This window comes from Melanotaenia boesemani, chromosome 2, assembly GCF_017639745.1.
Source record: "Melanotaenia boesemani isolate fMelBoe1 chromosome 2, fMelBoe1.pri, whole genome shotgun sequence".
Classification (NCBI taxonomy): domain Eukaryota; kingdom Metazoa; phylum Chordata; class Actinopteri; order Atheriniformes; family Melanotaeniidae; genus Melanotaenia; species Melanotaenia boesemani.
This window is the reverse complement of record NC_055683.1, coordinates 28,598,976-28,671,064: the sequence shown is the minus strand read 5'-3', so window position 1 is coordinate 28,671,064 and position 72,089 is coordinate 28,598,976. Positions and strand designations below refer to the sequence as shown.

At 38.4% G+C, this 72,089-nt stretch overlaps 1 protein-coding gene across 3 annotated transcripts; it reads right to left on the bottom strand.

The window, feature by feature from the left end:
* Nucleotides 1–18,554: 18,554 nt before the first annotated feature.
* Nucleotides 18,555–65,398, bottom strand: olfm2a (olfactomedin 2a). 3 transcript variants are annotated; one of them, XM_041976765.1, is made up of 6 exons: nucleotides 64,938–65,398; nucleotides 31,470–31,619; nucleotides 25,948–26,103; nucleotides 24,082–24,301; nucleotides 21,086–21,192; nucleotides 18,555–19,533 (listed from the first exon to the last, which is right to left on the bottom strand). In XM_041976765.1, the coding sequence occupies exons 1-6, from the start codon at nucleotides 64,992–64,994 to the stop codon at nucleotides 18,859–18,861; spliced, it is 1,365 nt and encodes a 454-aa protein (XP_041832699.1). In that variant the 5' UTR covers nucleotides 64,995–65,398; the 3' UTR covers nucleotides 18,555–18,858. The 3 variants fall into 3 exon arrangements, with proteins under 3 accessions (XP_041832699.1, XP_041832680.1, XP_041832690.1); XM_041976746.1 differs by lacking the exon at nucleotides 64,938–65,398 and adding an exon at nucleotides 45,088–45,494; XM_041976756.1 differs by lacking the exon at nucleotides 64,938–65,398 and adding an exon at nucleotides 45,094–45,494.
* Between the last annotated feature and the right edge of the window lie 6,691 nt (nucleotides 65,399–72,089).

Sequence of the window (72,089 nt, the reverse complement as noted above, 5' to 3'; positions counted from 1 at the left end):
AGTGGACAATGGAGCTTCCCCTCCACTGGATGTTTAGGATGGGGAAATGGATTGTAGAGAAGATTCAATGCAATCTGTAGGCTTTCTTAGTCAGGCAACTTTTGCTTAGGAACTGTAATGCTGTGCTTCTAATTCAACATAATTTGCCAAAAATATCAGTAATATGGATTTCTTTTTTTCTTCCTTTTGTCACGTTTCCTGAAAATGCAGGAACTGTTAAACAGAGTTGTACACTACACAGCCCAAGCGCTACAGAAGTCATAAAAGTCCAGCCAGAAGAATAGCAATGGATGAGCGAGCACAGCAAAGGGACCTCGCTCAGCTAGTCAAAATGTGAATGTGTATATCTGTGTGTCTGTGTGGACTATATTATGATATGAATAATAATTCTTTTCATTCACCAGTGGCCATGAGTGTCTGAGAAGTGTCTGCAAATCCTCATTTTTGCAGACAAAGCAAAATGCCAGGGGGAAAGAAATGAGTTTTATTTTAAAGCTTTGTCTCATTCAACAGATTACATTCGTCTCCATCTTAGGTGACTGCACACAGCCCAGGTTCCAGCTGCACTTAACAATATTTGGAGGCTGCCTCCCGATTTTATGGCTTGACTTGTAAAGTTGTGTTGGCAATTTACTCCATCTGTGCTTGGGGTTATTGTGTTGTCTGGACAAAAATGGCTCCATATTATATCCATTTTTTAAAGCCAACCCTAAATGTTGAAATAACATCTCTGTGCCTCTAAACAATGTAGCTATTATTTTGTTAACACATAATCCCCCTATTTTAGTCTTCATGTTCTCTACTGAAAGCCAATTAAGTCTTGCTTAAAGCTGGAAATAATTAATACTATTTTGAGAATTATTTATAATTTTATACTTACCAATAATTTGTTTATTTATATACATGTACAGTGTTGTTCAACTTGCAGTTAAGGAGTTATAATGTAAGAATATTTTACATGCTTGCAATCCCTGCAGGTCCACACATCTATTTTCTGAGTATCTGTGGTGTAGTGTTGCCCTAAGAACTTGTGTATATCCTTGGTAATGATAAAAATGTGCATACTTTGCAATGAATGGCGCGAAATTATTCTCATTTCTTAGTCCAGGCACACATGAACTTTCCTCGCACCTTGTCTGTATGGTAGTGCACAAAGTGAGAAACAACTTCTTGGACAAGCTGACGTGCTGTTACATCACTATACTTATTGTTTTTGAAAAACTAACAAACAGTCTGCCTGGTATGGGTTTCTTTGCTCTAAACCAGGGCTATTCAATTCGGTCCTACGAGGGCCGCAATCCAGCAGGTTTTCCATGTATCCCTGCTTCAACACACCTGACTCAAATTAATTAGTCATTGTGCAGAACTTGATTGGCTGTTAGATCCATTTAATTTGATGCACATGTGCTGAAGCAGGGATACATGGAAAACCTGCTGGATTGCGGCCCTCGTAGGACCGAATTGAATAGCCTTGCCCTAAACCAATCAAAATCTTTCAGAACTGACTCTGATCAACCCAGCCAATGAAGCCAAGGAGCCCTAAAGGCAGGTCATGCCTTGACAGTTGGTAAGAAATTTGGTATGCAGTACTAAATGTGATACAAATCAGGAGCAGTTCAATTCTGGGTGGAAAAAAGGACAGCATACTGTGTGGACCTTCTCACCACTACAATCTATAGAAGGTTTCCCAGAGCTTTGTTTCTGGCAAGAAAGTAATTCTTTCACATTACCCAGTCTCAATTCATAATTAGCAGCTTATTGTTTTGATATGAGGGTCGAGATGTGAAAAAATGGCAGGGACATTTTGGAAAAAGGAAGGGGTGCAAACACAAGAAAATAACAGGCCATTATGAACGGCTGTTCCATAAAGAGCAATACTCAGGTTCTTTCACACTTACAACAATATGGAAATTGTTGCCAGACAATCTTTGAGTATAATTGGGCTCTGTGTATGAATCAGCAGTTTAGCTAGCTCTCATTGTTAACAGCTCCCAGTCCTTCTTCTCTGCTGGCTCTCAACTTCTTTCCCCGTGGTCTCTCTTTTTCTACTCACTCAGCTGCATGCACACTTCAGCAGCAAACAACATCTGACTAACACATATGCTATCTGTTATGTGCATCTACACAAACAAAACTAGCACACGCAGTTATAAAGCCATTTGGAAGCAGCATACTTGAATCGTTCTTGTTGCCGTCAGCAGCCATAATGGCATGACTCATTCTGCAGAGAAACATACATCCTCCAGAACTAACCTGGTAGCAGCAGAGCTTTGCCAGTTCCTGGGAACCTAAATCCTTTTTGCTGCTTGTGTTTACCTGATATTTGTTCACCTTATGCAGACTAGGGTGGACAAAAGCTGATGTCTTTTTAGGCGCCAAACAACTGTGGCTGTCGTTGCATAAAATTCAAGTGGTTGGTGCATTTTTGGCCTGACCACTTGTTATGTACGGTTAAAGCATTTGAAGCTTTGATGAAATCTCAGCTTTGTGTATTTCATATTTGCTTACTTTTTTGTTAACAACAATATTTATCAGATGTGACAGAGTTTGCATGAGATGCTGCAACATTAATTTTTATAGTCTTGTATTACACTGCAAGGATTGGCTTTTGTAGGATTGTTTTATTCATCACCCTAGCCTGCTCTCTTTATGTGTTGTAAAGAGAAATAAATCAATAATTGCTCTGCTTCAAAACAAACAGCTGAAGAATAACTGAACGAGTGCCTGTCAGACTGAAACAAATGACTCTAATCTATGAGTGATTGGACTTGTTGCCACCTTTCTCTTTGCTACCTTACATTTCCCCCCTCTCTTCTTTCTTCTTATTGCCTTCTTCTACGGCAAATTGAAATTCAAATGAGCCACAGTGGTGCGGCAGCAAACAATATTTGCCTGCCAAATTATCTTGTAGACATTTCTGAGGCAAACATTACATAAGATGAGATACGACGGAAGTTTATATCAAATCCATATCAGTTGCAGGGGTTTCTATTTAAACATTCAAGTGTATTTTTGCTTCAATATCATTCTGTTTCCTAGTGACATCATTGTTGATGCCAGCACAAATTGCTTCAGTTACTATTTGGCAATAGATCTAAGAAATTAGGTAAATATACCTTGAAAGCTCAGTAAAAAGTTTTTGGATTGCTCCACTTTCAAGGATATGCTCTACAGTCCTTTTTAACGTACAGACAAGACATAACCAGACTTTATTTTTTATTTTTTCAGTCTGATTTTATGGTCAAACCAGAGGAGGTATAGCTCATTTTTCATTAAAAGGTTTGAAGCTTCTCGTTTCAAATTCTCCCAGCATTTTTATTACCCATAACTCTATCAAAGAAAGATCTAATTTTAAAATTCACTGTAATTAATGACAAAAGGTATATAAGAAAAGTTATATTAAAAGGAATACTATCTCACTAGAGTCAAAACCAGAGAAACCGCAAGGAAGTTAATTAAACCTATGGAGCTCACAGATAATATTTATTGTAGTACCTGTTTTCTGTTTCTTTATTAATCTGGGCTGTCTCTCATCTGCATGAGTGTGCTGCTGTTTGTTATATAACAAACAGCAATGTATGTAGGGAAAGCAGGCTAAAACCTATTTAAAGAGGGCTTGTTAATCAAAACAGTCTATAATTAGAAATGGGAGATTGCAGTGGTGCACTCTAGATTGAATAGTGAATTGTTATGTGTGTGGTATTTTCATTGCTGTCCAGAAAAACACTTTATGTTTTTCGCTGAGACAGAGTTTTTCAGTCTCGTCAGAGAAGGTCTAATAGACATGTTTGCCCACTGGTCCAATACATAACAGTGTCACGATCAATAGCTTTGGGATGGTGTTTTCTATCGGGCAGTGTTCACGTGATATGATGTGAATCTTGATGCCTGAATATAAAAATGTGTAAACTGTAACTATGGAGATTTTAGTCATTTTCCAGCCCTCTATTTGGTGACATCTGTATATGTAACATGTTCATTTTACATCTAAATGTGTGCTTTTAACACAGCTCAGGAATAATGAATGAATAATGAATCACAAGTGGAAGAAAAGTAGAAAACAATGTGAACAGTAAGTCTTGAGCCAACAGTCTCTTATACAGCAAAGTTCAGTGTGTAACCAAGTTCTATGGATTATTGTTTCTCACGTACAAATGTTCGTTGCCAACTCAACACTAACAAGAAGTGGGAAGAGGATGTAATGTCAAAACACAAATGGAGAAATAGATCAAAGAAAATACCTTCTTTTTCTTTTACTTTTTAGCTTTTACTGATGTGCCATGAATTAATGTGTCAAGCTCAGTTATGTTGTGAAATTCAGGAAGAAATACTTGACAGCCACAACCAAATTGTACTTTATTTTTCAGTTTTTCTTTTGTTAAAACATAACATATAATTCGTTAGTGGTCTGAAATCCCGTAGAATTATTTCAGAAGTAAAATCCAGATTTTTTTTACACTTCTTTGTGCTTTATGGTGTTATTCAATAAAATCTTTAGCTATAACAAAAGTCCTAATAATGTCACTTCTTTTCAAATATGAGTGGTGATTCAAAAGCTACCCTCACTTTTGAAACTGTCATCTGTCTAAAAGACCTCCTCCATCTGTAACAAGGATCAGGAAGCAGGATGACCTCAATCTCTCACTCATCCTGAGGGCTCCTCATCCACATTTAACCTTCCACATCCCACAGATGAATGCTTAAAGGGGTGTGATGCCATCCTGACATGTTACTGATACAGACCTTAAAATCTCTTGATTCTCTTAATGCATACACACATAAACAAATCAAAGTGATCTACTGTGGGGTGCATACACTGTTGGTCAATTTAAAGTTATATCTAACAGAGCTTAATGGACTTTAAGACTTAATGATTAGAGCACTTTAATTATACAACACTAGCAGACTGCTTTTGTCACGTCAGCAGCTGTAAACTCTTCTTTATGCACGGTTATGCACATGCAAGACATGCACAAAAACCATGTGCTCTGTGTTCTTTTGCACTGCTTCCTGCTGTAGAACCTGTCAGCTGCTGTCAGGTGTGGTGTTTTAATGCAATGGATGGTTGGGAAAGAGTAGGGAACCTGCTGTGGAAGTGTATGAGTATTCTGCGAGTGCCTGTCTGTGCTTTCTCATCATAAAGACCTCAAAATGGCAGGTCATCTGTCTTGTCTCCATTTACTCTGTTTCTGCTCTCCCTCAGTGTCTATTTCCTTCCCTCCCGTTGGGCTTGAAAAAGCCCTGTTACTTTTTCTGCTTTACAATTTGAACCATTTTTCCCTCTGCCAGGCAGTGAGATACAAAGCTCATCCTCAAAGCAGTGACCCACACAGGGGTTGCTGCTTTCCTTGCATTACACAAGAAATAAGGGAGTCAGAAGGGTTGCAAAGCAGGAACGAAATAGCAAGCAGGGAGTCACATATAGGAGTGAAAGCAGGGTAGATGGTGGTATAGAATGAAAACAAAATAGATAAGAAAAACCTGTGCAGCATGTTTGCCTCCACACAGCTGAGTTGTTGTTGTTGACGTTTAGTAATGAAGCTGCAGAGATTCCCCTCATAGTGACAAAATTAGAGTTGCTTGGCTGTCTCACTTCTTCTTCATCTCTTTCTCTCTCTTTGTTTTTTCCTCTGGCAAAAACTAGGAAAACGTTGCACTGCATAATCATACTCACTCAGTGTCCTACTTACTTGGAAGTACAATTATAAAAAAGTGTAAGGAACTGTAAGTCAATGAGAATTGGATTACAACTCCCTTTGTGCCCCTTGTGTTGATCTTTTTTTAGCATCTCTACAGCTTATTGAAGTTTCCCCTCTATTTTTTACTAAAACGATGTTTGTGGTAGATGTTGTAACATTGCATTTGATTGGAAAAAAGTGTGGTTGAAATATAGTAAAGGAAGCTAAAAGAGGATTTACTGATAAAGGGAAACATATTTCAGGTGAATGTTATGGCAGATCTCTGCCACTAGAGGCGGCTTTAAAAAGAAACGTAAATGAGCAGACATGCAGTGTAAGTACACTTGGCTGCATGGCCCTTGATAATGAACGCACACCTTGGTTTTTTCCTCCTAAACACTAATTATTTCATCAGACACACTTCTTTTCCTCATCTGCTCATCACAACCTCTTCATAGCTCTAATCTTGGGCTCTACGTTTTCTCTGCTGAATGATTCGCTGCTGACACAAAAGACTTGTTTACACTTCGCTCAGCATCTGGCTTCTTTATTGCAATTTTAATTTCAGCCACCTACTTCTGAAATGCCTTCATCTGTATTGCCTGGCAAAGTCCCACAAACCATTGACTTTCAAACCCCAGTATTAGTCTTTGCGTCATGATTTATGATTAATTCAAGGCTGCATTTTCAATAAAATTCCTTTGTAGATGACAACTGATGCTAAAGTATTTGCCAGGTGGATTGCATTTTATTCTCACATGTGTGCCCTAGAGGAACAAACTGCATTAAAATTGACCTTATATTTCTTTTCCTACATTTTACTTATATATCCAAAATAGTGCAGGTCATACTGTACCAAGTCTCTTATCTATGTTTTTTGCTGCACTGCAGATATATTTAATAACTAAACAAGTTTCTTGATCTATTTGTCCTAAAATTTTTGCAGACTAGTGTGGCACACCATCTGTGCTGGCAGTAAATCTAAATCCTACGTAGCATCAGTATCTGCTGTGAAAACTGGACCTCCAATTTATCTTGTTTTAGTGTAGCCATCATGTTGCACCTCTGCCGCAATAAATAGTTGACATAATTGAATCATAGGTGCATTTTTAATGATGCATTACAGCATTATTGCATTTTTCTCATGGATGCACCCCGTATTCATGGCTAATTCAGCATCCCTCTTGCATCCTCCCTCTTTTTCTTCCTCATTTCTTCTGACAATGTATTCTTGCGTTTCTTTGCTGAATCAGCATTCAAAAAGGCTGATGTGTTGATATTTGTTTGCTAGCATGTGAAGCAGTGTGTGAAGCAAAAGTCGGATGCAACTTCACACGGTGTCCAGGATGAAAAAGTTGTATAGTGACGTTTCTCAGCCTCAGGATGCTGCTGGGCAGTGATGGCTCTAGAAATGCACATAATAGATGTCAATGTGCCATCAAACGAGTCCGGAGCGTGCAGTTTAAATGTCGGAAGGTTACATAGTGCATCTTTAATAGAAGAAGAATAGAAAGGTCATTAAAGAAACCGAATCTGTGCAAAATGTCCAAACCTTTTGTGGTTGTTGAAAGCATTAACATGTGAAGTTAGTCTGAATGAGGAGTTGCAGAAACAGCAATGACCACATTCTGACTTTGCTTGCTTTAATCAAGCAGAGGATGCAAACTTTAAATCTTATAATGTTTTCTGGGCCTGTGTCTTTACAGGCATCCCTAAACTTCCAGTCAATTTCCGATTGTTGTGCTTTATACTTCCTTCAGCTCTTCCAATTCATCCCCCATGCTGTCTTTCTCTGCATGAGAGGGTGGTTTGGTGTCTTTGTCTCAGGGTCCTCTCTTGCTCTCAGAGTGATGTTTGATCCGCTGGGTGGCCTGTATGTATACTGCTCCTCCTTTTTGCTGAAAGTCAAGCACACACTGATATGAATAATTAAAGAGCTGGGGATAGGCTTATTCTTCTCTTTTACAGAGCCCGACATCCCAACAGTGTTACCCTGTTTGTCTGAGCGTTAAAGCTTTACTGAATGTGCCTCGGCTCTCTGATGTTCCTCTCCTGCCTCTTGAGATCAACTGAGATTTAATCAGTAGTTACATTAACACTGTCAGAAAATTAAGATTTTCAGTACCATTGCAGTAACCTCTACAGCTTCCACTGTTGTTGACAATTATCTCTTGACACTTTCCCTCTCTCTTTTTCTCACTTGTTTCTCTACCTTTCTCCTGTTCTCCTCTAGAGAGACTTGGAAAAGGGCAAAAAGAGCATTCCAGTGATATGAAAAGTTTTGATTGCGGCTTGGACATCTGTGTCCTTAAGGAAATTGAATTGACCGGTGGTTACGTCTTAATACAGTGAGCTCAGTGACCTCCTTCACCTCATTCTTATCAGCTGAGCCCCAGACTCAGCTTGGATGTGTTGGCAGGCCAGCTCACATCTACCAGTGTGGGTAGCCACACTAAGGAAGCAGACACACTTGAAATTTATGCTCCAGAGGAACAACATGCTCTATTAGAAATCCAAGTTGTCATATGTTCAATGAACTTGGTGAAGAGCCACTAGCTATTTTCTTCCTCCACTTCTCTCGCTATTGTTCATTCGATTACTCTTATGAGTCCACTTCTCTTCAATTGAAATTCCTCTTTGTTCCTGCTCTCTTCTCACGTACCTGACTGCCACTCTCCTCATCTGTTGCCTCTGCTCTCATTGTCTCCACATCCTGCACTCTCGCTTCACTTCCTCCTACTTGCCTATAGCTCTTTTTTTCTGTGCCTGCTCTTCATCTTTTCCCTCATGTCGCTTCTATGCCCAAATGTAAACACAAAGCACATAATTGCTCCCTGTGGTCCTTCGATTTCCAAGTAATTGCTATAATGATGCTTGCTGGTTTGCAAATGTCCCCCCTATTTGAGTCTTTGCCCAAGGTCACTTTATACAAATAATAGTAAGCAAGTGAAACAAACAACCCAGTTGTTCCCACTAATCCAAAGAAAACTTTCTTTTCACCTGCTCCTTTCTCATTGGAATTAATTTGTTTTTGAATTGAGGAAAATGTTTTTAGTGGCAGAGCTTTTTGTGAGTGTGTCTGTATGTATTTGCCGGTAAAACAACAAACTACAACAGCAGCCTGTTGTTTTTAATCTTCTTTTTTTAAAAAGAAGTTTAATCATTGAGGCCTCTTTTCTTCTTGAGTGTCTATCACTGTCATTTCATATAAAGTGTTCTGTGAATAATCTCTACAAAGTGTATTTGTCTGCGACTATCACCAGAAAATTTAGTGGCTTGACAGCATTGCTCCTCAGAGACTGCAGCATTGAGATGTCGTGTGACATCACCTGTTGCTATCACTGCAAAACTCAATGGTAATGTCTTGGCGTGAAGCTTCATTCAGGCTGTGATTGCAGGGCAGCAAGATGATATGAGATTCTAGGTTCCCCTGTGTGCTGGCGCTGCTTAGGTGATGGATGACCCTGTAACTGCAGAGCGGGGTGGCCTGACACAGGGGAGACAGTGCCATCATGCACCTTCCCTCCATCTCCCTGTTGTGATGAATTCAAAATTGATAAAGCCTCATTAAAATGCACAGATAAAGGGGAAACCTATTGACTACCTCAGCAGCTCCTGCTGCTTGTTTTTAGGGAAATTAATTTAATAACTGGGTCCGTAAAGCTTCCTGATCACAGCACTTGCTCCAATTTGCATATTAATGTAGCACGGTGAGTGCAGTCTGCAATGTTTATGGATGGGTGGGGCTGATGCAACTCTTTTTTAATTATCTTTACTTTGTGTTGCCCTAGAAGTGTCAGGGGCGGGGACTTTCTCTTCACAGTTGAGCTGGGAATTTTTTCTGGTTTTGCTTTTGTGTGTTAAAAGATAAAAATGTTCTGTGTAATGCATGATTAAGAAAAATATGATGCCAAAATGGATTCCTCCTCATGGATTTATATCTTCAGTGATTTCACTGTGAGCATTTTGTGTTTTTTTTCTACCTAAACCCTGATTGTTTTACTGTCAAGTTTGATACCTTTCAGTGCATGTGTACGATATGAAGGGATTTCGTGAATTTGCTGGCATAGTGAAGATGTCTGTGGTACCAAAAACTTTAAATATATATGTTTTTGGTATGAATTATACATCCCTTTTATGGACACAACGTGAGTTCACACATGTCTGAACCTGGAAGATTCAACCCACACTGTAGAAGGAGAGGGAAACAAATAAAAACATAGCAAATAAGCGAGAGAAATGAAATGTTGGAACCTGTTTAAAAAGACACCTGAGTCATGATAAAAGCAATATGAATCCAAGTTTGAGTCACAAAGTTGTATGAAATAAATGAAAATAGACACTTGCCCACATCTCTATTTTAAGTATAGCACCAGTAATGTTACAAAACTGCAGACCTACATAGTGGATGGTGAAGCAGATCCAACATTAACAAATAAATGATAAGAAAATCAAACTTAGAGCATGTGGGGGTGCTTTAACATTTATGACACCTGTTAAATATATGTCTTTATCTGCATAAATATGAAACAAGCCTCGAAGCAAATAATGGAACCTAATTTAATAAATAAAACACAATACTTTGTTTAGTGAGGGAAAAGGTCCAGCAAGTGGTAAAATAGAAGGTGTGTAATGGTCCAAAAGGTCACACAAGAACCCAAGTTAACTTCTAAAAAGCTAAAGGTTATTGTTTAAATGTCCATTATCAGGGTAAAGCTATAAAGAATCTCTCTGTATCTATTAACTCTTCACAGCTTGCATTTACACTCATGTTGACATGACTATTTTATATGATTTGTTTTCTCTGACTATATATTGATAATCTGGAGCATAAACTTCAGGATGTGAAACCTGACCTCTCTTTTTAACACCAGTTATTAAATTGTAATACACCTATGCTAAAACAAGGCTAATGACTCTTTTACATTTCTAGAAGCAACTTATTTATCCTCAGTTTATATCCTCACAACTTTGCAAGCTGATACAACAGAAAGTACTGATATTAAACTATCCTATCCAGGCTGTGGTGAACCAATCCTAACTTCCTGGAAAAAGAAAATAAGGTTTTCAATTTTGGTTTTGTTGACTGAACCAGAAAACAATAGCTGGAGTGATATCATATTGTATTATGCAGGGCAGGGTTTGTTACGTGCCATTGTTATCTAGGGCAGTTGTTTTTATGTAAGCCTGTGTGTATTTATTGTATGACCCTGATGATATCAGTCAGATGGGCTGATTTGAGGTGAAATCATCTTCCAACATCTGTTGAAGTAGGTGTGAATTATACACAGCAGGTTCTATTGTGTGTATTAATTACTTCTTCTAACGTCTTCCGTTAGTTGAAAATGCTTATGTACATCTCATTAAAAACAAAACAAATGAATACCAAAGTAGGCCACATGGAGATCTATGAATAAGTTTGTTGCAACATGAAAATGAATTCACAGGGCTGAACCTGTACAGTTTACCACAACCCAGTGATGCTTTGAAAACCAGGGAGAAAAGTCTTTTGAATCTGGTCCTTTAATCTTGCTGCACTGAGTTTTGTGTTTAGGCACATCGCAGTACAGATCTGTGAAAAGGATTCTCCCATGATGCCATTCCCATGGACATTGCCCCTTTCTAACAGAGCTCTTTTTATTTGTCACAGAACAGAGATGATAGCAGCTTTAGTGATAGAAAATCTGAATAAAGTCATCTATTGAAAAAAGGGTTCTACCTCTTCTGTGAGAACAGCATCTTGTCTCAGTATAAAGGGGCTGTGATGTGGCGGTTTTCACACCAAACCTGGATTTCACTTTGTATGTCATTTCTTTTACCTGAACTCTCAATGCTGAATTTAAAATCACTTATATTTTCATCACTAGTTGTAATTGTTCTTGCATTCTTTAATAACATCGTTTTTAAAATTTTGATCCTAGCCAACAACCACACTAGGTTAATATTTATTAGCCTGCAGCCAAAAAGAAGCTATTTTGGCTCAAATTTCTTTGTGCTTGATTAAAGATTTAGCCTTGTGCAGAAGTTGGTTTTGTAAAAAAAAAAAAAAAAAAAAGAAATTATTCAAAATGTTATCATGCACTGAAGTGATTAAAGTTAAAGTTTAGACAGGTCAAACTGTGCTTAACCTGTGTTAAAGCAGTAGAAAATATTGAATAATTAATTTGTTTGTAATACTTGGTAATTATAATAGCTTCTGGCATGTGCTGTCATAATAACTTTTTAAGAGTTAGATGTGTTTAGGGAGCCACAAAGTCAAAACCTAAATTATAAATACAGCATGAACATTTTCTGTCTACCAGTGATAACAATGATGACAATCTGCAGGGAGTCATACCAAACATGGAAGGAATAGCAAGTGTGGGAATAGTCCACACAGATCAATCTCCACAGAACTGTGGAAATAGTGGAGAATGTTCTAACTCCATAATACTAAGACATCCCTATACTGTAGTTATACCACTGCAGGGTAAAACACTTTTTGCTTGCGATGTAGCCCTGCCTGACTCTGACGTTGTGGTACATAGTATAATTTTTGACTCTTTTTTATGCTTTTCAGGTGACAGTGTCACTAACAAAAAAGTTCCTTTGAATAAGTAGTCAAATGTTGCATTAACATAAAGATTAGATCTTTTTAGGTTCTGTTTACACAACATTGTTTCCAGGCAAAACACAAATATTTTTCCTTTACATTTTTGCAAAAATAATGTATTTAGACAACAGCAGAATGAAAATTATGTCCATGCAGGAGAAAACGCAAAGACAACATGAAATGATGTAATGTGCATGCCAGGCCTCTAGTGGGCAGTGAAACTTTGTAACGACACACCCATGTATGTAGCATCCTCACCGCAAACACCCCAAAGCATAACACAACAACAGAAGCATTAAGGCTGGTAAACACATAAGGATTTTCTAAATCTGAAGACATTTTTTATCTGTTAAGGATCGCACACATGAAGATAAAAAATCAGGCATTTAACAGTTTTGATCGTACTGTGTGTAGTGTGGTCCGATAATCACAGCACAGAACAACACACACATAACGATGCTGTACCACAACCGATCTAGAATCTAGTCCTCAGTGCCAGACATTTCGCTGGACCAAATATGATCTAACAAAAACAGCCCGATAATCTTCATATGTGTACCCAGCTTTAAGTGTCAACCGCTAGTTTTCTGGCACATGTAACCTACAGTGACATTGACTTCTTCGATGATAGTATAAATACTCCACCAGAAACAGGTTTTGCTCCAACAGACCAAATAAATTAAAAAGATGTAGTGGGACAAACATGACACAGAGGTCCGCCATTGTTGTTGCGTTTTTCGTGGAGTCTGAGTATGCAAGTGCAAGATGGCGTGAAAGATGTCATCGTTGCCAAAAGATTCCACTTCCTGTTTATATGGATGGGACTTGCCTTGAGTTGTCAGAAAATTTCACCTTGAAAGCCGTTGTCAAACCTTTGCAGTTTATCCACCAAAAACTGTGACTGTGTAAACAAGAGGCCAGAACACAAAACTTTTGAATTTTATTTTCTCAGCATTGGGGGGTAAATGGGGCCTTAATTTAATTAATTAATTTTACTCGATTTTTTTTCTGCTGGTGATTTAATTTCCTTTGCGAGTATCTTAAGTCATTAGACAAGTGAGGGCTTAAAGAAATTAGTTGACAGATTTACGACTGTTCATCATAAGATAGGTCATATTATATGTTGTATAACACTGACAAGTGTTCTATAAAATTTTCACTTCCATAATTACTGATTTGCTTCAGAATTTAAAAAATGTCCCCTACTCAATTCATTATGAGGAAAGAATACTCAGTGACTTTGCAGTATTCTTATAAGTTATATTCGCTAAATTTCACATATCAGACATTTTATTTATGTTTGTGGCCTCATTGTGATGTTTGCGTTTAGGTATTCTGACCTCTTTTCTTTTGACGACACAACTGAGCTTTCATCATTTTCCGCTTTACTGTAATTACAATGAGATATGAAGGCTCCAAGAGAGCACTCAGTTCAGTGCTTCATGGTACACCTTTACTGCAGTGGTTAGGTGTATGATGTCCTGACATCAAGGTTATGAAATGGAATCACCCATGACTGCAGCGAAGAAGGACTCTACTACCACTCACAAATCAGAAAAGAGGTTAGAGATGCAAGTGCTGAATCAATAAAAGTTCAAAACATAATTAAAGAGCCCGTCAATGTGCAAGGTTCTCTGAGGAGGTGAGTAAATTTACCTCTCTCTTGCTAACCTGTTTTCCCATCTCTGCATGCTGACACCATTGCAGTCCTTTTGAGTTCAAACATGAAAATAAGGGGAGGAAAGGAACCTGAGTACAAGTTATGTTTAATCATGAGGAAACAAATGCTCAAAGCCCGTTTTAGAGAGCAGTGTCACCTCAGGCAGCTCTGAATTGAGGAAAAGTTTGTTTATTGTGATTTAGAAGGAAAGGAAGTGATTTTCCATGTGCGTGCTGGCAGGGCACAATTAATTAGGAAGATGATGCAAAAATATACAGTGAATAAAAATGAATTTTTACATCAAAACATAAAGCAGGATCAAGAACATTTGTGAAAATTCCAGCCAGAAGGAAGGTGTGAGTACTGCATGAATAGGGACAATAGATTGTAGTTTGCTTGTACACTGCAGTTTAATCAAAGAGAAGTGTCTCAGGACCAGCTGCACTCACAAAGATGATTGTTTCATCTAAACAAACAAACAAAGTGGGAACTGTTTCTACTTAATTCTTGAGTTGCTGCCTGCATATCTTCTCCTGTCTATGAATCTCAACCTATGCACTCTATCAAAGCAGTTCTTTTGTTGCCACCTGCACTCAGTCAGTTCAAGTCCATGTCAAAATGCATGTTCACGACTATTTAAAGTAAATCAAAATGGCCAAGCCGCTATGTAGTCAATTGTTGCTTTTGGATTTCTGCTTTGCATTAATGAAGGCTGCTCATACTGAGAGCTTTCTTTAGGTCAGTATTGCATCCTAATAGAAAGTCTGCATTGGTCATACATTTTCAAGACAAACCTTATCTCTAAAGCCACTGTTTTTTTGATAGACCATTACAGCTCTGCAGTTCTCATAAAGTCACAGCTGACTGCTATAAGGAAAAATATACCATCATTCAAAGAATAACTTTTTGCATTTCAGGTGTTGCACTATTTTGAGTTCTTTTTTTTTAATACACACTTTATATTGAGCGATTCCATATTGAGCTATCTGCATATATTATGCATGTTATGTAGCATATGCTACAAATGTCACTGTACATAAACAAAGTTGTGTAGTTGCAAAATGACTTGCAGCTGTTTTGCAACTGTGAGACCACTCTAAGTTTTTGGAATCAGTGGATAGTCAGCAGATAAAGTTTGGTACAATTAAAACATGCAAAGTCCATCTGATTCCATGAAAGAAATAGACAAACAATGACTAACAGAAAATCTGCTGATGATTCCCCTCCTCTTCATTATTCCAACAGCTGGTCCAAGCATCAAATTAGCCTGACCGAAGAAGAAGTTATGGGACTATCCAAAAATGATGACATCCAAGGTGGGGAAGAGACTATATTTGGGATTCTGGGTATGAACTTAGAGAAAAATACCCCCAAAAGCAAGAATGGATGAATGCTTAGGATAGGTTGATCAAAGCCTGGGCTGCTTTAAAAACAGATGTGAGCACACAAGACATGGCCTAAATTCTGTATCAGTGCAGTAGCTTTGATCTGTGGATGTGAAGTATAAATCAGGTGGAAACAAAGATATTTGGGTCAGCCTCTCTCTGCTGGACTCAAAGTTACTCTTCTCAAACCTGTACTAAATTATGAATAGTGTCGTTGTCAAATAACTTAGTATTTCATCCTACAAAACCTTGCAGACTTACAGACATTTTAAATACAAACCTCATTTTCAGAAAAATGGAAAAAGATTTTAACTTGAATTCTATATTTGTTTATATTCTATACATACAACGGAGTTGGTCAGTGAAGACACTGAATTTCTTTAGTATTTGTGTATGTTAAGTAAAAGGTAAAAAAAAAAAAAAAAAGAAAAAATCTTTATGACTTTTAGAATGTGAACATGTTCCATGAACTTAAAAACACTATCTGAAAGCATCAATGAGTTATACAGATCTTTTTCAATTTTCAAAGGATTTCAGATCAGCAAGTTTTATAAATGACCCCTGAGTCAATGAAGGATGATGAGACATTTTTAAAACACAAGGCTAATTCAGCAGTTATGAAATCAGGCTAGAAAGAGACTAGATAAAACTGTTTAAGATAATTGCATAACATACATAAACAAACATAAACATTATCATTTCAGAGCTACCTGTGGGTATAGTGCTTTGAGTCATGTGGTCTAACAAATAGAGAGAGATAAGCCAAAAGGGAAAAAAGAGGAAGGAGAGGAAGAATTCACACTAGCCCAACAATGCTCTAGTAGCTCTACTGCCTGGATTTGAAATGAGCCGTGTCAAAGCTACCTTGAAAATTGGACAATCATGCAATTTACACAAAATCATTAATTATTCCATTTAGTTAGTTATTTTTCAATATTATTTAGGTCTCCTGAATCAGTACTCTCATATTCAATCCAGTTTGTGTTTTACTCTCAAAACAGCCCTGAACAGAGGACACGTAACTACTGCTCAACGGTCCTGGCTGTTTACTGGTCAAGTGCTGGCGAAAGCACTTTATTCTGACAGGGACACGGGGATGAGATACTCCAGCCAAGTAACATGTAACAGTTTGAAACTGTTTATCACACAACAATCTTTAATCACTATTTTTGCCACTCTCAGCTTCCAGCCATTGGTCTGAGCTGGCACAGTCAGTGGTGCTTACATAAATAAGGTTTAATTACTGGAAGCACCTTTATTGCAGGCAAAAAAAAAAACAAAAAAAACAAAACAAACAAACATATATTTGAGCCAAGAATTCAAACATCTTCCTGAAACATTTGCTGATCACAGGATTTTTTTTCAACAGAGTTTAAAACGTTTCTAAGAATGTGTGAGCAAAATTAATTTAAGAAAGAAAAAAAAGACAGGATAAGAACACCAACACATTTATTTTGACTAGATGTGTTGTTCATGTGGTTGAAATATTTTATATTTGTCCCATTTTTGAACATTGTGGAATCCATTTAGCTGCAGGTCTAAAGAGAGAATACTGTATGAATGCAAATGAATAGATGCTCTGTTTTTTTAGATGAATGCTTTTCCTGCCTCAATTTGTTTATAGCAAAGATTACATTACCTGTGTGCAGCCACTTCTTCTTCCCTGCTCTCAGTTAAGGAGAAAGCGTAGTTCCCTCTTATGCAGTCATTGCCATAACCAGTCTTGTTGAACATTTAATACCTTTTTTTTGTACTGGTGCAACTGTAACCTTTAGTCTTGGTAGGAAAAACGATCTTTTAAGCACATCTTGTTACAGTGAGCAGCCTTTTGCACTGTTTCATAATTGCCTGCACATATGGTATAGGGTTAGTATCTTTTCCCTTTTTCCTCACCAGCTGCTGCAATTTGACCATTTTACCACTTCTTTTTTTTTAAACTTTACATTATTTGTTATCCAGGTGTCTACATTTGATATTTTTATTTATTTTTATTTATTTATTTATTTTTGCAGGGACAGTACAATTTAACATTATCACCCATTAGGTAACAGATGCAGTGTACACAAGGCTTCTAGCCAAAGGTTAATTTACAGCCCCCATCCCTGGTTAGGCTTTTTGATCTAGATAAACAATAAATGAAATCATTTCAATGCCATAACATTCATTTTTCCCTTTACTGTGAATATTACACACACTATTTTTTTCTGATATTGTTGAAATGCTGTTTATCATTTTGGTTTGTATTGTGTTTTAAATGTCAGCCACTACAGCGTATGAACTCATCAAATTCTCTTCAGCTTTGCCCTTATTGATAGAAAGGTCATGGAATGAATAGGATCACCATGGTTACAAAGGACAAAAAGAAGGACCTCCTATTTTGTTTTATGTCTTCTGAGTCCACTGCAAAGAATGAATGTATCCTCGCCAACCTTAAACATGAAAAGAATAAATGGACAGCATTGCTGGCTGTCTCTTTTTTGTCAAACTGTCCTCTATAGGAGAGAAAATGCCAAAATGGCTTCTGGATTATTTTCAGTCGTAAATAATAAAGAAGATGCAGCAAAGGGTGTGCGTTTGGCCCTATGTGTGTCTGCAGAAAGCTCCAAGGAAAAAACTGCAACTAACAAGATTACAGGAGATGATGCTTGACAAGCAACACTAACCAAAACGTCATTTCGGATCAACTGTAAACACCTCTTGCATTTTACCTCGTTCTCATTGTGTTCTTTTAAACCACCACATGCACCTTTAACCAGAGGCTTTGCGTTTACTTGCAATTCACCTTGGTAAAATAAAATGAAATGGAGGTGGTGGTTGTTGCTCTTGGATTTAACACTGTGTATATATAAGCATGCAGTTTTATTACCCAGAATGCACAGAAGCCTCTGCCCTGGCTTCTTTATCAGGACTGACTGTTTTAGAAAGATATGCTGTAATGTGGCTCAAGAGATTGTCAGTATTCACATGCTGTCACCTCTTCATTTTATGATTTGGCTGAAGAAGAAACTCACCACATGTGAGATGGCTAAACATTCTAGGAATTTAACAATTTCTGCTTTTAGGGATTTTAGCTTATAAGCTGAAAAATAGCTTCTGTTTCACCACATATGCAATTAGCTATTTCTGTGCAGTCCATATTATTATTCTACAAAGAAAAATTACTTGCATATTCCCTTCATTTAAAAGGGAATCATTGCCCACATCTTTCCTCAGAACAACAATGAAAATACAACATCATAAATGGTAAAGAGGATGTTTATTTGTCATCACAAATAAAAAGAACCATGCTTACTCATCACATAAACAAAAAAGAGAAGCTCTCAGTCTTTATATCTTTACTGACTCGGTTGTCAGAGTGTATTTTGAGAATGTGAATAATAGCACTCTATGAAGATTGAAATTCTTTAAAAAAAATCATATCCCCATATACTGAAGCTCCCAATCCCAGCCCCTTTCCAAAACATGTACCCATATCCACCCAGCTCATTTGTTTCTCCTGAACAATGATCACAGCATTATTTGAGTGGGTCAGTTGTTTAGACCTCAGTCTCCAGAAGTCTTAATAACCTGAAAGAGTGTGACATTGTAGAGCACCTGGTGTCCGTTGTTCCAGGTGTACAGGACCCTCTCCCTGGGGTTATAGTCCATCATGGAGATGTGGGAGTACTGATTGTGGAAGGGGATGTCTGTGTACTCATAGCTGGATGTGTTGGTGTAGTAAGCAAAGTAGATCTTGGCACCAGCGAGGTGGGAGTTGGTGACATACAGTGTACCACAGATCATAAAAGACTCTCCAGCACTGCGCTTAGGGAAGCCAGTGTCCCAGGTCTGCAGAACCTCCAGACTCTGAGGTTCCAGGCGACTGATGACAATGTTCCCAGCATTGGGGATAGTGGTGTAAACAGCCCAAAGGCCATTCTCATCTGCCATCAGGTCGATGTCAGAGGAGCCGCCCCAGGAGTAGGGGAAGGTGTTGTTATAGCCGGCCCCGCTCAGACTGCGCTGTACCAGAACGCTTCGAGAACGGAAGTGGTACTTGATGATAATGTTGCTCTGGTATTTGTTGTAGTACAGTGAGCCGTTGTAGACCACATGGCCGGTGCCAGCCCAAGGGTGCGGCAGCAAGTGCTGCACAAAATTCTGGCCCTTTATAAAATCATTCATTGTGCGGTATTCCAGAACACGTCGCCCTTTGAAGTAACCATCCATAGACCACACCTGTTAAAAAAAAAAAGAAAAAAAAAGCGTATAAACAAAACTGAATCCAACTGGAATGAGAAATCAAACTGAAAGAACTAATAAAAATATCTTAAGGAGATTATTGATGTGTTGCACCTGAAACACCGCTCTACTCAAATGCCCTTTATGATGATGATTTATTGTTGTCAGTAGCAATCCCTTGAGCAAACTAAAACTGATGTGTGTGTGTGTGTGGTGAATTTATTTGTTTAAGTACAAGTATGTGCCTTCATGCAATTGTGTATAAGTAGATGTGTGTGCAGAACTATTGATCCTTTACATGAGGGTGAAGATGTTGCCTGTGCTTTGCAGGCAACGACTGCTTGTGCTCCTTGCCCTTTCCAGTTCACATTTACAGGAAATCAATCCATTTAGCAACTCTATCTTTTTCCTTAAGCACTCTCAGCGGATCTCACTGACACCGCGTCTCACTGGCTGCATCTCCCATCTCATTTCCTCAGCGCTTCCACTGAAGCACAGTTCAGCTTTTTAATTGATTCATTTAAACAGTTGGATTAGATATTTATTTTGTCCTTAACATCTCTGCTCAGATGCAGTTTTTTCTCTGATCCTCTTTCTTCAGTCTTTCTTGTTTTGTCCTATTCTTGGCTCTTTCTGAGGTGTATGATTAAGCACTGCAGCGAGGGGAGAGGATGGGCATGGAGGGAGTTTGGGTGGAGTTGTAAAGAAGCCAAATTATGGAGGCTGCAGATTATGGAGCAATAAGTGTTTATCCTGTACTTACTGAAACTCTGAATTCTATCCTCTGAGTAACCATTCTCAATTATTATTGTGATGATTGATGCAGATCTTGACGCGACTGGCCTTTTATATCCATCCAGAAAATGACCTTAAGAGTCTAACTTGATCTCAGGAAGTCAGGTGATTAAAGACAAAGACCAATGCATTCAGTCACAGAAACTGACCTTTTCTGTTCGCAACAGCTATTTAGCCTGTTATGATTTATTGTTGTCGAAGAAAGGCCAAACTCATCTCTCCTCTTAAACTTTATTAGCTGTAATTTTTTTCCCTAATATCCACTTTTTCCTCTCTTCCATCCCCTTCTCACAGCCCTATCCCTTGAGTCTTTTTCTATCTGGTTCTTACAATATTTTTTTACCCTTACATACCCACATGACATCTAATCATCCAAGTCATTACAATATCATCTGAGTCCAGAGAAACTTGGGAAACTCTTGGTAATTACCCAGGTAATTTAAAAACGACAACAACCCATTCATTTCTCCACTGATCATGAAGTGATTAATCAGGTGGAGTTTGTAAGACAGGGAGGAGGAAAAGCGATGCAATCCATCAGTGACTCAGCTTTGCATTCCCATTTCTCTCAGTATCTTCTAGAGCTCAGAAGTCCTACTCAGACAAAGCAGTCAATCAGTCACTGACGTACCATGGCAGCAGTGCTGTGAGGGATATTCTTTATCATTGAGCAGCTGATAGAATTCAGTTGACTTTGTTTATCCTCTGTGCTTCTTCAGCTTCAAAGTGAAGTGGGAAAGATTGAAAGACTCACTCTGTTGTCTGAGCTTGGTATCATGGTATCTGTCATCCATGAGCCGAACCTTGACCCCGATGCTCGTACTGTGATGGGATTACTGACACCAGTGAGCTTTCCACAGCCTGTGAGACAAAGAAGCAGAAGAGAATATATAATATAATGTACATTAAATGTTTTGTTAATTAAGAAAATGTGTAAATGAGTGTTTTCTGCAACCATTTCGTACTTTTGAAACCTGACCAGATGCCCGAGCCAGCTCATCTGGCTCTTCTTGATGGGGAGGAGCAGCGATTCTACTCTGAGCCCCTCCTGGGTCACAGAGCTTCTCACGCTATCTCTAAGGGAGAACCCGCACACCCTGAGGATAAAATTAATTTCGGCTGCTTGTATTTGCAATCTCATTATTTTGGTCACTACCCACAGCTCGTGACCATAGGTGAGGGTAGGAACGTAGATCGACCGGTAAATCAAGAGCTTTGCCTTTTGGCTCAGCACCTTCTTCACCACAAGAGACCGATGAAGACTCTGCATCACTCCAGACGTCACACCAATCCGCCTGTCGATCTCCCGCTCCATCCTAACCTCACTCGTGAACAAGACCCTGAAATACTGGAACTGCTCCACTTGGGGAAGGACCTCATTCTAGCCCTGGAGAAAACATTCCACCCTTTTCCAGCTGTGGAAAAGGTTTGATTTGTAGGTGCTGTTCTCATCCCACCTGCTTCACACTCAGCTGCAAATCGCTCCAGCGAGAGCTGAAGATCAAGGCCCCATGAAGCCAACAGAACCACATCATCCGCAAAAGGCAGAGACCCAATCCTGAGGCCACCAAACTGAATACTTTCAACAACTTGGCTGCACCTAGAAATTTTGTCCATAAAAGTTATGAACATAATCTGTGACAAAGGGCAGCCCTGATGGAGTCCAATCCCTTACTGGAAACAAGTCTGATTTACTTCAGACCAAGCTCTGGCACCGGTCGTATAGGGAACGAACTGCTCATACAAAAGGTCCTGCACTCCATACTTCCTGAGCATCCCCCAAAGGAGTCCCCGGGGAACACGGGCGAACGCCTTCTCCAAGTCCACAAAATACATGTAGACTGGTTAGGCGAACTCCCATGACCCCTCCAAGACCCTGAAGAGGGTGTAGAGCTGGTCCACTTTTCCATGACCGGGATGAAAACCACACTGCTCCTTCTCAAGCCGAGGTTCAACTATCCAACGGAACCTTCTCTCCAGCAGCTGAATAGACCTTATCAAGGAGGCTGAGTAGTGTGATCCCCCTGTAGTTGGAGCAAACCCTCCGGTCCCCCTTTTTGAAGGGGAGGACCACCCTAATCTGCCAGTCCTGGGGAACTGTCCCAAATGTCAACTTGATGCTGCAGAGGCATGTCAACCAAGACAACCCTACAGCATCGAAAGCCTTAAGGAACTCTGGGCAGACGTGCCACTGAGGAGCTTTTTAACCACCTTAGTGACCTCCGCCCCAGAGACAAGGGAGCCCATGACACGATTCCTGGATTCTGTTTGATCGTCGGAAGGCGTGTCAGTAAGATTAAGGAGGTCTTTGAAGTATTCCCTTCACCAACCCACAACGTCCTGAGTCGAGGTCAGTAGTCACTCATTCCTACTGTACACAATGTTGATGGAGCACTGTTTTCCCTAAATCTCTGTACTGAGTTTTATTATGATCATAATCATTATCATCAATTAAAGGCAAAATCATTAAATTATTGTGAAATTTCAAGCAAAAAGTATCTGTATCGTATCGATATAGGCGATACTTATCCTGGATTTACTTGGTATCAGATTGATACCAAAATTTGCTGTATCTCCCAGCTCTACTATCTGACTGCCAGCCAGGGAGGGATCAGCCAGTGGCAACTTTCCACGATTCGCCCTAGTCTGCCTCTAGCCTCCATAGAGGCATGGTTGTATTTGCACGATCACACTCATCTCTGATCACTCCTCATTCCTCCAGCTCTGCAATGCTGACACAGTCACTGAGTTTTCCAGTGGGTTTATACAGTAAGTCCTTTTTTTTTTTTGAATATGTATTTGGTACTTGGGTTGCTGTTGTAATACATGTTTTTTTTTTTTTTTTTTTTGTTTTGTTTTTTCTTTTTTTTTTTTTATCTTTTGTTGTTGAGTTGGTTATTATGCTGAAACTCTTGATGATCGTCAGCTTTGTTTTTCTGTAAAAGCTGTAGAAAATTCTCTGTTGTGCTTTTGTACAGGTGTAGCAGTTGTTAAAGGGTCGTTGCCTTCTATCTGTTATATCTTTGTCTTCTCTTTCTTTTTGCTTCTTTTTGCTGTCCTCCTTTTGCTGTCCCCTCTCGTCAGGTCCAACAAGATTACATAGATTCCATAATTCAAAGTAAACAAACAACAGTAAATAATATGCAAATGTGACCATAAATAAATTAATCAGAGGAGCCTTATACCCATAAAGCTCCCCTTGGCAAAGCATATTTGTTCTGCACAACACAGCAGCCAGACCATCATTATGCTTGTATGATGCTGGACAGGACAGTTTAAAAAAAAAAAACACCTTTCCATGATTAATTTTCAGCCTAAGGTTCTTTTGAGAAGAGTAAACTATACACCACTATGTTAGCTGAACACTGACGTGTGCATCAGTATCACTGTTCTAAGAAATCATGCACTGAAAAATGTTCCGCATTGTTTGGAACGCAAACTGCAATTAAATATGTAAATTTTTTTAAAATGTGTAATTTTTCTGTAATTAATAAATCGTAATTGTAAGTCCCATCCTAAATTAGAACACAATTAATTATTAATTTTGCCTGTCTTTCACTTTTTTTTTCCAGTTGTTGCAAATAGTCTGAGATCTGAGCAAAGTGAAAATGTGTGTAACAGTTGTGAGCATTTCCAATTTCTTTCTTTACTGTGTTGTCACATGTTTAATTGCTTAAATGCTGTAATGACATTTGTTAGAGAATCTTAATTTAAGCAACCCACATGCGCTCATTCCCATTTATTTCTTACCTAATTTCTGCATGCAGGAGTGGAGCCTGGTCTCCAGTAGCAGAACTCTCTGGCGCAGCTCCTCATAATCATAAGCTCCCATCTCCTCTTGGATGGCCATAAGAACCAGGGATAGATTCCTCACCTCCTCCCGAAGGCGCAGGATCATCTTGGCATCAGCCTTGTACTGTTCCAGCACTGGCAGCAGGGGGAGTACCTGACTCATCTTCTCTTTCAACTCCTACAATTGATATTGTAAAGAAGGAAGAAGAGGAGTGGTGAATAATGAGGACGGAAGATGAGGTTGCCAGAGCAAGTCAGTAAAGCAGATTCCACAGTTGTGGATCTTGTCATTTTACCTTAACAGCTCACTTGTATCTCAGTCAAAGAGCTTAACTTGTCTGCTTCTATCTGATTTAGCTTGTTACTGCTTAATTCTATTGACACGGTGCGATTTAATGGGTGTATTGACTAATGGATGGATTCATGGAAATTTGATAGAATTTTAAAATCCCCCCCGCTTTTCTTATAACTTCATCTCCTAATCTTAATGTATTTGAAAAATTAAAAATCTTTAATCCCGTAATCTATTGTGCTAGTGCACTTTTTTCTTTTTTTTTCTTAAACTAAAATAATATTTGTTCTCAGATTAATTCCCATTAACAAATCATTGTGTGACATAAAATCTTGGTCTTGGATACACTTATGCTTTTTTCACTGTCATATGTTAAGAATGCTTAAATTTGACCCTAAATGAAATGACTAATGATGAGAGAAAAAGAACAATGTGCCTTTATGTAGCGTGTGAAGCAGCATAGGAGCAAGGCTGAATGGCTCAGCATAGAAGTAGGTGCATCAATAAAAGGCCGCCACAGGAGGGGCTGTTTCCTCCTTGTTAGGATTTATCGTAAATCTGGTGATGGAGCAGCTCTCAGCTCCATGGCGCCACATCATAAATCTAATTTTCACTTTTTCAAGCTGCGAAAATTCGCTCTCGTTAATCTTCCACGCTCTGCCATTGGCAACTTTAAGCTGCGCACATTCATCAGCCAACCTGCTCTGGTCAAATTCTTCTTCTTTTTCTTCTTTTTTTAAAAATAAGAATTAAATGTTAAGAGTGCACTTAGACAAAGGTGGTGATAAAATACAGCTGACTGCATTTCCAGTCATCTGAGGATATATTGGTGAACTGACTAATTTCAAAGACATTTTCATTTCCTTAACTAGATTGACTTCCATAAAACACTGAATGCAAAACATGGCCATTCATGCTTGTCTCGTCGCTGAGACCTGAGCCCAGTGGCAAAGCACACTTACCATTTATCAGGGCATCTTTTAATCAAACTATTTTATGGGCCATCTAATATCTGTATGAGTGTGAGAAATGTTGAGGAAGTCTGGGCAAGACAGCCTGCTGACAGGAAGACAAAAAGCCCGCTGATAATGGCAGCTAAGCCTTTGCTTCCACAGAGATAAGGTGGAGATAAATGTGAAAATATGCACCTGCTATCTAAATGCAGACACCAGAATGTTAACTTTATAGAGTCCTAGCAGAAGTGCAGAGTGCAGGAAGTAAAATAGATTTAAAATAAACACTCTTCTTCTTAGTTCAAGTCTTTAATAATTTAGTGTGTGAATATACTTATATTAGCCTACCTTGGTACATGACCCAATAACTCAGATATAGTATTACAACTGAATATATGTATCAGTGTTTATAAGGCAGTCTATCAAAAGCCATGCAAACTTTATTGTCTGTGAAGAACCAACGAGATTGCATTACATCTGGCAACATTTAGAAATCAATTTCACATCAGCAGTATCTGCATTTGCTTGACAGTTAGTATATACACGCTGGTGTGTAGGAGGTGACACACAACCAATTACCTGAAAGCCCTTTGGATTGAGACTGCGGGGATTTTCAGAGACCACCTTTAGCTTTCCATCGACCACTTTCATTATGCTCTCTGTGTTCCTTACGTACTGTAGATCTCTGTAGGTCCGCAGATCCAGCACCTCCATTGACTGGCTAATGTTCTGAACCTGTCACATGCAAAAACAGCACACAGCAATTTATGGTTATTCTAATATTAAATTTTGAAGGTTATTTAGCTTATGTTCAGAGCATGTAGTCATCATTTATTCCGTACAAATGCAAGTTTCCTTCCATGCTTATTACTATTTAGATCAATTAATCAAACAAGCCCTATTCTTACCAATCTTTCTTAGTCATCATCACTAAGAGGTTTTTATTATGGCATCACAAGATGTTCAAGTCTAATATACTTGTAGCTTTTGCATTGTTTTCCAGACTGAAAACTCAGTGTCCTCAGTTGAAGGTGTGTTTGTAACTCAGTAAGTTTGTCCTTGTCAGCTTACGCTTAACTGCTAACTGCAATTAGTTGCAGCTCCCCAGGGATAAGCAGCTATAGAAAAAAAAAAAAAATTGATTGTGTCTTCATGTTGCACCAAAAGAAAATTGTGCAATCTGTTGTATCTCTTATTTTTCTGCTTTGTACAAAAAAGAGGGATAAGCAAAATGAAGCCCTGCTTACACAATCTGTAGCAACACACAAGGTAAAACCTTGAAATTTAACACAGTAGAAATAACATAACTGATCCAACATTAATCCAGATTTGTTTGGGGTAGCTTGTTGTGGACGGAATTCAGTAACATGCAAATAAAAAGTGTGCAATAATTTTGATAATGTTTCTAGGAATAAACATAGTTAATAAAGCAATATTAGTATGGAAAAAAAAATGAAAGGAATTGCACTGCAAATGGAATAAACAGCTTACAAAATCATCTAGTTTTAAAAGCAAAGGGTAAGAAATTACAGTATAATGTACATTTGGTTTTCCAGAAATTTTATTGGTTAAAGAAAATTCAGATCTCTTTGTTGCACTTCAACTATCTATAACAGATTTTAACAATGCTATTCATACTGTGACTGTATTTTACTTTATGACTGTGAAACTAGCAGAAGGGAAAAAGCAAAGCTCAAGAGACTCGATGAAAGATTGATAAAAGCGACAGAGGATGACGAAACTGACAGAAATGAAATTTCACTTTATGGAGAGGAATTCTTTGGTGCTGCTTCTTTATAATAACCTCTCTATTCACATAATTTCTACCCTTTCCTTAGCAACCTATACAGTGCACTCACTGGCTGTGCCTTAGTTGCACACAGAAAAAAAATAATCACATCTACAATTTTACATATGATGCCCAACAAGTATCACATTAAGAAATTAGGTCAGTCAGGTCTTTTCTGACTGACTTTATTGGACTCAGTACTGACTCAGTAATGCAGTAATGCAAACTGCACCCCTAAGATTCCTTGTATCCTTCAATGTGAATGATAAGCAGAAGGGGTAGAAGGACCCATACATCTCTGTCAGTCAAGAAAACTGAATCCATAATTAAAGCTGATCAGGCAATTTAACACAGAGCAACCTATCTGTTAAAACAGCTGCAGCACATTGAAAGTTGATGAAAAATCTGTAAACTGAGGCCTGCCATGAGCTTTTCTACCTGCTTGCATAAATTATAGAGAATAAAAAGCTTTGCATCTTCTACATCTCTCCCTCCCTGATCAAATGACTGCAGTTAAACAGATTTTTTAATCATAGTTAGACAAAAAAAAGAAAGGTTTTCCTCAGATTCTACAACAGTAATTTAAACAAAAATAAATATTTTGATATGTGTCTGGAACTTGGGTGAAACCAAATTGTTTGGGATTTTAGAACAAGTAATGGGGTGAACAAATTGCAGCTTATATTTAATTATTAAGAATCTTTATTATATTGAGTGATAAAAGGTTACAAACACATCTGATACATTCTTTTTAAATCCTTTTTCTTTGCCCTTTTTGGGACATGATTCATGGACACATGGAGAAATGTGGAGACTCTGAATGTGAGACATAAACTTTAACAAATCAAGCTGCAGAAATGGCTCCAAAAAGGAACATTTGTTAGTCCAGGTAAACTGTGAGCACTGTACCTTGAAAACTGGTACGCTTTTGCACAATCTTGTCAGTAACTTTGAAGAACAATCCTGAACCCGAATAATAAAATTGTACCTGTACCTGTATTTTCCTACAGAGATGTACACACTGGAAACAACCACAATAATTACAGTTTACCTAACTTCATGTGTTTGGACTGTTGGTGGGAGTCAAATTACAAGGACAAAACGGGAGAAAATGCAAACTCCAGGCAAAAAGACCACAGCTGAGAGAAGCAGGATTTCTTTTTTTCTTGCCGACCGCAGTGCAGCCACACCTTCAGTGACTATTGTGAGTTCAGGCTCATTATTTGCTTCTTTACCAAGTTTATTAAAAGTACAATTACTGTATATAGAATTACTTGTTAGTGATGATGATTCTACTTTTGAAGAAAATGTTTTTTTTTACCTGGATTTTCATAAAATACCATTTCTGTACTTTATAATGTACTTGTCTGGGATGTATATCATTTAAAAATTAAACCCCAGGACATGTAATCTGTCAGTATTTTAAAACAAATTAGTTTGTTTGGACAAAAGTACGAGTGCTTTTAATGCACATGGTATTATTCAAGATTTTACAGTTTACATTAATAACATTCATTGCCATCATTTATTTCCTTTAAGAGATTCTCTGGTAAAATTATTGACATAACTTTAAAAAATATGGAATAAAAGTGAGCAGATTCTGAGGTGGAGGTTAGTGAATGAATAGGTATAGCTGTTAAACTAAAGATAATAGGGACCCAGTTCAATGATGTTCAATAATGAAGCTCACGAAGAGTCGAACATGCTGCTAAGTAGATGTTTATTGAATCTCAATTCTCAGAGGATTTAGTTTTGCACTGTGTTTAATTTTTGCTAAGTACTAAGCTTATTCATACTTTGTCTGCCCACTCTGTTGCTGCATAACCAACCTACTGCTTCACACACCCCCTCAGCTTCTGCACGTTGCACCAAACTGTCCAGAAATCATAGAAACATCAACAATGTTACATGGTAGTCGTGCATATAGGAGGCTCATGTGCATATGTCCAACTACCCACACGAACAGATGGACTATCTATACAAACATGCACCATCAAAACTCCAGGCACAGAAAAGATACGCAGAAAAACCAAACATACCCACCTCTCATAGGTCACAGTTTGACAAAGTCTTTTTTATACCAAATGCTGCACTTGCCTACGCCCTGACAACCCACTCAATTACCTCATGTCCAGCCCACAACTTTCTACACCCAGCTTGTCTCCCACATGTACCATTAACTGCTTGAAGAATGGTTTGGTCACAAAATATTTTCCTCATCTGTTGCAGTACATATATGAAGGGAAAAGAATGTTCAAAGATGAAAAATCTTTGTGGCCTTGAATCTAAAAAAATGCTGTGTCACCATCCTCCAGTGATGTTAGCAGTACTATTTATGTCTTTCCTCACCATTCCAGATTTCCAGGCAGTGTGTATATCTGCTTTATTTCTAATGCAATGACTCGTTTGGCATCAAGTGTGCTTTTGTGGATGTATGACCATCATACACTTTTTCATTTGATCTAATCTCAACTCACTCAGCCAGTCAGAGAGACCAAAAGGTAATATGTTTGGAAGTTAGCTAGAATCCGTCTTTTACAGACATCCTTTAGACTCAGCTTTGCTTAAGATTGCAGTTTTTTTTTTAACTTTACAAAGTGCAAATGAAGGCTTTGCATGAAACTACTTTGCATTCTCTGAGCAGAGGGCAGTTTTGACATTGTTACCCTTGACTTTCTTTGCCAGGGAGAGCTTTTGTGGATCCAGATCACTCAAACAATTCCTCCACATGCTCTGAGTTCAAATGAGGATGTCTTGGTGGGCAGTGATCTATTATGTGCACATACAAAGAAACTCCTGTAGTCTTTTAACTTGTGGCTTTCACTTGTGTGTAGCTCAAATAGCGCTGACCACAGGCGTTCTCATTAAGCTGGGTTGCATTAGATATGAGCAAATATGGAGTGTGTACAGAGAACACACTTTATCACTTTATCATAAGCTTTTTCTCACACACACACACACACACACACACACACACACACACACACACACACACACACACACACACACACACACACACACACACACACACACACACACACACATATATATATATATATATATGATTGACCTGATTCCAAGTCACCATCAAATCAGTAGTTGTATGTCTATCTAACACTACAATTTCTGTACTTTCTATTATTGTACTATTACCCCTCCAAACTCACCATGGATATTTTTACTCTTTAAAACTGGATACACTTTCTTTATCTCTTATTTTTCAAGCACACACAAAAAGAGGAAAAATTTGAACAAACTACTGTGGGATTGTATTGATTTATTAAGTGTGCCTCTTTGTCAAAATCAACTTTTTCTGTTGGAACATAGTTCTTGTAAATTGTGTGTGTAAAGCTTTTGTTCATATAAACATCTACAGCTTGATATATGAGCAAAAATTGTCAGAGGAAAAGATAAACTTCAAAAAGTGTAAATACAGTATGTGCTTATTTTGCATTTATGTTTACCTCCATCTTTCCTCACTGGACTTTCTCTTTCACTAACACTGTGATGTTGATAATCAAACATTATCATCTCTACTTGACTGAGCAGCAGAGATAAAAATGCAGTTAACCATGGCCCGTCAAGTTTCTAAGCTTCTATCTTTTAATGTATAAAGACAGTTTGGAACAAATTAAAAGGTGTATTGGCTCCAGACCTGGAGAGTCAGTGTTGATAGTAGAGATCCACTACAACCTGCTCTCTAACCTTGGATTTATCTGTCTGTGAATGACCAAGACACAAGCAGGATATTGCATTTACATATGCTGCCCTGTAGGTCAATAACATTCTGCTGCATGCAAATAATACACTGATTTTTTGCTGGAAAGAGCAAATCATGTATCACATATATTTCCGTATCTTACATGACACAAGGGGCCACAGAAACAAGAGTTAGATAACATTACACAGACTGAAAGCACAATAAAACTTGATCTGGCTAATTGCCTACTGCCTTCTATAAGTAGGCCCGCAATGGATATTCCATCTATATTTATTTGTCAAAAGCTGTTTCCTTAACATTCATCTAATAAGTTTAATTTTGAAAAGAACACTAAACACTAAGGCTTATTAGATCCAATTCAACGGATAAGTAATAAAGTAATTTCTTTTTCAGAGTCAGTTAATTATTCCAGTTTTAGAAATTCTTAAAAGCTTCAAAAACTTGATGTCATGTTCCTCTTTATGACTGATCAGTTATGTGGTTAAGCAAGATGTATGTGGCAGACGGTGCCAGACAAAGTGTGTGGTAGTTTGTGAGTCTGTGTGGGTAACAGTCAAGTCTCAGAATGAGTGAGTTATTGACAGCTGTCACCTTCTCCATGAGCTGGCGGAGCTGCCTGCTGCGTGGGTCGCGGTTACACATGTTCTGGGCTGGTGCAACCACGGTGCAGATACACTTTCCATCTGCGTCCTGTGCTGAGCTGTAGATCTGCCAGCCTTCTTCTGGACTTGGGTAAAGAGCCTACAGAAAAACAGACAAGTATGATACCAAGTTCAGAAAATGCTTGTTTCTGTCTGCTGTTTTCATTTCTTTTTCTTTTTTTTATCAATACTGCCACCAAGCAGGCTTTTCACAATGTAAAAGGATGAAGAAGACGTTTTAATCTGCTAGCTCACATCAACAGTAATCTGAAAATTTTCCATCATTATAAAACATTTCCATGCCAACAAATTTACCCAATACTTAAAAGTGTTGTAGAAAACGTCTTGAAGAAAAATAGGACTTTATACATTCCATAGTATGATTAGGTGTGTTTATTCTGTCACTAGAAGAAACCTGATGAGCATTTTCCCCTTTAAAAATCAGGCAAAAAATAATCTTCCCCAAAGGAAAAGAAAATAAAAAAGGGCAACTGATACCTCGAACAACTCAACATCCCTTGCAGTATAATTTTAGCATTAGCTGGAGAGCAACAGAGAGAAAGTGAAGTGAGAGTGACAGAGGTGCTGCTCGCTACAGTCAAGACAACTGAGGAAAAAGATGGGGGCTAGAGGAGTTATGCAGAAGATAAAGGATAGGGAGAACACAGAAATGGGTGTAGATTAAGATAAGACAAGCATGTTTGTAGAATCTACACAATGGGATAAAAAATACAATGACAAAACAGAGATAGAGCAAGAGCTTGATGGCAGCTGGTGGAAGACAAGGACCAATGAAAGAAAAATGTATACATATATATATATATATATACATATATAAGACAGATGGTTTAGGCCAGGCAGCATGAAAGCTTAGCATTTAATAAGTTTGGACAGAGAAAGGAAATGGAGCTGTTCAGGATCGATAATACAGCCCCTTACTAGTAGGAGAGGGCTGAGGGTAAAGGGATGGATGTCTCTCTCTGACTAATCCAATCAGATGTAGTGCTGTATGCTTGCAAGCAAAAACACACATGAAGTATGCAGCTTACTTCAAGCTTGGCTGTTCTGATCATTCATTCACACTGAACGTTGCTCCACAGTCACAAATAAAGCAAAATGTTATGAGAGAAGGGACAACCATTTTAGTGATGAAATTAAAGACCCATTTAAAGAAGTGGAAGAAAAGAAAACTGCCAGTAAAATCCTGCAGCTGCTCTGTGCCTCACCCCTGTTTTCCTTTGAGGAGTGTTGAGCTGTGTTCTCGTCTCATCGGGTTTGGGGATCAGATTAAAATATCTTGGGGGACAGGGGGGCTGTGTGATTGGAGTGTAAAGTAGCAACCACCCTGCAAGCCAGTGTGCTCACTGTCACATCTTGTCACTCCTGCCAATCCCCTGGCACTCCACCCACTCTTTCCCTTTCCACTCATGCCCCTACCACATGTCCTTTGTATTCCCTCTCATCCTCTCAGTAGTGAACCTTAAATCTGACATACATACTCCAAATTGAACTCAAATACACTGCAGAAAAAAGTAACTTATATGTACCCTTTTATTTTTGCCTTCCAGAACAATAGCATTACAAGATATTTTCACACTTTATCACTTTAATTATATGTAATGCATATTAAGTAGACTCATGGCATTTTGAAATGAATGCTTTAAAATGTAATTAAACTAAGTAAGGAGTAATATTCTAATCATACAGTGTTACACGCATTAGTGATATGTCAGAGGGACTGTCTATTTCCATGTAAATGATTCATTTTGGCACAATGGCTAAATGCTCATTCCAGTATTTTTATTATAAATGCATATTTGTGACTCATTGTGAAGTTTTGCAGAGACTTGCACAGCTTTTGTTTTTGTCAGTCAGAACCCTTCTTGTCATTATTCTCCCTCCTTAGAGACAATCAAGCAACAGAAAAATGTTAGGTGAAGGAACAACAGGGGTCTGTAGCAGTGAGAGCTGAAGTTAAGACAAGACATGAGAGGCAGTCTCCCAATGCAGAATCTCCTCCAGTTTCTTCCAGCTGTTACTAACACTTTGTTTCACTGCTGTTGTCTGGGGAATAGAAGGGGCACTTGTTTTCTTGTGCTTGATTCTCTGCATGCATCTTACTCTCTGTCCAGATTTCTGATCTTCAGTAGCATATGAGAATGCTGTAGTATATTTGTTGAATTCAAAAACTGGAAAACTGTGGAATCCATCACCTATCTTGGTCAAATCTAAAACATGTTGCAATTAAATTATCCTAAATGCTAAATCCTAAATTGCTATTATGAAATCTTATTTAATTTTATGTTACGAATAAAAAGGCATTTGGTTATGAACACAGAGAAATAATTTCTTTAAATGTGCTACAAAATTGTGGTATTCCAGGCGGTTCATATTTGAGACTTCTGTGTATAGAGTTTAGGTCCATCTTTAACGTCATATCAAAGAAAGTAGTGGGATCAGATAATCGTAAAACTAAAGAACAGCACATGTTATGTCATGTTGCTTTTGTTAAGACAATACTGTAATACCCAGATTTGTAAGGTGAAGTGGATTCCTAAGCCACTCCTCCAGGTTCCAACCTAGACAGGCAACAGTAAAAACATAAGGGGTCTCTAATCTTAATTTATATGATGCCCATCTGGAATTAAGTTAATTTATATGCCCTTACCAAAATGTACCAGGGAAAATATCTGAACCACAAGTTGTTCTTGATGACTAGACAGTACAGCACAACAGCCCTGTTTCCTCATGTCTTTGGATCTATGCAGCCCATTCTTACCAGAAAACACGCAAAAGGTAAATTTGTCCACTTGTCAAACATGTAGTAGTGTCACAACAATACACAGTAATAAATTGTGGAATGGTTATGCATCTCTAGGCTGCAGTTTGTGTCATTCATGTGATGTAACGAGGACTGAAATCCATGAATATAGAAATGTGCAAGCTGTGCCTATACAGATCTTTGTAACTGTTTAAGCTTCTGTTTTGCATGTAGACTTAACTGTGTACATAGATCACCTGTGTTAAAACATCTATATAAAGTCATTCCATCTAACATTTATAAAGCAGATGAATGTTCAGTGTTACCAGATATTTCCCTCCTTCCACTGCCTTGTTAAATAACCAGAGGCAGTTTGACTTGTTTGTCTTGAAAACAGCTGACATTTGAAATGTGTGTTATGAATAGTGCAATCTGTATATAGTTGTTTATCCATTAACCACTGGCTGCATAATAAATTAAATGCATAATTTGATTCCAAACAATTTATGAAAACCTGAGAACTACAACAAAACTACCACTACTACTACTATACTTATTACATCTTTAATTATTAATTGTCAAATACATCATTTATATACCTAAAAAAAAAATATATATATATATATTTTTTATATGTTTTAGTCTAAATGAATGTGGACCAACCTATGTTAGGACAAGGTATGAAGATTTTCATTGGGGAGTGGAGTTAAAATTTGTTTAAGGAGTAAGAGCTGTAGTCACTCAAATGACAATTGTGATGATGGTGATTAGAATGAGTGACACAAATATGTACATGTTTCTTCATTAAAGGCAGAGCCCCCAGAAATATATTGAAATAAGGTTATGTGTGTTCACATCTGTGTTAGTCTTTCTGTCAGCATGCTCGTTATATAGATCTTAGATGTATACATGCACGCATAGCAAACATACTGTGTGTAATAGTTCCATGTATTAATGTGGTTTTGTGTATGCATTTTGACATGTATTGAAAATGCAGCAACAATTTTGATCAATAACCAGAAGAGTTTCTTTGGAAATTCCAGCAGTGTATATTCAGTGCACAACTGCAGGACATGTTAAATGGATTCTTTAATACGACTGATGTTTATAAGTCAACGGATTGGAAGGCACAGCAGGCACAATGGATCCTCATTACAGATGGCAGCCTGCTGTGTTAACAGGTTGAGGTTAGTCAGACTCAAACCATGAAAAGCATTGAAGTTACTCATGCATGCATCCTTCAGTAAACTCATATCATATCCATACATGTGGGGGTTGTCTGCTTACACACCAAATATTCATTTTGGGTTTAAAAAAGAACCTTGTGAATGGATACAGAAGTGTGCATCAATTTTTTAAACTGCTATCAGCTTCAAAGAAAGCCACAGTTTGTGTCACACTGGCTTTTCTTTTGAGAGCTATGTTACATTTACATCTTTTTTAAAAAAAATAGAAAACATCAACATAGTAATAACGGGAAGCATGCCAGTTCCATTATTATGCTTTTGTTGCTTGCCAGTTCACTTAAAGTCATGCTGTGCTCTTCCTGCTTCTCCCTGGCTATCTTCACAGCAACACATCTTATCCACTCTTCATTAATGTTTCATAAATGCTGGGCTGAAATTAAGAGCTTATTTGAATCAGTTCCAATTTCATTACCACCCACCTATCCATTCTGCTCTAACTTTCCCATTCTCATCATGGCAGTTAGAAAGCAGGGGGGAGGGTGGAAGTAGTTTTTAAATGCAAATGTACTTTTTCCTTTTATGCTTTGTGGCTGATTGCAAGCAGATCTCTATATCAAATTTCCTAAGTAAGTGATCGCTCAGTGTACAAATACACTTGATTTATTTTATTTTTACTTGCTTATTTATGTGAATCTGATTTAGTTTTCATCTGTAGTGGTGAACGGGTCATTGGCACTGTTTATTTGAAGAGATTTAAATTATTTGCAGCCTATCTGATACCTCATCAGTGATGCAAAAATAAAATCTTCAATACTTAATGTTGGTCAGAATTATGTTCATTATATGTAGATTGAACACAGACATGAATAATGTTTAGATAACTGATCCCAAACTGTGTGTTAAGTGGTAACAATAAAAACATAGCATAACATAACTTGTAGTGTCATCATCACTTATGTATGATGGCTATGACACCTTCAGGTTTGGGGTCTAATCTTCTCATCCAAGACATAGACAACAATTTTAGCAGAGAGGAGGCGTTTAGTTCACTGTCCCAGAAATTAGATGTGAGGGATGACATAGAATATCTGGGTGCCAGATTTGAAGCTGTCTTACAGCTGTTGTGCAAAAGCCCATTAAAGAAAATAGGAGCAGTGATAACAACAGAAAACTGCAGAGAGATAAAAAAAATCAATTTGACTTGCAAGTTGAAATTAAAATTTCTCTTAAAGACTTCTGGTTTGTCCCTTTAGGGGTTCCCTTTAAGCTTTCACATTTGACAGCCTGTATGTATGAAAATATCAGCAGTTGGTATCCTCCAACCACTGGGTCCCACCTTCCCCAGAAAAAAATGAAAAACAGTAGAAGTTACTGATATACTCAAAGGCAAAACAGGATAAGCTGTGGTTTTTAAAAAGGCTGAGGGAGACTAGAGATAGAATGACTAGTGGCTCTAATTTCATTTAGCTAAATTTAAATGTTGCCCAGCTCCAGTGCTGAATGACCATCTTGGGTGAATTTTAGCTGAGTGAGATTAAGAAGAGATGCAATCAGTTTTTCTTCTGTTTCCTGTATGCTGCAGAAAACATTTTATCCAATTACACATAGTCAATAACTTACAGTACGTAATAAAACCAATGTGTATATATTCAAGGATTTCCATTATAAAAACTGATTCACCACCATGTGCCATCACCTGAGAAAGATTTTCAGAAAGAAAGCCAGAATCCTTGTTTTGTCAGTGATTAGCAAAGGTTAGATGTATTATCCAATTAGACATGTGCGCCAAAGTTATCACTGTCGACTTGCAATATGAACTTCCTCTGACGTTTCATTAGATTGACCCTGGAGCTGACTGCTGCAAAGCTAGAGTAAAATTAGATAATAAATCTGCAGCTTCTTACTTTATGAGCATGACGGTAAATCTATTATAACTTTCATAAGCAGCAGGCAGAAGGTGCAAATGGCATAAGCAGGAACAAGTTCTGAGATATGAAGAAGAGCTGACTATAACAGCACTAAGAATGCATCATATCTGAGAGACTGCAGAGCAGGGACAGTGTAAGAACAAGAGGAGTGAGATGAAGTTTAATTTAAAGAAAGTTGCCCCATGATTGCTCAGGATGGAGGATTGAATCAAAGTTTAGTTTCACTGCAGTCTGTTGGTTTCCTTAACTTAACCAGGCTATTATTTATTATTGGCTTGTACGAATACTGACTGAATGACAACGGACTGGATCGAATTGATTTTACGTGACATGCCCAGAGATGATGTTGTGAATTGGTGCTGTACAAATAAAGTTCAATTGAATTGAATTGAATTGAATTGAATTGAATTGAATTGAATTGAATTGAATTGAACTGAACTGAATTGAACTGAATTGGGTGATTGTGCAGGAGGATAAGTGAGAGTCAGGATAACACTATAGAAGTACTGAAGTATGTAAACTTTCTCTTTCTTGTATTTTCTTCAGTGCCAGCTTTCTTTATCTAATTTCTGCAGCTTCTATGTATTTTCCTCTCAGAAAAATTGAGAAGCATTAACTTCTATCAATACTTGCTGCCAGCCAGGCAGATTCATCCCTTTTTGCTGCACAGAACTCCGTTCCGTTTATATTATGGTAGAACAATCAGATCTCATTTATCAAATTTGCTGGCCATTGCTGTAATGACTACATATAAATAAACATGCAAATACACACCCACACTCTTTGAATTAACATCAGTCAATCCCCAATGCACAAGCCAGTTGTTGGCCTCTGAAATAAACTCAATGAAGAGTTCCAGTGAGACCCTAGTCTCCTCTGCTTCCAAGGAAAACCGATTACCACAATCAGCACAGCATGGTTGCCAGTTAATAACCCCCCCCACCCCCCCCCCCCCCCCCCCCACACACACACACACACTGCCTCCCTTTTCCTCCCCGCTGTCTTCATACTCTCTCACTCCATCTTTGCTATGTCTCTCACCCCTCTTAATAGCTTCCTTGTCTCTTCCAAGCCAGATCACACCTGAATGACTGGAGAGATGTATCAAGGATGATTAATTAATTGATTCATTTTCGAAGCTGGAAGCACAATTGAAAAATAAATAAATAAATAAATTTAAATCAAATGCTTAGCAATTACAAATGAGCAGTTATATCTTCATACTTGTTGAAGCAGGCTGCAAGCACCATGCCAGGTGCCCTGGTGAAAAGCATTTGGCATCCACTCTGCTGTTACATGTGAACAAGATATCCTCATCATGTCTGCTGCTGAGCAGAACAGGGAGGGGACAGAGTGTTGGGGCTTGTGTGAGAAAACACTGCATAAACTGTTAAAAAAACACAGTTCATCAGTGATGCAAATATGGACTGCAGAATTGTGTGAACTGATCATTAAAAAGTTTTTAAATGGTTTATGGCCAAGTTAAGCAGATTGGGATTGTGTTGTCATAATGACAAGTGACTATATCAAAAGGCTAATACCTGAGTTTGCTTTGGTCAAGCTATCAGATAATCACTTACTATATCAAAACAATTTCAAATTGTTATACAGATTGGCTTTCACTGAGATTCTGACTTTGCACATTGCTTCTCATCAATCTGGCATTAGAGCATACCTGTCAGAGTCTGAACCTAAATAAAATGTGGTTGAAAGCATTCCAGTAAACATAAAAGCAAAGTGCACAAATAAAAATCTGCAGCGGTGTTCAATCTTTAATCCTTGGCTGAGGTTAAATCTTAACAATCTGTTTTATGGTACTGCATGGGTTGGTGTTACAAAGTTCACAGTTTCACAGTCAGAGTCATTGCTTTTTGTAACATCCCATTTTTTTATTCTATGCCCCCTTTTCGTAAGGAGAACATTTAAGTCACCCTCTTACCTCGTAGCTTTTTTTCTTTTGTTTTTTTCACTATCAAAAGAAGTATTAGCACACATACAGCATAGATGTCATGTTGTTTATCAGTATTATGGGAATACAATCACGGAATTGCAAAGAAAACATTAAAAAGTAGTAAAGGGCAGCAGCAAATAGGAAAAAAATCACAATAAAATCATAAATTAAATTGTTAATTTTCTATTCATTTCATGTATTTTCTATACCGCTAAGGGTTGGGGGGAAGCTGGAACCTAACCCAACAATTAGCAGGCAAGAGGCAGGTTAACCCTGGACAGGTTGTCAGACCATTGCAGGGCTAACACAGAAAGACAGACAACCACTCATGCTTACAATTACTCCTAGGGAGAATGAAAACATGCATGTCTTTAGATGGTGGGAGGAAGCCAGAGATCCTGAAAAGAACCCATGCATATACAGGGAGAATGCATGCAAACTCCAGAAATTAAATAATAAATAATATCAATTAAATTTAAATAACTAGAAGCAAGATAAGTTAAAAGTCACCATACAGATTTCATGCATAGGTGCATGGGAATAGAAATATTTTTAACCTGGATTTGAAAATCTCTGTATTTGGTGAAAGTTAATCGCCACTGGCAGTTTGTTCCAATTGTTTGAGCATAACAGCTAAATACTGCTTCTCCATGTTTGGTCTGGACGCTGGTCTGGACTAGTTGACTTGAGTCTTTGGATCTAAGAGCTCTGCTAGTTTATATTCTCTGAACATATCACAGATGTATTCTGGTCTTAAACCATTCTGGGATTTGTAAACAATCAGAAGGGTTTTAAAATCTATTCTGTGACTGACTGGAATCCAGTGTAAAGATTTTAAAACTGGTGTGATGTGTTCAGATCTCTTAATCCTGTATAAAACTCTAGCAGCAGTGTTTTGGATGAGCTGCAGATGTTTCATGTCTGCAGGATGTTTACTAATGCTGACCTTCTTCTCTTTGCTACCAAACAGAATAATCTCAGTTTTGTCTTCATTTAATTGTAGAAAATTCTCTCTCATCCAGGTGTTTATTTGCTCCAGACACTGACAAAGTGAGTCTGATGGGCTGCAGTCGTCTGGTGACAGAGACACAAAGTTGTGTATAGTCTTCATAACTGTGATAATTAATGTTAAAGTTCTTTGATATTTGACCCAAAGGGAGCATATACAAGTTGAACAGAAGAGGGCCAAGGACTGACCCCTGGGAGACTCCACAAGTCATGGCCACTCGCTCGACTTCATAGCTGCCGATCGTAAAAAAAAAAAAAAAATCCCGCCTTTTAAATAGGACCAGAACCAGTTAAGGACTGCTCTAGAAAGTCCAACCCAGGATTAAACGCAGTACTGAGATCCAGCAGAACCTGATCATTGACCAGAATCAGTATTCAACCTAATGTCATTTAACACTTTGACCAGAGCTGTTTCAGTGCTGTGATGAGGTTGGAAGCCGGACTGAAATTGATCAAGATTTCCACTTTCATTTAAAAAGTCATTATGCTGGTGAAATACAACTTTCTCAATAATCTTGGAAATAAAAGAGAGGTTAGAGACAGGTCTATAGTTGTTCATTATAGAGGTATCTAGAGTCCTTTTCTTTAGGAGTGGCTTAATGGCAGCTATCTTTAGTGACTTGGGAAAAGATGCCTGATGCCAGTGAGCTGTTCATTTTCTGCTGAGTTAAAAACAGTTTTTAAAAAGTCAGATGGTAAAAAAAAGAATAATAAAACAATAAAGTCAGATGGTATAATGTCCAGAGTGCATGCTGCCAAACTACTTCTTGTAGGATTTTTAAATCGACCATATTATTGGGACATAACATCAGAGTTACTTCTAGGTTTTTGAACAGACTAGTTTCTTGTTTGACTGTATAGCATTTATATTTTTTCTAATTGTTTTCATTTTTTTGGTAAAAAAAAAAGTTGGCAAATTCATTGCATTTCTCAGTGGAAAGGAGTTCTGGGCTGAACTCTTTATGAGGATTTGTACGGTTTTCACTCATAGCAAAGATTGTGTGAGAATTGTTAACATTCTTGTCAATCATTTCAGATAAATGCAGCTGTCTAGCCTTGCACATCACATTGTCATATTTACGCAGGCTTTGTTTATACAGCTCATAGTAACTTTGAAGCATTGTTTTCTTCCAATTGCGTTCAGCTTTCCTGGATTCTCTTTAGGATTGTGATATTGGTGTTTTATAGACTTCTGAAAGCCTTGTATGTTGGGTTTTTCTGCCTTTCAAGCTTCTTCGGGATCTTTTTTGCAATGACAAGTTTTAGCTTTCCCAAATTTTTAAATTTAGGTCAGGAATCATTGGTAGTTTGTTCAAAAGATTTACATTTCTACCCTTCTTTTGTGCTTATTTATGCTTTGCTTTATTGTCTTTCTGAAAAAAAAATGAAGACCTTGTTATTCTCTAATTTTATAAATAAAATATCTCCATTGACAAACACACTGAGACAAGCCCACAGCATGATAAACCTAGATTTACTGCAAGTAGGGTCTTCTTTCGCTTAAATGAGCTCAAACAAACTATAAGCAATAAATTTCCAGAGAGCTTTCCTTTCCTAAATTTGTAGAATGTTACCATAGACATACTATAGCTTTTTTTAAACAGTTTTGCCTTTTTGTACCTGGCTTTTAGTATTGGTAAGTCTTTAGATTACTGCTGGGTCTTTTTTTGAATGAGCAACCAACTTTCATGACCAACAGCATAATGTCCTCTTTCAACATAAGAGGGTATGGCAAAGAAAAGACATTTCAGGCAACTGTAATTATTGGTAGATAACTTTACTGCTCGTGTCAAAGAAATTAACTCTAACTTTTTAAACTGCACCAGGATATCACAGTAACATTTGTATGATAAACACTACCAAGTTTATTTATTTATTTTGTCACTGTAGTGGCAGTCAGAAAAATAGGAATTTAGGAAAAATAGGTATTTCAGATGTGTTATATTTAGTCAGCTGTTTATTTTCTGATCATTGATTTAGAACCTTTTTTTGTTGTGAAAAAGATGTCCTCAGCTTTCACATTTAAGCCGACTGCATAGCGGTTAGCACATCTCATAGTTAGAGAGTTGCTGGTTTGAACCTTGGCTAAATTGTGTGTATCCATGTTTTTTTTTTTAAATAAAGTGTGGTTTCTATGGGTCATTTGGGAAATGTGAAGTTCCTTTATCTCTCCCAGATGGAATGGTGACTCCTGTTTTTTGCATTTTATGAATGCAAGTAACTGTTTCTGATGTTCTGCTGTTTGGACAACGTCAAAAGTTACCAGACACTTTCCTCCAAAGCAACTTACATCTTATTGTGGTCATGCAGTAGCATTAAGGGTCTTGCCTAAGGACCCAACTGGAAGGTGTTAATATTTGTCCCCTGTGGGATTCAAACTTGGGTCTCTCACATGGGCGGCAGATGCCCTGCGAACTGAACTATCCTGCTGATCCTACGATTAAGGTCTGTCTATACTTTCAAGCAACACTTTTTTGTGTATGAAAACAGTTTGAGTACATGATCTATCTTTTGCAGAAGTCACAGCTTAGTTTCTCAGCCTCAGTTTTTATAGACTAATCATACCTCACTGTATATTGTACATTACAGACATCAGGCAACTGATGGCATTGAATCAAGCTTATTCATTTGGTAACCATTTCTTGCATTTATTATTAATTTATTATGCATTTATTATTATATGATCTCAAATAAGAATTCTTTTTTTGTGCTGCCTGGCATGTTAACAAAGCTTATATTTACATGAAAATACTTTATAGTAACACAAGTTCCATCTAAAGTGTTCCTTCTGCTCATTAAGAAACATGGTTTTCCACTGTGTACAAGCATCCAGGCAGTGTTATGCTCAGTGCCATTGTAGAGAGGCACATATAAACTCACTCAGCTGTGTTCTTGGATCAGCTGGTTAGAAGATAGGCACAGTGAGCAAGTGAAGCAGACTTTGAAAATAGCTCTGAGCTGGGAGAGGATGGAAGGCAGCATGCATGGGTGCCAGGATGGGGAGCAGCCATGCAACAGCCACTGGCGCGCTAGCACAAGAGTGTCACAAGACCATAGCTAGATTGTCTTTGATTTGAGCTCTAAACAGTTTGTGAGTCATGACTGCTTCTTAGATCATCATGGGCAAATGTCTCATTATTAGTGATGGGACTTTGAGGCGAGGTTACATTAAAGTTTTATTCGCTGTCATTGTTTATGAGGAGGGATTATTCTTATCTCTAATCGCAAACATTTTCCATCACAACGGCCTGATATAATGCAATAATTCCCAGCAACATCAAACTGGCTCATCAGTTTTAATGAAACTTTGATAAAAGGAACTTCAGTAGGAGCATTTTTCCCACCACTGGATGTGCATGAGAATGTCTTCAAAGAAAATTATGCAGTAATAGCAATGTGCGATAATTTATTGTGTTGTCTTTTGAAATGCAAATCATAAAGATACCAGTTATGAATCTTGCTTTTAATGAGTATAAAGACATGAAACATAACAATGTTTTAGTCGCCTTGGAAATCCAAGCATAAGGAAAAAAGGATCATTATTTTGGCCAGAACACATAATATGTTCATAAAGTTTAGTGTTAAGATAATATTGTTGATTATTTCACTTTAATGTTGCACCCACAAAATAAACTGTTGGGACAGCTTGACAAGGTAGGACAAAATATGTCAGTGCTTGACATTTTCACAAATATAACAGCAGGATGTCTTAATCATTGAATAAAACATTTCAAGCTGATAGTTTATAGCAATGTTAAAGAGACAAAAAAACAGCAGAATGCTGTTATAAATTACAAGAAGTCCTCATCAAACTAACGGACCGTTGCCCTTGGGACAAGAGCGCCTCGACAGCATGGGAGTTCTTTTCTGAACACACACAAATGCTTGCATACACGTATACAAATTCCTGCCTGCACACTCATCCAGATGGTCGCACACCTCTTGGGATATTCAATTTCTGTCATTTCAACAGACTGGGGAATTTGCTTAAGGTTCAAGATACCTTGAAAAATTCAGGAGAAAGTACTAAACAACTGCAGATTAGGTCATAAATATCTTACTGATTCCTCTGTGATATATATAATCTGGCTTACTTTTGTTTTTAAAAATCTCTCATTGTCAGTGTGACCAGCCAGTATAAGGCCACTGCTTAAGACTTTAGGACAAACAAAGTAGGGAAGGGATAGAGCGCAGTCAAAACTGTAAAACTGCCTTAAGCATTCTCCGTCACCCCTGAATATGAGCACCAGCCTACCCACCCTGGAGGTGACTGACAGATAGGATCAGCCTGAACATCATTCAGGATTGTTATCTACTTCCCATCGCCATCACTCTGGCAAAAAATAAATGATGATTTACCACAGATGTCCAAGCTCAATCACTCATAACTACATGACCACAATTCAGCATCATAATGCTTGTGCATCATTCATGCCTGGTTGAAACATTGCTCTCGCATGCATATCTAGCTCCATCATGTCTCTTTTTTGATACAGTGTAGCCTTTGAGACAGACTCTCAGAGTCCCACCCCATATGCACAATCCCCTCTCTGCTGTCTCTCTAGTTAAACATACAAGCATACTACACCTCATTCGTCCCATTTCTTCACTTTCTTTGTTGTGTCTTCTGCTGTGTCGCTCCCTTTCATTCTTTCATTTACCCAAACATAGTTGAATAAAAACAATCCACATGCACTTGCAGAAAAAAGCAAATTCCAGTTAGTCATACTTACACTTACAATCCTCTCTGATGTCCCTCCTCTTGAGATAGTTGTCCCATTGAGCCCCACCAGAGAGGGCAGAGTCTGAGACATCCAGTTGGTCACCATGGCCATAGTGCTGAGCACTGCCCCAATCTTAAGCATAGGAACACTCATGTTTTCTTCCTGTGGGGCCAAACAGCCAGCCTTGCCCTGCCCTAGCCTAGACCTCGGCTCCAGTTGCCCCCCCCCTCCACCTCTGTTCCAGACAGCCTGGGCAGGGAAACAAGCCACTCAGCTTCTGCTTCAGCCTGTGCAGCAGCAGATGGTCTAGTACGGGTAAAGAACAGCTACCAGACTTGCAAACCCTTGGCTCAGTCAAAAGGATGAGTAGAGATCGGTTAAAGAAGAGGAGCTCACATCCAGAAGCATCACACTGAGTGCCTTCCCTCTCAGAATGACTGTCTCAGCGTCACCCCCTCCCTCCCATTTCCTCTCTCTCCCGCCTCTCTTCTTCAAGATGCGGAGCTGCGCATTGGCTACCTCTCTGTCTCATCCCCTCCCTATCAGCCTCTGCTCAGTTTTTGCCAGCCTGGTTTTGCATGCATGTATCCAGTCTTTTCCTTCCCTTTTATTTCTCTGACATTTGGTTGTTTTTTTATGACTCATATCTTGATGTCTCTCTTCGTGTGTGTTTGTGTGTGTGTGTGTGTGTGCGTCTGCAAGAGACTGATTCCAGAGTGCTGATATGTTCTCTATGTTATGTGACATGTGAGTGCCGGGGGCACCTGAGTGCCATCCTTTGCACAGTCTGTTCAGCAGTCTCATCACACTGTCAGCATAGAGTACAGGACTGATGATATGGTGGGATAGATGTGGAGGATGGTCAGGGGCTCATCAATGGACATGGGCAGCTGGTTTGGCAAGGTATGATCATGGGGGAGATCCAGGTTCTCCTACCCACTGCGACTTCTGATAGCTCATCGATCATTCTTCACAACATAGCTTCATTTGACCTGTATCTTGCACTATAACTCCCTGAGCTATAAGGGTATCTCCGTCCATTCATTTTTAATATTGTCTTTATTATAAGTGTATTATATTGTCAGTTACAGTTAAAAAGTATTGCAGGTACTCACTGTACTGTGTGTTGAAAAAAGATTACATTGACATAAATGAAAGATGATGGTTTGAAGTATAATTGCTTTTATACAACCCACAAATCAGGCTTTGGATTACTTCTTGAGTCTATAGCATATTGCCTTTGAAAAAGAGGGATATGTGCTATTTTTCAAGCCCTATAGTTTAACTGTTGTTCTTCTGCTGTAAAACAGCTTGCTTGCTTTAACTGTCAGCTCAGTCACAGCAGGTAAGGCAGCATCCAGTATCACACAAACTGCTTCTCTGCCTATTCTGAAGTAGTTTCACCTCAGGGATTGGGAACTCAGAACTGATTTCAGCTCATTTCAGGGCAGACATCTGACGTGTTCAGAAGTCTAGATCAATTCTGTGGCTGTCGGAAAATGTCTCCAAATCATAGCTGCCTGAATTTTCCCCTCACCTCTGCAGCAATAGGCCAGATGAAGGGGTATGGAAATTGCAGGATGTCTCAAATTTCTCCTTGAAGCTTGAGGCCTCCCCTTGCAACAATTTCTGGCAAGATATTTGGCCAGTGGCAGTGTCATTTTACGCTCTAAACAGCCATGCATAATGATGATAGAAGGGCTTGCTCACACAAAACAGCCAGGTCATCTTCCTTTCTAGCTTTCTTCCAGGTCTGCTGACTTATTCATTTTGTCAGCCATGGGTGGGCTCCTCTCCCCAGCCAGTCACACTGGGTGAGTGATATAGGCTCCTCTGTGTGGGGTATACTGTGAAGTGATATGAGAAGGGACAGCTTTCTGTACTACATCCAAAAGGTGTCAGCACACTTCAGCTCACCTGCTGGCTCCCACGTTGGTGTTGAATTCTATTTTTGCAGCAAGACTGCTTCCATGTGGTGACCAGTGGAATTGCAAAGCTGTCTTTATGCAACGGTTTTACAGCTGACAGTCGGTGTTATTGAGCGAGACTGAATCTGGTGACAGCAGGTAGCTGTCACCTCATGGCAGTGCTTTTAGATGAGGTAAGTGGGTGACTGTTGCAGGACTGTTTAGAATTTAGAGTCAATATTTAACAGATGTTTTAGTGTGTAGGGAATAAATTGTTCACAGGGCAGCACAGAAACACACTTCAACTTGGTGCTCACAATGGCTTTGTCAATAAGTAAATTCATATGAAAAATACATAAATGCCAAAGGAATATATATCGTCATGTTGTAAGGATAATTACATTTTAACTGCAGTATCTTCTCTGATATTTCCCATTTAGACCAACAGCCTAGATATTTATCAGTGTTAATGTGCACCCAGTTTTACAGTGAGATTATATTCAGATATTTTGATGGAGTGTTTATAGTAATGTGTTTCACTAACAGGCTTGTGGGTGAGAAAATCTATATTTTACAACCTACTATATCAATTTCCTTTAATGTGTGATTCAGAGATGCAATTTTTGCCATATTCACTGGGTGGCAGCAAAGATTTAAACATTGCTGTAACTGTCCTTAAATCTGCATTTAAGAAAGCTTCTTTTTACAGGTTTATTTAAAAAAAAAGACTGGTCACAAGGTAGGAGGCTTGTGAAGAAAGCGGTAAAGAAACACATCATGCAGGTTGTTTCTTAATAACGCACCTCTGTGTATAATTAAATAGACTTTCAATCTAATATACAAATGCAAAAAGAGATAATTCAGTACTACTTAAACAACAAGTCTAAGATTAAAACATGGTTATATTAGAATATTCTCCCAGTGGCTGCAATTTAAACAGTTTCACCGCTGAATGTGCCCACAGTAATTCATTATGCAAAAACAGGATTACTCAGAGAATGCTGAGACAGTAAACACATGCACTTGCAGTCATGTAAAATATACACCACCCTTTAATATAATCTTAAAACCAAATTGTACACTTTGGAAGAAAACAAGCCAAGATATTCTTACTTTTTTTTTAAGAATGCCACATTCAAACCTAAAACAAGTTCTTATGAAACAGAGCTAGAACAGATTTAGAAACAGTTACAGGAAAGGTTAGAGGCCATTATGGTAGTTCTTTTGTTTTTTTTTAATGTTCTGAAAATGGTTTTCATCTGAACTTCCAGCCTTCAAGCTCACAAAACAAAAAAAAGATCACAAAATAATCCAGTTTGTCTCATCAAAACTATTGAATAAGCACATGCAGGATTCTGAAAGAATAATCATCATAAGTCAACAGACACAAAGCAGGCTCTGCTTGTTGGACATGAGCTGATAACAAGTTTGAGAATTCATCAGTAAATGAACAGCGTCCCTGTTATTTTCATACCATACATTTACTATGCTTTTTTGTAGTTATAATCAATATAAATCAAATCAGGGATACTCAGCTATTCTTTTTACGCATTGTATGGAGTATATGTACCAAAATGGTTTTAGCTTTCAAATCGTACATAAAGAAAAATTTAGATGAGAATTTTTAACCCCTTGAATTATGGATTATAACGACACTGAGAGTTAACTTAACTGGAATGTGCTAAGACATAAAGGTCACACTTTCCCTTTTATTGTTCAATTCTAAAGCATCTTTTTTTTTTATCTTGGTCCACAGTTGCTTTTGTAGAGCAGCCATAAACATTCCTGAAGTCTTTAAAATTCTATTCACAGAGTTCAGGTCAGATGTCATCTTTTGTAAAGTGACAAACTAAATAAAGGATTGGAATAATGAAAGCAATGAGGACAATCTGTCATACCTCAAAGAATTTGAGGCTCTGCCAATCAACAGTCTAATCATAGAGCCTGTTGGCAGAACAAGCTTTCATTAAATATTAAATGTTAGCCAGAGAGGGAGCTAGCTATTTAACCTGTATAATTACAGGATTCAATTATATATATATATATATATATATATATATATATATATATATATATATATATATATATATATATATATATATATATATATATATATATATATATATATATATATAATTGAATCCTTTTTGATTAATTTTCACAGCCATTCCATTCTTCATAATTTCTACACTAATATTTGGCCAGCTTAATTTTCTTGGCAGCTATGTAGCATCATTACTTGCAATTCTTTATCGCTCCCTTTTGTTCTTATTTTCCATGAATTTTACTTAGCCCTTACACCCCCCTCTCGTCCCCACTTACTGTTGTTTCTATGGCCCCTTTGGCAATGAAAAAAGGGCAGCATACCACTTTGCCTCATCTATTTATGTCCTGTACATATTTTCAATGGGAATCGTATATATTGCTGCATGTATGTACCTCAATCTGTAACAGATGTAACACTCTGGAACATGTACAATGCATTCTTATTGTGCATCTTTTGGGTAGTATAATGTAACTATACCGTCACTGCCTGAAGGTTTATCAGAAACATTCAATACATAAATAAATAAAACTCTCCTCCTTGCCTGGGGCATGCTCTATAAAGGGCATTTTTAATCAGTTCAAATGGTGAAAATGCCCACCAACCACAGAAATGGCAGCATTTGTGCACACCCATGGATGGCAGTAGAGCACTACAAAGCCCTGAGGCTACAGGGACAAGCTCTAGGTGAGATAACAGTACTTGGGAGCAGAACACACCTTCCATAGCCATCATTGTTTCTGAGCACAAATACACAACCAGCAACGGATTCAAAGCTAAAATGCAGGAAATACAATGATAAACAAAACTGAATTATATCTCAGTTAATCACACTTCATTATGATAAAAATCTGTAAATTATGGATGCAGATGCAAGGGAACTGATCCCCATTCCTTGATCTTTCGAAAGATGGCAGAGTCATCTGGCTCTAGGAACACTGCCTTTTTTTCTGAGTCATAATTAATAAATTAGCTGATGGACAAGGAGGCCCACAGCCTTCTAAGTGCATTAAGATCAAATCAGCTTAAACAAAGTGTGACCTAACTACCATGGCAACTATTCAAATGATATAAATAGGCTGTGCCCCAAGGTTCAGGTCAGAAGACACTGGTGTGTTTTCAACAAGGAGTGTTTAATCTATTAATGGTTCCTGTGGGCTTTTCATTGCGGAAACTCATCTGGGGTTCATAGTGACCACAGGAGGGCTATAGAGTACAGGAGAACGCGTCCTATCCAGATAAATATGTTCAGTAATCAGATGGAAATAACTACAAATAAAGCAGGACGTCTGCTGCATCTAACTGCGGAGGTAAATGACGAAAAACACTAAAAACTTTACATGTGATTCTGTAATATTGCATGCTCAGCTTGCATCAGTACATATTTATGAGACTAGAATTTACAAATGATGATGGAATAACTTTAAAACTTTAGTATGATAAATAAAGCCTTGTGTATTAAAATTTCAACATTTCTGTGTGTTTATTTGCAGTGCAGGTTATTCTTATTCTTTCTTCATATTTGTGCCCTCTTGCAAGGCTTTCTCTCCACTGAGCTGTGAAATGTCTACAGTAGCCTTGTATGGTGGTTACCATAATGTGTTGTGGAGACCTAGTTGAGGTGTATCATGCATGTCATGGCACTTTTATCAAAATGTATGAAATAAAGGCTCAAAATAGGACCAATGCCAATATTAAATTAGCAATGCTTAACTATGATAATGTTATTACAGGTGAGAATGTGTCCTTGCAGTAACAATGTGCAGTAAATAAGTGTCTATTGATGGTAACACATATGCTATGTGTTACCTGTATCCTCACGGTGTAGCCTTTAGAGCTCACAAGTAGGACAAGAAGACACATTCATAATATATAACAAGACAAGACTGAATTTAAGCCCTTTAAACTTCAATATTTTCTCTTAGTATGGCAGAATGGTTAAATACAGAATTTCTTTATCTACTTGTACAAAGAATTTATCCTCCTAAATGAATTTAATATCAAAATTTAGGCTAGTTTTACTTAATGACTGTACCATTGCACAAAATGTATATCATGAATATCTTCACTAAAGTTAAAATATAAAGATTAAATAAGAGAAACAGATGTGATTTAGGACGTTAAATTACAAAATATACACATTGCAGTAGTTCTCTTGCACAAGTAAGCATGGGACTGAAAGCAAATCTTTGTCAGATTCTGAACAATGTACATTGTATTGCTGGATTATAGATTCAAATTTATTCATACTTCTTCATACTTCATACTTTTGATTGCTCCCTTGATTACAGTCCCAATAGTCTATGGGGGATAGACAGTATTTTCTGGGGTATTTGCTAAGGTAAACTGTATATGTTCAAATTTCAGATAGCTCAATCAGACACAAGCAAGGCACCACATTTTGCCTCGGGCATGCTAAGAAAAGCCATGATCAAAGCAATACAAAAGAATTACATGTGGCAATCAGCTTCCATGCATTCTGCAACACAGCATGGCTCTATTCTCTGCCCTTTTTCATGCCTACAGCACCAACTGAATACAACTCATCGCAGCCCTTCCTGAGGCAAATATGCAATGCTAAATTGCCCCAACACAAAGAGGAAACTGCAGGCAGAGACACATTCACATACGTAATTACCATGATCACTTTCTGCTTCCATGATAACTTGATAATGTCCACAAACCTGTCCATTTCTGTATCCAGCAGCAGCTGGGCAGTTCCACCTTCTGACCTTTTGGCCCCACCCAAGTAATCAAACATGCTCTCTAATACATAAGGAAAGTTATTCATGTAAATGAAGTAATTACTGCCAGTAAATGTAAACTTCTCTCCCCAGTAGTAGCCAAGGCTCAGAGAAAGCCCTTTAATTGAAACTGCACCCTATGGTTACTTGCTTCTTTAAAATGCCCTTCACTGAACTTAGGGCATCGGTCTTGTTACTATTATCCTGCATATTTTTTTCCTTTGTCTTCCACTGAGTTCTAGTAACATTTTCCTTAGCACAAGTGATAAAACGCCTCTGACATGCCACAACTTCTAAATCTGAGGCAGGCTAAGAGCATTTTTAAATGTAGCTCTAAATATGATTCTTTCAAAGTGCTTTGCTTCATTAACAATATATTAATCTCTATTTGTAGACAAGTTGAGAGCTGCTCTTAGATGCTGTGTGCTTAGTGCCTTGCTTAGATGACTAAAGACACAGCAGGTTGACGGAGTGTCCACATGTTTTCTTTTGGTCTCTGTCTGAGTCAGTGTTTACAAATGTCATCCAGTCAAAGAGTGTAGGTATCACTGAGGGAGGTTACACATAAGGAAAACAAGGCAAAGAATAGCAGACTGTGATGTTTATGAGGCAGAGAGACGGTGAGAAAATCTAAAAAAAAAGCATTGATGGTGTATTTAAAAACTCCCAGAGGTGATGAATTTACATCTTGTCTGTTTTCTGCCACGTTTGCAACAGCAAAACTAACAAGAATAGAGAAGAATGGTGAGATTCAGCCAATTACATTCTGGTTTGCAGGGTTTGCAGCAGCCAAACTGTTATGCTCTCTGCTAGAGATGGTCAAGGGAAAACAATGATCAGAACCCATCGGCTATATACTGTATATCATTAATGAGGGGACAGAGCCAGCCTGCAGTGCCCAGCCTCTTTGTCAAAGCTCACACTGAAGCCTCCATTTGTATCTTCTGTCTTCAGGTCATTAATGCTCACAGAAGCTGTAACATTTAATTAGGGAGACATTATTAGCACAACACAGGCACATTGTGAAGCGGAGAGAAATCCCAAAACAGCCCCTAACTGAATATTACATTTACAGCCAAATGGAGTTATGGGCAAAATTGTTCACAGAAACTTTTGGATAAACAAACGAGCTTGTCACTGTTTGCTTTTATATAATTGTGCCATGTTGGTAGAAAAAGGACGATTATTACTATAAATAAACATTCTTGTATTTTTTTGTGTTCTCCCACCTTCCGCAGAGCATCCTGCTGAGTCCAGCCATATAATCTACAAAGTCTCTGCTGGATTGTCAAAATGAGGAGCCACTGATCCATTCAGTGATTACACAAACACAGACAAGAAAATATCAACAAAGGGGAGAAAATGAGTATACATAGAAGAAACAAGAGGTTTATAGGAATGTTATAATGTGGAGTTAGCCAAGTGTGAGATGAGGAATGCTGGGATTGGGGAGGTGTAGGTGGAATAGTAAAGAGTGGCCTAAGATTCGTATTTTAACTGCAGGGGGCTGTGCTGCGTCAAGTAAGTGAGCCTCAATGAACAATAATATTTAGCAGGTACAAGACATTCAGCTGTATAATGATTTTATTTTACTGAATTATTTTCTCAGTTCAGCTGTCATTTCAAAATATGAATTAAATGGCAGCACTAATGTGCTTTTAAAAATGTGAATTTAAAACAAACAATAGATTTGTAGATTTCCAGATGATGCAGGATGTGCAGCATGTTCTGCTCTGTCAACACTATGCAGATGTGCCGTGCCTAATGATAATATTTGGAGCCTGAATCTGACGGTAGACACTATCAGAAAGGCCATACCTTTCATTATTATTCCATGTTGCAAAATTCCATGCTCCCCCACTTTCCTTTCTAATCATTAATATTAAGTCTTCCATTTGCTGTCCAGAAGCCATGTCAATCTGAATCTCCGCTGCTTATTCCTTCTGGGACATGCAGTATCATTGCTGTTATTGTTGTCATCGCCTGATTGCCATGGGATAAAATTAACAAGAATGCATACGGCATAAGACTCCACCTCTAAGCATTGGTTTTTATGATGACAGATATAGCCTATAATAATGAGCTTGAGAGGAGAACAAGAATCCTGGGGACGTTTATGCCAACCACAAATTAAAACATTCTTTTTATTGCTAATCACACACATGCATGGGCACATGCCCCTCCATGCAATAACTATGTTTGTTGATTTGACAATGTAACACTAAAGATGACACAAAATAATCTAATTGTCCTATTCCTCCTTTATATCTTTTGTTTAAATTCTGAAAAGAAAACAGCTTTCCCCATATACTTGCTGTGCAAAGCTATGTACAGGCACAAATAAGTTGGCTTGGTTTTGAAATGAAAACTGCAATTCAAATTTAATGGTCTTGGTCAGGACTGTTTGAAAAAGATAAACACGTATTTATGCATGGCAGCTGCAGATATCGATCCAGAACATACCAAGAAGAAAAATGTGCCTGACAAGTAAGAAGTGCACTTCTATGAAGATCCTCACAGCAGCTCATTTCAAGCTGCAACTCTTACTGAGAGGAGTAAGAATTGAGAGCTGGGCCGGAGAGGGCTAGTAGCCTGAGGCAATAAGGCGTAAAGAGGGAGACCTCTCCTGAATACCTATTCATCACATCACCATTAGCATGGCTGAAGCACTCAGCTCTGCAGCTCAAATATATAACAGGTATTAGTGGATTAGATGCCACAGAAGCATCTGACATGATACAACCATCACCTGATACCTAGCCAAGACTGTGCAGCAAGAAGTAAACATAAACTGTATCTCAATATTCATTCACAAGCTTTTGTTTTTTTTCATTTCACAAGGTTTTTATCAGAGCATGATAAATTATCCCCTGTCCCAAAAGATCATTTTCTTCTCACATGTTCTCTGTCAAAGCTTGTCCTTTCTTCTTGTTGCTTCCTTTGTCTCTGTTGCCTTAGCGTCAGGATGCACATGCCATTGTTTTGTCATGTCGTGGCCGTATTGATTAAGTGATGTAGAGCTAATTAAAGACAATCTGTAAGGAGTGTCATTGCCAGAGAGCGGAACAAAATCACAGTGACAGAGTGATAGGCCTCTAATTATTATTCCCCTTTTGGTTCAGATTGGAGAGATAATAACCCTGCAGGCACAGTCAGGAGGCTCTTCCTGACTCCTTCTCTTTCTATCCCTGCCTGTAATATCCAGTTTTCATTTTCAGCAACTCTACTCCATGTCTTCCTTCCTCTGTCTCTTTCATACACAGTCCCAGCCGCGCTGCCCTGATCAGCTACTCCACTGGGCTCTAATTCAAACCCATTTCACATCCTTTCACTTCATACTGACACTACCCACCAACCCTGAAAACCATAGCAGCTTCAGTTTATAGCATCTGTTTCTGATGCGTGGGTATTGATGTGGATGCTTGTTCAATCAATCAATCAATCAATCAATCAATCAATCAATCAATCAATCAATCAATCAATCAATCAATCAATCAATCAATCAATCAATCAATCAATCAATTAAACTTTATTTATATAGCACTTTTCATGCAGGATTGCAACACAAAATGCTTCACATAAAAAAATGTTTTTGCATCTTAAAAACATCTTAAAAACACCAGTTTATCACAAAAAACAAATCAAAGCACACATACACCTAAACAAGCTCTCTCTCTTACTCTCTCTCTCTCGCTCACACACACACACACACACACACACACACACACACACACACACACACACGCACACACGCACAGATTACATGAACATCGAACCCCTCCCCCCTCTAAAACAAGCTGTCTCTAAAAATAACTGTATAAACGAACAAGTCTTGGCACCAGGTGAGGAAACGTTACCCTTTCACACCAAGAGCCCCACCTCATCCATGACTACAGAGGCCATTTCCACAGGAAACCACCCAGACCCAGGCAGGCCGTGCCCACACCACAACCATGAGGCTGCAGTGTAGGAATTGCGTTAAAAATATTAACACAATTAACTGCATAAATTAGTTACCGCTGTTAACACGTTATTTTTGACAGCCCTAAAATAAATACAAAAAATGAATAAGTATAGATAAAAATTGATTAATTTAACAGGAATTAAACTTGGTTATAAGCTAAACTTAAAAGGTCGGTCTTGAGTCTCTTTTTAAAAACATCAACAGTGTCTGCAGCGCTGATGCAGGTCGTTCCATAGGCAGGGTCCATAATGGTGAAACGAGGCACCCCAAAGGTTTTGGTCCAAACATTGGGAAAACCCAACAGGCCGGTACCAGAGGACCAAAACAAGATCCGTGAAGGTTCATACTCTAAAAGCAGATAAGATAAATAAGAAGGCCCAAGACCATTAAGACATTTATAAACAACTAAAAGAACATCAAAATCAATCCTAAAATGTATGGGAAGCCAATGCAGCGATTTCAAAACTGGTGTAATGTGTTCCTGCCCTCTGGTCCTCTGGTCAGAAATCGTGCAGCTGAGTTCTGGAGCAGCTGTAAACTAAAAGTACTATTTTAAGGAAGACCAGAGAGCAGGGCATTACAATAATCTAATCTACTAGAAATAAAAGCATGCATCAGCACCTCTGTGCTGGCAAGAGAGAGCAATGACTCTGGTGATGTTTTTAAGATGATTTTAAGATGATTATTTTAGGTGTATGACTAAATGCATGCTATATAGACACATTATGCTGGTTTTTCTTTTGTTTTTTTTGTTTTTTTTAATGCAATGAAATTAATTTTTTAACACATTACAAAACTTGTCAAAGTTCTTCTTGTTCCTACACACACAGCAGTGGCATCATTTAAACACAATATGCTAACCCATTGTCAAGACAATTGTAATGGCTAAAGATGCTTTCTTTAGATAATAATACTTTGTACTTTCCACGGTGGCTTTGTTTGTCTGAGGCTGTCATTTTTTTTATTTTATTTTTTTTTAAGAAGTTTGAAATAAATACGTAAAATTGGTTTCATGGAATTCTTGATGCAGGACTTATTTTAAGAGAATTAATTTAATCAAATATGATATCTTATTCAGATCCCACCAGTCATTATTAATGATGAAAGTGTGTCTCTTACAGGATTTTTCTCCAGTTTTATCTGATTGATCAAAGCTAGATTAAATTGCTTTCAAGATATGTCATCAACATTGCATATTATTTCATCTCTGTTGCTTTTAATATGATACATACTGGTTTTCATGCAGCTGCACATCAGTATAAGACCATCTTCATTTATGACCTGTCTGACTTGTCCGACTTTTACACACTACTCTGTCCATGTGTTTTGTAGACTTTTGAGGCGGCTTATTAGAATGAAAACTGGAGATCCTTCCTCTGGAGTGTCTTGTTATCTCCTCTGTCCTACATGTAGTGTCTCTATCAAAGAACCTTTCTACCTTGTTCACCATGGGGCTGCAGAGAACATCTCTGCCAGCCTGCTTGATATGCAGCAGTGTCTGGTGACTGCTGGGCTCCCACGCTTCCCTGACTGGAGCCTTTAAGCCTTGGCACAGTCAGAGAGAGCATTTCTCATCAATGGCCCCACTGAGTAGCCGTGACAGTGCCACGTGGAAAAACCCATCGATAAAATGATTCTTGCCTTCTGCATCCACCTTTATTGTGCTTCTTGTCTCTTTATCTTTTATTTCCCAAAACAGACAAAAGTTTGGTTTCAACATAGTGATGCTGACACATTCATGCTTGGTGAGAGGACCTACCTATGGAACAAAAGAGAGAACGTACATGTAAGAAAGAAAAAAATGAAGAGCTAAAGCGCTTAGAGAGAAAAACAACCTAACTAATCTGTTCAAAATATCTGTCTGAGACTTTAACATAAAAAAAATTAAAGTGAGCAGTATCAACAGTAAACGTAAGGTTTTTACGAAGGTAAAATGAACATCTTCCACCTTAACTTTGTCTGAAAAAAGAAACTGTGAATGTAGGAAACTGTATTGCCAAGGAGCAAGGCATGTTGTTTAGCAGTGGAGGTGGAGGGAACATTTATGCATGAGTCTGATCTGTTTCATCTGGTAGAGGAGATGTGAAGAGCAATGTTCAAGTAGCAGCTTGCCCAATCAGCTCTGTCTTATGAAAGCTTTTGTATCAGAGCGGGAAGAGGAGCTCTAGGCGCAACAGCCATATTTATATTCCAATCTTCTACACAGAAACCCACATTGCCAGGCTCATAAAAGATTCATCGAGCAGGGGAAAGCAAGGTCGTACAGAAAGCTGGTCAGGAGGTGCCTCCTGCAATGCAAAAAAGTAGATGGGCACATGCATTCACACACACACACACAAACACACACACACACACAAAGAAGAAAAAAAGAAAAATTACTGGGTAAGTTTCATCATGACAGCTATTAGAGTAATATGTGTTGTTTCCTATATAATTGGTCTCAGTCTGGTCATCAATGACCAAATGATCAAGCATTCTGTGCTAATTGGCATCTGTCACTTCCACCATGCAATATAACAACTTTAATAGCCTCCACTGTGTTTGTTCGAATCGATCCAGTGCATTGTTTGGGTCTTTGTCTACTGTGCGTGGCTGACATGTTTGAGAACTACAGAGCAAAGGGTAGAGAGGGAAGGAGACAAAGAAAATGTGTGTGTGAGAGAAAGGGTGAGTGTGAATGTGTGTGTGTGTGTGTGTGTGTGTGTGTGTCTGTCTGTTCTGGGTGTTGTCAGAGAAATGTCACTCTTGCTTAGAGTCACAGACACAAACCTCTGGGAGTCCTGCACCCTCCAGCACACGCACACAGAAGAAGAGCGAGAAAGTGGGAGAGGGAATGTGATATAAGGATGATATCCATTCCACCAGTCAAGCTGATCCATCTATACACTCTTGACAGCAAACATACAAATAATGTCCCATGCATTACATTAAGATACAAAATATTTCCACAAATATTTCGTGCATGAGAGGGCAGCTGCAAAACTGTCCAGAAGAGAAAAAAAGGGTCAAAAAAGGCCACATGCTCACATGGAAATCTAATGTTATTTCTTTCTGCATGTGTGGAAAAACATAATCAGTCTCTGAGTAGACAGCTGGCTGCTGGTTAGCTGCCTAGTTAGCCATTTCTGTATAAATGAGAAAACTCTAACAACTGCATTTAATACTCAGTCCCAAACACCTCAAAGACCTTTCAGATGGCGATTACCAGCTTCCCTGGGGTCAGACAGCTTGGTCTATCGGAACGCTAATGGTCATTTTAGGACAGCCAGTTGCTGTCTTTTCAAAAGACAGAAAACAGCTATAGAGGTCATTTAGAGCCCACACAAGCCTGAAGCATGAGTAGTGGTCAGTGTGTGGCTCAGAATGTATAAGTGGCCTTTTAAATCTAAACACCAACGATACTAGACTCTTTTGTGTGAATTTGACAATACAACTTTCAAACAGCTGTCCTACATAGAGAAAATGCAGTAAATAAAAGATAGATTGTGCAACCATTGTGATGCCTCAAGTTTTCTTTGACTCTGGCCATTTTTAGTTTCTTCAGGCAAAAAAAGAATAAGAGTGGATCTCTCTTAGGCTAAGAACCAGAAGACCAGGAGACATCAAGGCCTTCCATTTGGGGAGAAGCCACCCCAGGGTAGCTTAATATGCTTTATCTCCCATGTAGACTTTAGTAGATATCCTTTCAATAATGTCTGACAATTACAAACAGCCTGAGCCACTCAAACACTTTGCCTTTGTAAGTGTGTCTTGCTATATAGCATTGCAGCTGTTAAGCAGTTACAGTTTGTGGCATTATGACATGGCATGCGGATGATGTGCTTTCTGAAGGATTGTATATTTGTGAGACATTTGGTCTCAAGAGAGAGGAGAGGCATGGTTTGTTTTTCATGGTAAGGTCATGAGTGTCTTATGTATGTGAATGCATACATTTATTTGATGATTATATGAGACATATCTTCTCGACCTCAGGGGCCCAATCATGACACAGAGCCCATAGACGTTAAATACTTCTCTACCTGATGCATCCATTAACCTATTGCTATACATGCAACTGTCTTCGCACAAACCTCTAAGAAACACAACAATGTATGATTAGTTTTTGTTTCATAATCCATTACCATGAAAATCTAATGTTTCATAATTATAACTGATTTAATCACCAAATCGTAATGAAAATATGAACCATTTAGTTCTAAGATCAGATGTCCGTACAGCATGAGTATGTACAGATTATCTGTCCCTGCAAACACAGACTAATACACAAACCCCTCTGATGATGATGCAGAAGGCTACATAAAAGCATATCAAACATTAAAGATGAGTGAGCGAACAGCAGACAGAACAAAGGCTCAATAGCTCTCTCTGCTTCAGTCCCTTTCTTAAGCAGCACCCCCTTAAAAAAAAAAAAATCTCACTACAGCGGCTCCCTCACACAATGTGGTATCATTATCGTGCACTTTTACAAGCTCTACCCTAATCAGTCATGACACAAGCACACACTATTCAATCTCTCCAAGCAGCAGTGAATCAAACATAATGCAACCTCATTATCTGTGGCTGATTGTGTAGCTGCACCTTTGTATTATGATCGGGGAGTGCATGAAGGTGGATGAAGGCATTGTGTCTAGTCTAACCCTGCCTGCTCACTTACTCACCCACATACTGGAGGGCTATATTTGATTATTACTAATCACTGATTAATAGCTTTCAGAAATTATGTGATATGAGTTGTATGTGGTGTCTTATCTAAAAGACACATTGAATTTACACTAAGATTAAAAATCATTGTATGATGCATGTCTTATGTTTTAGTATATTTCTGAAAAACACCCTCTTTCTTCATGGAGAAAATGAATTCTGTCTGAGCTGCATACAGAAAATGTAATGCTCTTAAAATCTAAAAATATATCTTTTCAGCTTGACCTTCCCTTTACATAGGGTTTATGTGGTCAGACAGTGTTGATAAAACATACAAGTGCTGCAGGTGTTCAACATGGCAAGGTGATTTTAACAGTTGTGTATCTTCTGCTCTTATTGGCAGATTTACAACCGCGTTCCTGCAGCTTTTCATTTGTCTAATTCTCTGGATAGAGATTGTCCTGCTGCTTGGCAGAGCACACTCTGCCCAACCTGATATCTGTGTCCTTTCTCTTGGGAGCCACACATTAACATCATCAAGCTGCAAAGTCTCATTAATCCATTTTAATATACAGTTTTAAAAAGTAAACTCACTGATAATGATTGCAGAGGAAACATTTTGAAAAGTTTTTACCTGCCATTCCTTCGTGGTTTAGTTTGCAATGTTTGGTTAGATTGCTGTGTAATAGGCTTTTAGCATGGACACCAAGACAGAAATTTACCATGAGGGGTTCGATCTCACTCATGTCTGGGGAAGGATGACTTTTACAGTGATCAAGCTGGTCTTCTCTCATTTGGCTGGCACCAGAAGAAGGATTTTTTTTGGCCAAAGGGTCACAGCTAGGTCTGGACTGTTTAAAGCTGTCTCAGCTGGACATTAGCCATCCCTGCTGTTTGTTCTGCTTGACTCTGATTGAGCAGAGTTCTGTCCTCATCCTTCTCAAATGTGGAGACTTGGTGTTAACATTATATTTCTGCTTTACCTCACTTTGGCTGTTTGCTTATGGAGTCAGTACTAATGTATGCCCAGTTTGTTAAAAGCACTTTCATATTGATGCGGAAATAAAACATAGCTACACATTTGTGTCAATTCAGGGGATCTTATATTACAGTACTCATCTACTCTATAATTAGCTCAATGTAAATGTAAGTAAATGTGCCAAATGATGTTTTAAAGAGCAACATGATTTACGAGTGCTTGTTTCTTCTGAGTACTGTACTTGCCTATCAGCTATAAATCGACCCTGGCTGGCCAAGTTTCTGCAGCAATCATCACACTGATCCAGAATAAGGAAACACAACTTAACAAGATCCTAAATTGTAATCTGATCAGCCCGATTATTTGTCATGATCCCTGGTGAGAAAATAGGATCAAGTAAATTGCAAAAACATTCAGCCAATTGCTAAGACAGTGCTGTGTCTCTCTCCTTGAGAATGACAAGCAATTATATTTTCTCTTCCACAGCACTTGTTACTTGAACAGAAAAACACCAAAGCAAGTGTTTAATTCCATCACTCTCATACACACTAATGTTTGGAGTCTTTGAGGTCAGACCTCTTAAACCAATAACAGCTTTCTTGAGCACTCCCTGACTCCACTGGGGCCACAACAGCACTTTTTTACCCTGTAACCTGAGCATGAATTTTTCAAGTACATGAAGAAATCTTTTAACCTGGCAGTTTAAGCAGAAATTGCCCAGCAAAGGAAAACTAAACAAAGAAATCCTTTTCTCTGCCTTTAACATTACCTCAATACACGGTTTATGAACCACTGTAAATGTTGGGCAGAAATAAGCAGGCGCATTTGTCATTTGCAAATATTTGAACACATGACTGATGATGTTTTGTGACTCTGGTCAAAAGGATTTTTTAGGAAGAATTACTAACCAAAATCAAAGTTTGAGAAAACAGACCCACTTTTTCTTTTAGTCTTTGTGTCTATGTTTACAACCAGAATCACTAATCTATTTCTTGTTTATAATGTATAAATCAATATAAATCTGCTACAGTACAACCATCTCCCTTACCTGTTAAAGCTGGAGTGAATAAGGTGTAACAGGCTCAGTGCGACATACACAAGATGGATGTCTCCACTGCTGACTTGAGACTTAAGAACAACTTTAATTATACCCGCCGGGAGTTTGTTTTGTAAGTGTTACTCAATACTTGAAGTCATACAAGTATACAGGAGGCACAACAGAAGAAAGCACTGGGATGCCGAATCTGTAGTCTCACTGTATCAGGGTGGATACACATGATTAACAGTTCAATATCTGGTCTGCAAAAGTGCTTCTCCAGAGAAACTGACCAGTGTGGCAAAGTTTGTTTTCAATAAAGCCAACAATCCATTCGTCTCTTTCACTCTTTTTTTTTCTTTGTTTTGACATTCTTAGCTTCATACCTCTATGCCCATTTATCTGTAAGAGGCACACACACACACACAGAAAGATAAACTCACATGTATGCTTATTCACTTGTGTCAGAGTATCATGTCATGTGTGGCTTGATGTACAAAACATTGCAAGACATCTGTTTCAAGGTCAAGCAGGTGCCCATCTGTATCAGCAGCACAGAGGACCCCTGTGTTTTATGGTTACTTAACAAACACATGCAGAGAGCAAACAAGTGCATCTGTCTCATTAAAGCCCTCTAAATATTTCATGGGGGACTGTGCTAAAATTGTGACTGAAAATATGCAGATAGTTCAACTCTGTTCATCGGGAGTGTTACCCTCATTGCTGTAGAGTCTCAAGAAATCATCAATTCTTTATGTTTGTGTGCAATCTTAGAAAGATTGCTGGTGTCATATTTTCTTTCAGACCTTTTAATATTTAATATGAACACTTACAACAAATTGTTCCCCACGGCCAATTACTGTACAAAGTCATTGAAGCAGGAGTTGAAATGTGGTAGTATATCATCAGCTACATTTTCAGTGGCACATTTACAAGTGTTTAACATTTGCTGAAGCACATCCATGGTAGTATGTCAATGTTTGTGGGACAGGGAAGTTGTATACTGCACTATTTTTACTCAACATGTTAGAATCCCTCATTGAATTGTAAAATGCCAGATAGTTTGTAATTGTTGTCAAGTTATTATCGGACTTTAGGGGACTTGACTAATTAAATCTAGCAGAGGTTTGAGAGGCTAGGAATGTGTTCAAGAATGCTGTTAAATTAGAGAATGGACTGTTCTTGCACTCTTTCACACACCTCACAATGAAATCAGATGGTTTTCCTGTAACGTTATCTGTGCTGTACACACAGCTGCACAGGTCCTGTGGATCAACAAACTTGGCTTCAGTGGGACATGTAGAAAAGTAGCTTTATTTGTTCTTTATTCACGAGGGGGGCACTTTATATCATTCTCACTGTTGTCTTTCATTTCTAATATAACTTTGGTATTAGAGATATTTAAAAAAATAGTTGTTGTGTGTCTGAAGGCCCTGCTGTCTGTCTGTGGCTTTTGCCAAACGATGATACCACCGACGTATGAGGAGGCTCTGTCCATGGTGCTAAATTGGCTCAGACTGCTGTTCATAACCGAAAGCGCGACATGGCGCTTTCCACGGTCTGAATCTACTGTCGCACAAAACCAAAGGTGCGAAACGGCCATTTTCTGCAAACCTAAATAACTGCTGCTTTATCAACGTACCTCACACCTTCTAATCGTTCATTAGTTATGCTCAGCACCACGTGTATATACTGACCATCTGAATCACAGCAAGTTCAAGTGCTCTTGCCTTGACTGATAGCTTTTCTGGGTCAAATAATTTACCGTCCTTCACTTCAATTTATAACTGTCACATCAAACCTCGTCATTTTTACCAAACGGACACGGCTTTTTTGTAATGTCATACCCAGGAACACGCCACACAATGCAGACACACATCATACATCCAAAGGACTCGCAACCATTGATTGGCGTTGGTTTGGTTCTCTATGGTAATTACTCATGATTCTTGTCCACAGTCTTAAATCTCACATTGTTGTCTGGTTCGTTTAGTTTAATCAGCACAATTATTTCCTTTGCAATTCTTGTTAAGCTTCTGGACCTCTTTGTCAGTGACTTAGTAGTAGGATGATCTCAACAACGACCTCCAGGTCATCAAGAGCATCAGATAACCAAACAAGACAAAACGTCACTTGATTCGATTGTTTTCCCCCCTAACACAAAGTCCTACCGTAGTCATAAATTACATCAAGATTTATGTCTGTCTTGAGATGTGCCAGAGCTCCAGTGAACCGGTTCAAGTATTGTCAGTTGTATGCCTCACCTTATTGTAGTGCCTTAAACTTTACGGTTCAGCTCTAGTCTGTACACGCTTAGAATTAAAATATCTTCCGAATAATAATAATGTATCTGCTAAAAACTGCACAAGGTTTTCGCACTGACTTAACATAGCGTTATCATTCACATTCTTTTGAACAACGGCATAATTTTTATTAATGCTTTTGTTCTTTTAAATGGTCCGTATGCCAGAAAGCGCACACCAGCAGTATACCCTGTACAGTAACTTTTTAGCGATCCTTTTCGTTGCATGTCAGGGTCCTTACCTCAGTGGGCATGCCAGCTAACATCACAAGTAGGAACATGGCACTGAAGAGATGCATTCTTGGCGAAATGATCGCGTCCCAGCCGACTCCGGTTCCTGCAGCTCTCCCCCTGTTCTTGTATCTTATTGGGGCGGTTTCTTCAGATATAGAGGGATTCCTTTAATGCTGTGTCGGCTGTGCGCCACCAGCCTCATCACCAGGACGCAAGGCAGTCTTCTGTGGCTAGGTAAAGCGACCAGCCGCCTGTCTTTTGTGGAGCATGGACTCTTTTCGTTCGCGAAAGCAAAATTTCAAACCTCTGGTTGTAGAAAACTCCCTAAATGCTGTAAAGGATGTATAGACAGCGATCCTACCTCGTCCTGCAAAATAACTGCGACTGAGAGAGAGGAGCAGGGAAGAGTCGCAGAGGTTGGAAGGTGACTGCTGTGCTTGCAAGGTGCAGACGCTAGGAGCAGCACGTCTATGTGGCACGAGCTCAAATGACTACCAGCCTTTGATGCAGCCGAGCCTGGCCGTGCAAGGATGCGCGGGCGCGTGTTTGTGCGCGATAGATAGATAGATAGATAGATAGATAGATAGATCTATGTTCAAATTTAACACGATCTTATATCCAATTAGAATTTGCCAAAACAAAGAGATTTGGGGTTTAGAGAAACAATAAATGATCCTTGACTCGATTACAATAAAGAATGTGTCTAGCTGGCATAGTTAACATAGTTTACTGAATATTGGGCTGACATCCTACTAAGCAGCCTATTCTGCAGGCCAACATGAGGGCTTTTGTTTTTAAACCCTTTTACAGACTACGATTGTAGCTGCTGGTGATCCTGAAGTGGTCTAAAAATATTACAACCTCTGCAGCCCATGCTGTCCATGTAGGTCCTCAATACCTGAGGATAGTGTTGGCTAAATTTGTGCAACATGTCACCAGTGCTCCTTCTCTTGACTGACCAGAGTCAACAAACTGATTCCCTAAAGACGAAACATAACAGTTGCTTGGAAAAGTCATTCTTTCATGCTGTGTCTTTCAAACACACATAGGTTGTTTTTTTTAACTGTTGTGACCAAATTCTTAGTTTTAGAACAGTTTGAAATTAAGTGAATTATTAAAACATGAAAGGTGCAGTTAACACTTTTTGTAAAAGTCCAGAAAAGCTTATCTCTTGTTTGCATTAGTAATGTCCTGTATTTACTTGCTTTATGTGCACTATGACATCTCTGATCTTAAAGCAACTAAATTTACATTTATTAGTAGTATAACAGAGACTAGATATGTGGAAGGTTCAGGTTGTATAGGCTCCTGTTACTACACAAGGTTTATCATATGAGTAGATTATTAAGATTAATTAAATGTCTTTTAATTTCACATATTTATTTGTCTATTTACCTTTCATGCTTCTATGCCATTTTCTTTTTTTTATTTTTTAAATGGCATCAATATTGTATTTATTTTACTGACAAAATGATATTCTGACAAGCAAAACCCTGAAGCTCAAGTCAGCCAAGGCTTTTAACAGTTAAAACAGTGGAAACCATTCAGAAAGGATATCAGTCCAAACAGATTGATGGCTTGTATCTTCCACCCTCTTGGCCCCTGTTTGGTTCAGCAGAGGGTTGATTCTCTCCATCTATGATACTGCCCTCAGTGTCATTGTGCACACCCCCTATCTTCCCTGCAGAAAAAATATGAGGATGAGAAATGAGTAACTGGGGGGTTATTGTATATTAGAGTGCCCTCTTCAACGGTGTGTTGGCTTATACATAAAGCATGAGGCTAATTGAGAAGCCCATGCCTGCCATGATAAGTAAAAGTGATATTGACTCATTACATGACCCCAGAGTGTAACTGTGTTTAATGGTCACACCATTGTACTTCAAGGCTCCTGATTTTTCCTCATTGTTCTACTCCTTCTTCTCCTTCATATCTTCATCTCCATCCCCTGTCACACTTTAGAGACATGGCTCACTGAGGAAGCTGGGTTACTGTTTCTGGGGCAAATGTAAACAAAGCTTGACCCCATTTGTCAAAGATGGAGCAGTTTTCCCTTTCAACCCTATGTCTTTCCAAGAAGACCAAGAGAGAAAATAGACCTTCAGGGCTAATATGTGTCCTCCCAGGCAAGAATACATTGTCATCTCTCTTTAAAAAAAAAATATATATATTATTATTTTTTTTTTATAGATTTTCAATCCAGAGCTTAATGTACCTCTCTGAAGCTGGTTCTGTCACAGCCTGTCTCTCACATCTCCTCATGAACTATGTTTATGTTAGTTATTGACTCTTAGCAGTTTGGCTGTGTTTCATGTTTGATTTCATCTAGAGCTGCTCTTTGTGTATTTCTCAGAGTAAGTAGGGGAATGTTTTCAAAATTACTTAAAGATAACAAAGTACAAAGTTTTACTAAAGTAGCCTCAGGACTTTTAGCAAGCACTTACATCTCTTACACTTACACTGTGTGTGTGTGCCACACTTTTCCCCTGTCTTCCTACATTACTTAAGCATTAAAATAAAACTGTTTATATGTTCCTTTTTTCTTTTTTTTTTTTTTTTGAACCACCACAACTAAATCTTCTATTGTATTGATTTTCAATTCCTAAGGCCTGTCTGTCTTCAATAAAGCAAAACAGGAAAAATGTTAAATGTACTCTTTGAGTTAAATGCGTTTGAGAAATTCTGGACATATAGGTGCTTTTTGTTTTCCTCATAGTTTAAATGAATCGTAGGTGCATTAGTCCACTGAGAGACCAGATTGTAGATCAACCTACAGACATTTGCAGACAGTGAAATTGAATTTTGCAAAGCTAAAGTACATGAGTTGCTCAATCCATCGGGCAAACGTTACAGAGCTTGTGGTTATTATTGATCTTCGCAATCTTACTTTCGTCCCTGTGTTGCTGAGTTGTAATGCAATAGAAGCAAAATACCATCTGTTTTCTGAAACAATCCAGAATGTCGAGCCTATATTAATTTGCCTGATGGACATGTGAAATGTCTAAAACTGAATGAGTCAACAGTCTTTGGCTTATAATATTAAAATTGAGTAAACACAGACAATCCCTTGAACACTAAACATACTTTACTAAAACAAGTCAGTGCAAAGCAGATGGGGAAGTGCTAACCCTGAATCTCCTGTAATTATTTCACAAATATATACAAGCTAATAAAAAAAACCTTGTGCAAACATAACAGCAGTATGTATCTATTACTTATGCATCCCTAACAAATGTCTGATCAAATTGCACATGTAAGAACAACTAGAAAAATCTTACTCAGTCTTACTCTTTTCATCTTCATTTTTAATTTCACATTTATTTCACATGTTAAAGTCATTAATTCAATCTCAAGCAGCAAGAGACCAGAAAATGGAAAAAGAATCGGCTCACCAAGAGCAAAGATGGAAGCGTACGCAACATCAGTTTCAGTAGATCTAAATCCAAGTTAGAGAAATGAGAGAGCAGCTTCATATTTATTTATTTTATTTATTTATTTTTATTAGATTTTCTATAAGAATCTCACAAAATCATCTTTCTTTCATATTTTAGACAGACAAAGGAAACGGTTCTGTTTTTATTTTTATCTTAACATCAAAATCATTCAATGTGAAAACATATTAGTGGTGTCGAAGTGTAGCCAGCCATTAGGTCAAAGAGTTAAGAGTTCTGTGTTGCATTAGAAAATACTCTGCTGAGTGACCAGAGGGATAGGCATGAGACTTTCATTGCTCCCTGAGGATGGAACTAAACATGGCTTTTCACACCCATCCTGAGCTGCAAGTTTACTACCTGCACATGTCCAAGGACAACTCAGATTCAGTTGGGGTTGCTGAAAAATAGAAGACTTTCCCATGTTCTGTGTCTACAGTATGTCTCACCATAATTCTACAAACATCATCAATCATTATCTGGTATAAGTGCATGGCAGTCTGCTCATATCATTGAATCCAAATAGCAAGTCACCACATGCCAAAGACTCATAGAAACAGCAAACAAATGAGGGGGGACATAGACTGGCAGATTTCTAAGAATGGTCTGCCAAGAGGTCCATCATTTAAGTAAAGCCACATACACAAAACACTCACACAGGCACACACATACACAATCACATCTGCTTATTCCTTTCTCCCCTTTTTTTTTTTGCACTGGCACATCCCTTTTTTTGTTTTGCTCCTCTTTTTATTTCTCCCAGAACAAACAGTGCTAATATGCTCCCTGAGTTGTACTCTGTAGCCCATGTTAGTGTTTAATTGGATGAAGAGATGATGCATAATGCGAGAGAAGCGAAACACGAGGGAACCAAAGTCCACGTCGCCTGCAGCAAGAGAAACCAGCAGCTATTTGTTGTTGACATTTTTCTCTACTGTTTTTTCTGCTTCATTGAAATTGTGGCAGCTTCTTGTTGTTTTTTTATGCATTCTGAGTTTTTTTCTCTTTTCTCCCAATGAAACTTGTCTATGCTTTAAAGTTTCTGAGCATCACAAGATTTCACTCTCCACTGTCACACTCTCAAGGGTGAGTGCAAATGCCTGAGTGAGTACACATGTTAGTGTGTGCAGCTTGTACACAGCACTGCCCGATTTTCTGAAGTATAGAAATGAAATTTTGATGTAGGTCTATCTACAAAACAGGACATTTAGGCTTTCTCCATAAGGGACATCAAGAACGATGTTTTTTTTTTTTTTTTTGTTACAAATGACCTGCAGTAACCAGCAATGCAGAGGAGAAAGAGTCTTGTAGTTATTCAGAGAATGTGTGCAAGTGAAGATGTGATCCTGAAATCTAAAGTGAACTTGAAAGGGAGAAGAAGGGACAATGCCTTATTCATTACCTCTGAGCTGTAATAGTCCTCTGACCAATACTATGTAGGGCATAGAGAGAAGTACTAAAAAGCTCCTCAGAGTGATGAGGGCTTTGTGCCTGTTCTTAAAGCAGCAGCAGCTAACACACATCTTCCCCGATAGTGTCCTTTGTTAACTCTCTGCTCTTGTACTTTATCTTCCTGCAGTCATTTGGACTGACAGTTAGCAGCATATAGTGTATGTCTCAGGTTGATATCTCCCAGCCTATGAGTTCATTCCAACTGCATTCCTATGATTTTATAGTACCGGTTCAATATGTGAGACCATGACAGAGGCTGAAAAGGAGTGAGGATGAGATAAGAGCTACACACTAGTGGGATAAAAGAATGGTTATACATAATTAAGCAGATAGAAGTGATTACAGCGGCTTATCCACAGAGCACGAACTGCGCACATTCAGCCTCATTATGAAGTCAAAGTCTCCAAACTGTCGCTGATGGCTTAATTACAGTTCCACACCGGAGCAAATGCTAGAGCCATTATGGCAATTCACAAACCTTTTCCTGAACACAGTTATCTGAGGGGGTGCTTTTTTCCCCTTAGTTATGTTTGTTTATCTTTCTATTCCTTCCCACTTTCATCATATTCATGCCCCTGATCAAACGCTGCTTTAACATTAGCCTCTGCTGTTTTGACCAGTTATACAGAAATAAAGGGAGAAAAACGCTCACATATTCTCATTAAACTGCTTGTCTGTGGCCATACTCTTTAGATGCTCACAGGGGTCTCTTGTAGGCCTGTGAACTCTGAGCTGTATATTTGTAAGATGCTAAGATTGTTCACCTCGGCCCCCACAAGCTCCTCGGGGATAGGCTAGCAGGCAGCTGAGTGTGGACTCAGCACTTCTTAGGAGTTAGTGTCAAAAGCCAGGCAGAGAAGTTTTTATTCTCTGCTCTGCTTCTGCATTATTGAATCAGGGGACTGCCTGAAACCTGCAACTGGACACAGCCAAGAGGCAACATGCAGATTTGATGAATCAATATATTGCAGTGGAGCCATAAGGAGGAAAATCAGGCAGAAAGGGACACCGGTGGGATCGGAGCAGACAGAAACAAAGCAGTGAATGTCTTCTTTGTGTCTCAATTGCTTTTATCTCTGATGCACTGTAATATACGCTGACACATATATTCAGAAGTCCTAAGAAACAACTGTACAATACACCCATATGCCCACACACATACACACAAAACTTACATTGAGATTTAAAACACACAGACCCCTGTTCCTTCCCCTAAAGGCTTTCATTAGATAAAAGGAAAACAGCTCTTTCCAGAGCTGCAGTGCAATTATTCAGCGTAGTCAAGCATGTCTCTGTGTGACAAAGCAAATTGCTTTTTCAGTTTGCTGTTCCTGATACAGATAGAGCTTTCAAAATCTGAGGGGAAGCCTCGCGCCACTGCTCTCGATACTGCAAAAGATACCGACAGTTATTTACCCCCACTGTGTGTACCCGTGTTTACCCATCAGATGAATTTATCCATGCCTGTGCAATACGTATTTGTGCGCAGACAACTGTGTTTTGCTGTACTTGGAGATAAATGACAAACAGTTTTCCTTGTCAGTGAAATATGGCTTGACTGATAGAGGTCTAGTGTAACGTGGTGTGTTAAAATCTGTGTAGGGGAACTTCATGTGCTGCGCACCACCTCATTTTCAATTTGAAATGAAAACAGGCTGTTGAAATATACTGTTATGCCTCAAAGCTAAGGATGTAGCTCACACCATACTTTTATGGTAATCTTCCAGCTGTACATCCTTTTGTTTTTAGTTTTGATCATAAGTTGGTAAAATGGGCAAACTCATTCAAGTAAAAGAAACATGATTTCAAATGTAAACAAAAAGCAAAAACAATCAAATTGTGCCTGAATCTTGGTTTGACGGCACTAAAAGAATTTTGTCCTGGTTGCTAGGCTAAGGGTTCGGGGCATATGTATAAAAGTTGTCTGAGAAATACATGACTGCTTACTCTAGACTGGCAGATGATCATCCCTCCCTTCACATTACAGTGAGTGAGAGAGTTGTTCATGGCCACTGACTCCTTATTTATCTTATCCCCACCCTTCAGTAGGCTCCCAATCAATAATTGGGGACTTGGAAAGAGGGAGACAGAGGACAAGTCATCTGTAGTGAAGCAGAGGGAAGGAACCACAAGGACAGAGCAGAGCGTGGAAATTTATTTGTGCTGCCTGCTGGTTCATGGCCACACACAGGGAAACAAATGCCCATGGGAAGCTTCAGAAATCTCCTGTGTGAATGTGAACCATGTCAACTGATTTTGTAATGATTTCAATGTCTG

Coding starts and splice junctions, on each gene's coding strand:
- olfm2a (XM_041976746.1), bottom strand. CDS start 45,231: ATGAGTGTTCCTATGCTTAAGATTGGGGCAGTGCTCAGCACTATGGCC. Junction 21,193..24,081: donor CTCCTGCATGCAGAAATTAG/GTAAGAAATAAA, acceptor TTTGTCTCACAG/GCTGTGGAAAGCTCACTGGT. Junction 19,534..21,085: donor TACCAAGCTCAGACAACAGA/GTGAGTCTTTCA, acceptor TTTTTTTAACAG/GTGTGGTCTATGGATGGTTA.